The 72089-nt window shown below is 37.3% G+C and overlaps 3 protein-coding genes across 6 annotated transcripts in view; 1 reads left to right on the top strand and 2 right to left on the bottom strand.

Annotated features, from left to right (window-relative positions):
- Nucleotides 1-1549, bottom strand: part of LOC130554365 (putative C-type lectin domain family 20 member A) — a 15402-nt gene extending 13853 nt beyond the window's left edge. For 2 of the 4 annotated variants that reach the window (XM_057333957.1, XM_057333960.1), the window contains exon 1: nucleotides 6-496. In XM_057333957.1, the coding sequence (XP_057189940.1) occupies nucleotides 6-432 (427 nt within the window). In that variant the 5' untranslated portion in view covers nucleotides 433-496. Of the gene's footprint in view, nucleotides 1-5; nucleotides 497-607 lie in introns of those variants that run through there. The other 2 variants (XM_057333959.1, XM_057333958.1) reach the window with 2 other exon arrangements.
- Nucleotides 1550-5016: 3467 nt separating this feature from the next.
- On the bottom strand, nucleotides 5017-8709 carry LOC130554366 (macrophage mannose receptor 1-like). Its single transcript, XM_057333961.1, has 6 exons — nucleotides 8675-8709; nucleotides 8486-8554; nucleotides 7614-7985; nucleotides 7149-7484; nucleotides 6957-7048; nucleotides 5017-6861 (listed from the first exon to the last, which is right to left on the bottom strand). The coding sequence occupies exons 2-6, from the start codon at nucleotides 8520-8522 to the stop codon at nucleotides 6715-6717; spliced, it is 984 nt and encodes a 327-aa protein (XP_057189944.1). The 5' UTR covers nucleotides 8523-8554; nucleotides 8675-8709; the 3' UTR covers nucleotides 5017-6714.
- Nucleotides 8710-23855: 15146 nt separating this feature from the next.
- Nucleotides 23856-35053, top strand: mylk4a (myosin light chain kinase family, member 4a). Its single transcript, XM_057333928.1, has 14 exons — nucleotides 23856-24621; nucleotides 25320-25410; nucleotides 25523-26000; nucleotides 26079-26347; nucleotides 26855-26960; nucleotides 29127-29220; nucleotides 29335-29444; nucleotides 30997-31138; nucleotides 31275-31345; nucleotides 31426-31554; nucleotides 31663-31815; nucleotides 32226-32304; nucleotides 32519-32573; nucleotides 32665-35053. The coding sequence occupies exons 1-13, from the start codon at nucleotides 24112-24114 to the stop codon at nucleotides 32570-32572; spliced, it is 2286 nt and encodes a 761-aa protein (XP_057189911.1). The 5' UTR covers nucleotides 23856-24111; the 3' UTR covers nucleotide 32573; nucleotides 32665-35053.
- Nucleotides 35054-72089: the final 37036 nt, after the last annotated feature.

Raw genomic sequence — 72089 nt, 5'->3', positions numbered from 1 at the left:
CTCACCCTCAAAACACAGAAAATGTTTTTCTTCAGTACAGACTCGGTCATACCAATTTCCGCCGAGTCTTATCACAGCACACTCCTCTCCTGCACCGTAGTTATCCGGCTGTCCAATGATCCATCTGTCAAAAGCGACGCCCTCGTCCTGATAAGACCATCTCCAGCTGTTGATGTCATTGTAGAGTCCGATCCAGCCGTATGAAGTAAAGGCGTTCTCACTGGCGGTCTGACGCAGATTTGTCCGATCTTCATCAGTCTGAACGGTGGCCAGATCATTGTGATTCAATCTGCAGTAAGCTTGTGCGTCTGTCCACGTCTTCAGCTCTTTGATGAGAATATACTCACGCGGTTTACACACACCTACACACACCAGTCCTGCGAACACAAGAGAAACATTCTTCTCATCACTATCACGTAAAGTTTGTTTCATTTTTTGTGTTGTTCTGTGCTAAAGTGGGAAGTCTTCGTATGATATAAATATTATTTAAGTTACATCTTGTCATTTATTTGATTGTAAACTAAAGTTCAACTGACGCGTTTTTGTTATAAATGTCTCTGTGTGTTTAAAAATAAAAAGTGCCAATAATTTGACAGCTTTGTCTTACCGGAGAAAGAAAGGATAAGAAGACACAGATGCTTCATCTTTTCCTTCTATTGGTGAATTTTCACTGCAAGGAATTGAAAAGCGAAATCTCATCTTCATTCATTATTCATAATCTATGTTCTGGAAAGTCGTAAAGCTGTTTTAGGTCAGATGACTACTGAAATGTTGACGCACCTGTGAAGCGAGTCGTCTGTTTGTGGTCTTGGCTTCTTTAAAAGGCTTTCTTACATTGAGATGGAATTTTGTTCTTTTGTTGAAGCCCCGCCCATATAGTGCTTTTAAAGAGTGAAATGCTTCTTTTGTCAAATGATCAGGTATGTAGTACTGTAGATGTAGGAAATCCCTACTCAATGTACCGGCAAATAATGGCTGGAAATACAGCTATAATGTCACTTCTATAACGTGACGGCTATAAAATCATGGATGTAAAATATTACTGTAATTTACAACTGATTTGCTACTTGATTTGTCTTTGATTCAATTCAGTTTTATTCATATAGCGCTTTTCACAATGTGCATTGTTCCGAAGCAGCTTTACAGGAGAAAAACAGAAAAACACAGAAAAGGTAAAACACAGCACAGTGCAATAAGAAACCAAACCTTTCTTATGGAGCCCTGGAGTCATTTGAATAATATTAAGCAGATGCAAACTAATGACCTTGTGTTTCATTGAAGTGGACTGAAGATGTCCGGTGGCAGTACCAGACGTCATACAGAGATCTATATGGGGCTGTTTTCTTTAGATGTGGAACATTAAATTGCACTGATGTTGTTGACTGGATGAAATGACGATATGAGCGCAATGCTTTGCTGTTTAAGGTCGTCGTTAGCAGCAGCAGACAGTACACTCTTAAAAATAAAGGTGCCATAGAAAACCCATTTTTTTGTCTCAATGGTTCCATAAAGAACCTTTAACATCTAAAGAACCTTTTGTGAAACAGAAAGGTTCTTTAGATGTGGTGAAAAAAGTTTCTTCAGATTATAAAAAGGCAAGAAAGAGCTGGTTCTTTAAAGAACCTTTGACTGAATGGTTCTTTGTGGAACCAAAAATGGTTCTTCTATCTAGAACCGTTTAAGCACCTTTATTTTATGTAAGGGCACTGAAGGGGCTTATTTCTCGATAACAGCCGGCTGCTTGTACATTATCCCTTACTTAAAATAAAGGTGCTTAAACTGTTCATGATAGAAGAACTACTGTATGTTTGGTTCTTCTATCTGAAAAGCTGTTTACTTTCAGTTTTAAGGTAAGAAACGACCTTCAAATGTCACGAACATTCAATTTGGTTTAATTATTTGTAAATATAATGTCATATATGTGATTAAAAGACATATTTAATTTTGTGTAATATTAAACTGCACCTGTCAAAATGATTTGCAGCATCGGAGTTACTGGGTGTTATTAGCTTCGAGCGGTTGTTATCTGAGAATAACAACCCTTGGAATGTCGCAACTGGCCAATCAGAATCAAGCATTCGAGAGCGCCGTGTAATAATGTCACTTTTACAAAATGTTAACTTATTCTCTCTGAAGACTTCGTGCTAACTTGCAACTCATTCTCATTTGCTCATCAGTTTAAACCGCAACATGACTTTAGTGAATATCAGTTTATATCAGCAGAATTATAAAGAACACTCCCATTGACCCTTTCAGATCATATTAGGATAATATTCAGCAGATGCAAAATCACCGGAAGAAGAATCTTAAGAGTCACTTGATGCAAATGAATGACCTTGTTTAACATTGAACTCCACTGAAGATGTTGTCTGACAACGGCTGTTGAGAAGTAAATGAGTTCAATGCAAAGCACTCATGACGTCCAATCAGATACAGAAACATTTTCCACACGAATCTAATCATCCTTTAGATGCCTAAAACTAAGTTACATTCATATTGTGCGCTGGACTACACACTATAAAATGTGTTGTTTTACTGTCAACAACAATACTATCAAGTGAAACCGCTTATAATAAAGGTGTTTCAATCTACCAGTATTTGTCAGGGAACAGACTGAACCCAGACGCAGACAGCAAGGGTAGGGGGAAAAGACTTTATTAAATAATAAACCCACGATGGGGAAAACAGCAACTCAAATAAGATTTAAAACAAAACACTTCCCACAGGGGGGCAAAACAAAGAACGTTCTGAAGGCAAAATAAAGTCCACAAAACTCTTCAAGGTGAAACAGGAACAAGGTATCTCAAGGGGTAACTCACACAGACTGAGGACAAACAATAACGAACCGGCACAAGACAGAGAAAACTAGGGACTTAAGAGAGGAACACTAACGAAGGAAGATTACACGGGGAGGGTGACGAGCAGGTGACGGGGATCAAACACTAAAACCTGGCTCAGACTACAGGAGTTTTAAAATCCGGAAAGATTAAAAATTCTGGTTGCAGCACACACATAAGGAGAATCTTGACAGATTCTCTTATTTAAAATCTTAAACAAGCTCACACTCATCAGTGTACAACTAAATATATACTACACATATTTTATATATCCATAGGATATGCAGTTTTGTAAAAGGAGCTAATAGTAACCGTTTTAATGGGTTTACTATTTTTAGATGTTGACATCACATCTACATTTGAATCTCTTTTTCAAGCACTACAAAAATAGGTTTGCCCTTTGTAAACTTGCATTTATGAATGTGAAATGTCCAGATAAGAAAACGTTGGGGCGTAAAGTTGTGTTTATAAATAAGCCTAAAGGTAGCAAGTGCAAAAATAAAAATTTAGAAAGTTTGATTGGAAGTTTTTTTATTTCATAATTGCACATCAAAAGACATTCTAAGACACCCAAACTACAGGATAATATTAAGATTATCATACCAGAGGACGCCTCTCACGTCATCTCACCGGGAAACAGAAGTAAACAAAGGGACATCGCAAAGTTAATTTCACGTGATCTCACCTGGCAACGGTTGTGTAACGTCTTTGTCGCTCTCTGAATGATTCTCTGTCTGTCTGTCCAAAGCCGCGGGAACGTATTTTGAGCAGGGGGTGCTATAATGCTTTTTGCTAGGGCTGAAGTTATGACTGTGCTTTGGGCGAGCCGCTTAAGTTTAATGTTAATAAATAACGGAAGAAAAAAAATAGTTGCTGCCGAGAATAAAGATGAATGCCAATGTGATTATAAGATACAGCATAAAAACAAACACATAAACGCATGTTATCTGTATGCCTATAGCCAAATAACAATCTGTTGAACGAAACTACAAGCTGCGCGTTAGCAGTTAACTTACCCGGTACATTTAAAACCGACGCGACTTCTCCCCAGCTCTTTTCCTTATCTGTGCGGTTGTGGTATGTTTTGGAGGATACATTATATAGACAATCATGCTGTTGCCACAAGTTGTTCTTCCATCTCCGCTGTCCAACGTACCCTTGCAGGAGCTTTCGCGGTCGACATTTTTAAAGGTCTGTCAGTCACCTTGCAGATGTGCCTCTCATTGGCTGTTGCGAAAGTACCAACGTCATCACCCCGATTTAAAATCCTAAATATCAAACATGTTTGATATGATCGGGGCGGCCCCGATCTCTCTCGGAGCAGATCGGGAGGTGTAAGATTCGATCTGTGAACGCCTCACATTACGTGATAATCTGGGCCGAACCTCGGACCCGATCGAGGTTCTGGACCCGATTTTTTCAAAGATTCTCGGGAGGGGAAATCGGGGTAAATTCTGGCCGAGAATCCTGTAATCTGAGCCAGGCTTAAGGGAAGATTTACGGGGGAGTGACACGGGCAGGTGAAGGAATGGAACACAGAAGCAGGAAGCTAACGAGGAAACAAGGGGGCGGAGCCAAGAACTAGAGCGGAGCAGAGTGCATGGAATGCAAAACAAACCATTCTAAATGGCGCACTCCGGTCTTGTGGACCTCCTCTGAGTCCACACTTGTGACGTCAGGAAGTGCAGACCTATAGGGCACTAGGCACGAGTCACAAGGGTACATGGGAGTGCATTTTGGGACAGACTTGAGGTCATCACACCGGAAAGAGCAAGCGGTGCTTTCTATACTCTCGCGGTACTTTGTTGTCATTCGCTGATCAGTCTGCGCAGCGCCGCGTGAAGTCGACCACTTGTTGTCCCATTGTTGTTATTTGGGACTGGAGCTGCCGGTTTTTATTGTTCTGTATTCATATGTTGATATACCACCCGAGCATTATGCAATAGATACTTATGTTTGTAATGCATTCATTTGTCATGACGTAATGCAACTGCTTATGTATATTTATTTATTTGTATACACTATTCTTTGTGCATAACTTCTTAATATGCATATATGTTGTTATTTAATATTTCTCTATAATACAGAAGCTGTGTTGTTCAGCTTTACAGAGCCCAGAGACAACTATAAATCTACAACAACATGGCTTATTACCTTAAGTAAGAGAATGCACTGCATTAAAAGTTTTTATTCTTGAATAGCTGGCTTAATAGAAAATAAATAAGCAATAATGTGAATAAGAAATTGATTATGAATTTTATCAAAACATACATTTAAAAATGTTTCTGTCATGTTTATACGTATATGTCTGACATCCACGACACTCCTCACATCCATTCTGTGATTGGGCGTTCGCAAGGACTTCTGGGTTGTAAGTTGTGTGGAGCCTGCTGCAGTACGGGCTTCGCCGAAGACCGCATCAAGGGCACAAAGGGGTCGCTGATGAGCACACTTCAGAGCGTAAAAATGACAAATGGGACACACTACAGACTCGGAGACTTCGCGAGCATGTGCAATTTAAGTACACGAGACCACAAGTCCACATGAAGTGCGCCATTTGGGACAGGGCCTATACCTCTCTACACACTAAACACGTGGGTCTGTCATGACCCTGCCACAAGACTAGAAAAATCATGACAAGAAGAGGCAGAATCATGACAGTATTGACCATAATTGTGATATTATTAAACATGATTATTGATATTGTGCATTTACAGATTTCAAAAGCAAATTCAGGCTTGCACGTTTCTAAAACATATACCTGTATATTTGACGTATCGCTTCACATTTACACTGACATGTATGTGTTTGTCAGACACTGCTATTTATGCTATTTATTGTATTTAACTAGATATCAAAATAAACACAAGACGACTGTAAACCGTTTTCAAAACCACACTAAATCAGTGGCCATTATTTAATAGTTTACATTACAGAGAGTGATTAACTACATAGTCACTCATAAATAAATTGCCCTAAACCCATATCAGCAATTCAAGCTATTTATACTAAATATACAGTATGTTATAGTGCTTTTGGACCCATTACAGTTTTCACAGTGTTTCCACATTAAGCTGTGATAGAAGAGAAAAAGAGACGATGCAAACCTTTTGTTAATGACTAAATCTAAGTGTATTTGTGTTAATAACAACCTACGTGATATTGTGTTCATACTACACAACACACACGATAATATTCACTGTGAAAAAAACACAGAAATATTCTGTCAGCTGGAGCGGCAGAAATATAACGCAAAATAACTGTTGTTTTCTTGTAAAAATTACAGGATGTAAGGCTATATAATAAATGGTTTCCCCCATTTTTCTTGTAAATTTGCTGCCTTTTTCTGTAATGTTACAGTTTTTGACCGTATTGCAAAAAAACCTGTTAAAACTAACATCTTGTTTAAAAAATTGGGAATTTTCTGGCAGCTGGGGTGCCAGAAATAGACGGTAAAATAACGTCTTTGTAAAATTTCATGTTTTTCCCATTTTTCTTGTAAATTTGCGGTCTTTTCCTATAATTTTACATGTATTGGAGCTTATTTCAAAAATTCATAAAAATCTGTATAAACAGTAAAATTCAGTGTTTTTTTTTTTACATTTTACATGGAAAATGTATTTTTTTATAGTGTTGTAAACAATTTAGCGTCAGTTTGTGATAGACACTTTAACATAGTTGCTGGTGGTTTTACAGCCCTGTAACATGAAGCTTTAAGAGTCACAATGGTTATAAATTCTCTCTCTGTCTCACTGCACTCATATTTTGATTCACTGACTAAAAAAGACTAAACATAAAATGAAAAATGAATTGGATGGTTTTCCCAAATTTACTATATACTGTGCTAATGTTGTTTTTTGTGAATGCTTATGATTTCTTAGTATGATGTGGCATAGCAAACAGAGCTTCCATTGGCACTTTTTTGTAAAGCGACTTGCTTCTGAAAGACGTTTCCGTTCTCTTGCTTCCTCCATTTCATTTTCAAATCCTCATCTGCAGTCAGTCCGGACAGTGTCTGCTTTAACTGAACAACACAAACACACTTCACTTATTCACTGTTCCATGATGTGAACGCATTATAACGATGAAAGCATGTTCTGTCACGAGTTTGTTTCTGACCTTCTTCATCACCAGTGTCTGCAGTTGAGCACCATCCTCGTTTCCCACATTTGATGTCACCTGCACCTTCACGATCTGCCTCTTCACCTTCGCTGTGATTTACACACAAACATGAATATTTAGCTCATAAAGTCAGTCAATGATATGGTCAAATCTGAACAATAAAACATCAACTGTTGAGATTAGACCTACAGGTACTACAGTAGAAGTTAAAAGTTGTCGAGCATGACCAATCATCAAAGTGGCTGTAATAAGTTGATGCCGCGCAGTTTTCATTTCCTCCATTAAGATTCTCAGCAGCCGCTTCATTGGAGGCGGAGAGATTGGACCGGTCCGACCACTTCCAGTCGTCCCTGAATAATCCAGTCCAAACCTCTATTGCGGGATACATCACACTTTTGAACTTTGTATTTTCAGCTTCATTTCTTATGGTGACCAGGTCTGTATAGCGATCTCTGCAGTGTTTCTGAGCTTCACTCCACGTCTTCAACTGATCAACCAAGTAATATTTCACTGTGCCGTTCTTATCTGTGAAAAAGCATTAGTGTACATTTCTTTTTTTAGGTGAACTTATCCTTTAACTTAAAGGCTGAGCACTGATGAGGAGACCATTTAAATGAATCATATTTAAAATGAGTGACAGTACATGTTGCTCACCCTCGAAACACAAAGACCATCTCGTGATAGTACAATAGTAGTCCAACCAGTATCCGTCGTTTCTTAACACGGAACACTCCTCTCCTGCACCGTAGTTATCCGGGAGACCAGGATGCCAGTTGAAATAAGCGACGCCCTCGTCCTGATAAGACCATCTCCAGCTGTTGATGTCATTGTAGAGTCCGATCCAGCCGTATGAAGTAAAGGCGTTCTCACTGGCGGTCTGATGCAGATTTGTCCGATCTTCATCAGTCTGAACGGTGGCCAGATCATTGTGATTCAATCTGCAGTAAGCTTGTGCGTCTGTCCACGTCTTCAGCTCTTTGATGAGAATATACTCACGCGGTTTACACACACCTACACACACCAGTCCTGCGAACACAAGAGAAACATTTAGGCTTTTATAGACACGTTGTTCTGCGAAGTTTGGCTTAAATGTTTTACTCTGCCTGTGTTCTGTTTTTTGCTATTTTTGATAAGTAAGCAGCTTTTTTATGTGTAAACAGATGACATATACAGGACAATTAGATGAGATGAGATACAATTGAACGTATTTTAAACAAATGATGTTGATATGGCACATGCGTTAAATCTAAATGTAGTTGTCTCCGCAAACACATCAGTGGTAATACATTTCACTTAATAAATCACTACATCATGTCATTTATTTGACAGCTCAGGATTTAACACTTTCAAGTCTTTTCAAGGGCAAAAGTGAAGTGAGCGACCTTTGGAGTTTTTTACTTTTAAAGACGAGTTCGGTTTCAGAAAGACTGTTCGAAGAGTGCATTTTGTCTTAAATATCACTTTATGTCTAATGTTAAACATCAAGAAATCTGTTTAAAAAGTTTAATTTGATGGTTTTAGCTTACCTGAAAAAGAAAGGATATAGAGACACAGTTGCTTCATCTTTGTCCAGCAAGCAGACCAATTGATTTCCACTGAAAGGTAATAAAATAAAATAAAAATAAAATAAAAGTCCCATGGGATAACGAAGCCAGTCTTTAGATATTCTTCTGGAAACTCATAGCGGAATTCTCAGAAATGAAATGGTGTTGTACCTGTAACACGAGTCGTCTCGTTGTGTTTAATGGTCCTGTTCCTGGTTTCTTTAAATGGCTTTGTTACACAAAGATGGAAATTTCACAGATATGTCAAGCCCCACCCACATGTTCAGTTTTTAGGGTACATCAATAGAAACGCTTCTTTCATATATTTCTGTTGATAAATATATCTGTTGGATGTTTTTCCATGTACAATATACAACATTTTCATAAATCAAAATCATTTTTTTATCCTTGAGAGCGACTTGAGATTTTTTCTTGTTTATGTGTAACAAGAGTTATGAGAGGAGTCGCAGCAGCTTGAATATCGCAGCCTGATGCTCTTTCTGTGACAGTCGCATGCTTTTCTATGATAAAATGCAGTCATCTGGACATCATTATTAGTTCATTTACATTCAGCAGTTTAGTTTACACCTATTTTGTAAAAGTAACTACACTCTTAAAATGAAAGGTGCGTCAAAAAGTTCTTCAATGCCATAGAAGAACCTTTTGGTTCCAGAAGAACCTTTGAAGAACATCTGAAGAACATTTCTGCTTCACAAAAGGTTCTTTGTGGCGTGAAAAGTTTCTTCAGATGATAAAAACAGTAAGAAAGAGATGGTTCTTTAAAGAACCTTTGACTGAATGTTTTTTTTGTGGAACCAAAAATGGTTCTTCTATGGCATCGCAGTGAAGAACCTTTGAAGCACCTTTATTTTTAAGAATGTACAGTATGACAATATGACTTTCAATCTCTTTAACGTCCGACTTTTATATGACATTGTTTTTAACTCATTTGTTACTGGTCCTCAGACATCAGACCCTGCAGCTAAACATCATTTGGATAATATGCAAAACCACTGGAAGAAAAAATCTTTGGCGTCACTTCATGCAAACTAATGACCTTGTTTAACATTGAACCCGACAGATGAGATGCTCTGAAGACATAAACCTGAACTGAATTATTGGGCAGGTCATTTGTTTTGTCATGATACCATAGAGCATACTGTATTATTTATTATTTTGTTATTTAGATTTTAACAATTAAATAAATATAGACTAAACTGATCTAAAGTTAAATTTGAGCCCTTGAGTTCAGGCTTTTGTGTGAGAAGTATGAAGCATTTTAAATACTGCTGTATAGACGCTAAAACAAGTGTTGTGTCCCAAACTTAACCTCCGCTAGACCTCCACAAAGAACCAATAACTTTGAATTGAGTAGTTTTCATTTCATTTAATACAATTCATATACAATAAAATAATTATATAAGTTAATTTAAAATAAATCATTAAATTCTAACCAAACACATAGCAGAAGTTCACTTTGGGCCAGGTGCTTGGGACCGATGAAACTATCTATGTGTATGAAGTTACTAAATAGCTCATCCAGTTGAAATGTTTTTGGGGTCTCAAGTAATTGAAGGAAAAGAGATTCACGTGTCTATGCAATAAATGATGTCAATTTAGAAAGACAAGACTTCATACTAGGGATGCACCAATGCACTGTAAATTTTGGCCGATAACGATAACCGATAATTCTTGCACATTGGAAGCCGATAACCAATAAATTGGCCGATATCTCAATATTAATGTAACATTTTCTGAGACTGAAAATTATTTTGTTCCCCTGAAAAATCACGTGTCATGATTCTGCCTTGTTTGGTCATATTTTCTTAGTCTTGTGGCAGGATCATGACAGACCCACGTGTTTAGTGTGAGAGAGAGACATGGCATTGTTGTTTTGACATGCCATGCGCTCTCTCTGGTCTGGTCTTTGTCCCCGCCCCCTCGTCTCCTCATTATTGATTGTTAATGATTTCATGCCCCACACCTGTCCCCTCTTGATTTGATCCCTTTATTATGCCCTTGTGTTTTCTGTCCTGTGCGAGTTCGTTTTGTTCCATGTCTATAAAGACTTCACATCCTGTTCCTGCTCCTGCTCCGTGTTCTATAAGGTACAGTACAGTACAGTGCAGTACAGTGTATGTTTTGTCAAGTGTTGTATTAGTCTAGTTTAGTTAGTCTACGTTCCTGTTTTGTCTATTATATTATTCCCTCTGTCCTTGTTGTTTTACCCCCCTTGTGGGTTTTTGTTTTGTGTTTCTTCAAATAAATCAGTTTTTTATATCAAGCCTGCCTGCACTTGGGTTCTCTCCTTGTCCAATCCGTGACATCATGTACCAAGCCTACTTTACACTAATTAAAGATTCTTAAACTTTAAACGTTTCTGGTTTAATGTTTATTTAATAAACAAATTCTAGATGTTCTTCCAGAGCAACCCAGGAAGGTGTTCTCAATAACAAAGTCTAACAGGGGCCTGTTCCATAAAACAAGATTAGGAAATAAGCCATGCTTATTTTGGTAAATCAGATTTATTGTCAGTCGATTCGGTTTCATAAAGCAAACTTAAAATAGTTCGAACTCAGTTACTATGGCAACTTATGCTGGGAAATTAGCCTGGTCCGGGGCAGGCTAACTGTCAGGCTAAGCCTTAGTTGTTGCTTAACTAGAATGATTCTCTGTCATGATGCAATATTACATCACTTTAATGAACATTATAAATAAAAATTTAAAGAAATCAATTAAATAAATCATAGAACACAATAATAAATGAATATATTGTCTTTTGTTAGATTATATCGATTTGATATACTGTAAATGCTTAAACTAATGTCAATAAAGTTTGAATTTAAACATTCCCCAATAAATTGATAATAGCTATAACAATTTCAAACAATTATATTGGCCAAAAAGATGTAAATCCAAACAATTTATAGTGACCTACAGTTTCAAAAAATGGCAAGGGAAAATGGGATGCCTTGTGTGTGTTGTATATTGTCTGCCTGAAGAGAGAGAGGCTGCCAATGATGGTTGTAGAGAACTGATGGGGCAATAAGATGATTTTTGATGACAATTAAACAGACAGAGTTATAATTTTTTGTAGCCTTAAATTTTTTACTTTTCCTTCAGTTTAATAAAATAATTTAACTGTAGGCTATAGCTGCTTGCTCCAGAGAAAGCATACTATTAAATAGTGTTGAAACAACAGGTCCTGTGTCACTGTCTTATGGCGGTTTTTCTTGCATCTTTTCCCAGTTGTTGGATTTTCAGGTTTAACTTTCATCTTTATTAACTTTTCAGCTATATTTAATTTGGTGGGGAGGTAGAGCTTGTACACAGTCTTTATCTTCTTTGCATTATTCTGTAGGAACAGAAAAAATGATTTGACGGGGTACTATTGGCATTTTGTTGTAATGACTCAATATTTCCTGTCACATGTGGTCCCAGTCTACAGTGTCCTGCAGACAATCATATTTGCCAAATATGAGCACCTCAACACACAAGTGGGCCTCTGAATCTAATGTACAAACAGTGATTTCTGTACCTAGACTAACCTGTGAACATACAGACGCATTACTCTGAATTGTAGATGGTTATCTGAAATCAAGATTTAAATTCTGTTAATCACTGCTTTAAACTCTTTAAGACATTTACACAGCACTTTGTATTACATTGTAATACATTTTATTCAAAATAAAAACAAGTAATGTAGGTTTAACATTTTTGTACATTGTATATTTTAATAACCTTTTTCCTTGCTTACTGTTTGAATAAGTTGTATCAAAGATTATTATATAGTATTATTAAATTTATTTGTATTAAAAAAGGCTATATGAATATATTTGGACACTTTATACTTACTGCATGCATTGAGTCATTTAGGAATTGTTTGCCAATCTTTCCCTCTGGTTTCGTTATTTGCAGCGGTAGTACCACCGTTTTGTATCTTCGAGGTTTAAATTCTTCACACATTTTGCAGAAGGTGGCGGTAATGCACCAATGCACTAGATGTTAACCGCCGTTAAACACATAAGAAGAAGAAGAAGAGCACCAATCACCGCTCTCTTTTCCTTAGCGGATCGATTTGATCAAAGCTTGACTTGTAGGGCTGCCGAATATTAGCGTGCACACGCAATTATCTGAACTAGGTGAACCTGACTCAAATTTGTCAGATCACATGATCTTCAGCTTACCATTGTGGAACCGAATTAAGCGTGACTGATGAGTTCGGTTCATTCAAGTCAGGTGTTGGCTTTAATCTCTGCTTTTCTTAGCGGCCTTTTATGGAACAGCCCTCAGGTCTCAAGACAGAAAGCATTCAGACAGCAGTCGTCTTCAAACACTATACTTTTGTTCCTATAATTTACACGTTCATAAATATCTACATAATGTATCTATTCTACATCAACAATGTTTGCTAATAACAGTAAGGGAATGATAATGACAGAAAGCTGTTCTGGTTTTAACTGTGAGCGGCCTGCAGCTGAAGTGCTTCAACCAGAGGAAATGATTCATAATTTATTGGCTATAATATATCAGCCTAAATTTTATTATTGCATGATACCGATAACATTAAAAATGACCATTTATCGACCGATATTGATATGGCCGATAATTTATCCTCCATCCCTACTTCATACAGAAATCTTTATGGAGGCTATTTTTTGATGTATAAAATTAAAATACACTCGTGTTGTCGACTGGATGAAATGATGATATGAGCACAATGCTTTGCTATTAAATGTTGTTGTTGTTGTTATAGTAGCAGACAGTAATATTGTCACAGTCCATTACATGTATATGATTATTAGAATATAATGTACACCCGCTATATATACCGAGTGTTATACATTAAGAAACACTTAAGTAAAATGATGGCATATGAATTCTTTAATAAAACATCCTCATACAAACTTACATTGGAAAGAATAATGAATGCACATAACATCGTTACATCATTAGTCCTGCAGTAAGACGTCATTTGGATGCAGAAGCAAAATCATTGAAAGAAGAATCGTGAGAATCACTTCATGCAAATGAATGACCTTGTTTAACATTGAACTCGACTGAAGATGTTGTGCCACTGCTGCTGTTCAGACGTAAATGAGTTCAATGCAAAACACAAATGACTTCTCTTCAAAGTAACATTTACATTACATTTACATTTAGTCATTTAGCAGACGCTTTTATCCAAAGCGACTTACATATGAGGGAAACAATGGAAGCAACTGGAACAACATAAGGACAACAAAAAGCATAAGTGCAATAAAAGAAAACTGGTCTCATATAGCCTATCACAGTACACAGAGCTAAGGAATTTTTGTTGTTGTTGAAAGAGTAAAAAAGAGATAGAAGTCAGAACTGATCAGTCAGGTGTTGACGGAAGAGATGTGTTTTCAGACAGTTCTTAAAGATGGCCACAGAATCTGCTGATCTTGTAGCAGCTGGCAGATCATTCCATAAATGTGGAACCGATCCAGACGCGCGCTTTCAATTATACGCTGCTCTCTTATGAATGTTCTCTCCTCTCGCTCAGTGAGCGTGTGCGCACTCAAAATGCGTGCCGTGCGTCCACGAATCCTTCGGTACTCTTGCTCTCGAGAGGTCCTCCTGTGTGTTCCAGGCATTATAGGCTGTCAAAAGTAGTCAACCAATCAGGGATAGGCTTCCACGCGGGCCAATGAAAATGCGACCTCTTAACAGAAGTGTATTTTTTGCCCTCCAAAATCATACACCAAAAATTATGCATTTAAGAGATGGCTTCACAAATCTATGATATTACTACTACTGTATGTTTCACAATAGAAACCTCTCTGGGTTTTTACTGGTAGTTGGTTGGCTTCAGCAGGCATGTTATCTGGTAGATAGGAACCAGTGAAATACTTTTCAGTAGCTCATAGATCTTTTGTTGAAAGGATTCCATATACATTGTACATTGAATGTGTCCCAAAACACACAATATTTTGTAATTGTCGGGCTGTGGAGTCCATCAGGTTCCTGGGCTCCACCATCTCAAAGGACCTGAAGTGGGAGACCCACATAGGGCCCAACAAAGGTTGTTCTGTGTGCTTTAATCCCTGTCAGGTTTGCCTCGGCTACTCAGTTGATCACAAGTGGACAAGAACGGATAGTCCAGATTGCTGAAAAGATCATTGGTGCTTTCTTTCCCACTCTTGTAAAGTGCAATCATTACAGACTTGATACACCCTGGACACAACATCTTTGAACTGTTGCCCTCTGGCCGGTGCTTCAGAAGGAGTACTAGAGCATCTGGACATATTGCTTTTAATACATTTCAATATTCGCAAATTTCCAATCTATTTTACATACAGTATATTACTTCTGTACAACTGTCTATTTACAGTTGTACTTTATTTATATTTTTATATATTTTATACTCTGTTTTATTATTATGTGTCTGCTGATGCATTTGGATGTCTGCACTGGAAGCTTAAAAAAATACTGAAAACTGAAAACAAATAACTAATATATATATATAACCAATCGCAATTGGTTTGTAAAACCACCGAGTTGCATTTACACCATTCTAACCAACGGATGTCACCAGCGTGCGGTGTCCTGGCTGCACTGCGCATGTGCACGTTCAATCATAATTTCGATTTTTTTATCTCATAATTATGACTTTTAATCTCATAATAATGACTTTTTATCTCATAATTATGACTTTCAATCTCATAATTTTGATTTTTATATCTCATAATTATGACTTTTTAGAGTCTGATTTTTTTATCACGTGGTGGAAATGGGCTTCCATACATAACACTACTGAAATTAGTCAAAGTTTATTTAGAAATTTTCTTTACAACATACAGTATGTCCCCATAAACATTGCAAAAAAAGCATTACATTTAAATTTAAATTAAAAAATAAAATCCATTTTCGTGTGATATTTTAAAATAAATTATTTATTTTTATTGGGATGTTTACATTCCGTCTAGGTAATTAATATTTCTCATTCTTTGTCAGTTACACCATTTGACATTTTCAGGTGCCTTCAGTCTTAACTCTTATAAAAAATGGTGCAAATGTTATTTGTAACTACACAAAGTCAACATACATACACAAAGTACATTTTAATATATCTGATGCATGCTTTAAAACAAGTTTTTAAAAGATTTGTAAATTTCTTATCTTGCCAAACCTTTTTATGTCACTGACCCACGTGGTGGGGATCTGGTGGGCAGGGCCGTGCAGAGACCTTTAAAGGGGCAGGTTTTTAAAGTATAAAAGGGGCACAAGGAAGGAACAAGGCTTTAAATAGGGCTGTGCTCACAACATCAATGCAGCAACCCTGCCTCCTGTAAGCACGCTATAGTGAGACCTATTTTGAAGAGATCTAATTTGGATTCCTCTGTGCTTGCAAATTTTAGACCGATTTCTATTTTACCCTCTATAGCTAAGATTCTTGCGAAAACAGTGAATTTTCTTGATTCTAATATGATTCTTGATAATTTTCAATCGGGTTTTCGATCTAAACACAGTACGGAATCTGCACTACTTAGACATCTTACTTGCTACAGACTCTGGCGACTCTGTTATTCTAATGCTCCTGGACCTGAGTGCATCGTTTGACACAGTTGATCATGCCATTCTACTGTCACGTCTTGAGCATTATGTGGGCATATGTGGAAATGCCCTCAGCTGGTTTAAATCTTTTTTGACTGAAAGGTCCTTCTCAGTTGGCATTGGAAGTTCTGTTTCTTCAACAGCTTCCCTTTCCTGTGGGGTGCCTCAAGCTTCCGTTTTGTCTCCTACATTGTTCTCGTTATATATGTTACCCCTGGGTTCGATTTTTAGAAGGCATGGAGTGTCTTTTCATTTATATGCCGATGACACCCAAATGTATTTGCCGTTTAAGCACACGGATAAGAAGGGCTTGGATAACTTACATGACGGTCTAAATGATTTAAATTCTTGGATAGCCTCAAATTTCCTCCACCTCAATGCTAGTAAAACTGAATCAATTGTGTTTGGTCCCATGGCGGGGAAAGCAAAAAGCATTAGCAACCTGGGTGACCTTTACTTGTCTATTAAACCTAATGTGAAAAGCCTATAGGAGTTACTCTGGATTCGGCATTGAAGTTTGATAAGCATTTCAATATAGTAGTTAAATCCATTTTTTTTCATCTGAAACTGCTAGCGAGAGTTAATTCGTTTCTGTCCCCCAAAGACCTGGAGAGAGTCACACACGCTTTTGTCTTATCTCGGCTGGACTACTGTAAATCCTTATATGCCGGTATCGCTCAGTCATCTTTTACTCGGCTTCAACTGGTGCAAAATGCATCAGCCAGGTTTTTAAAAGGAGGCTGAAAATTTCAACATATTACCCCTATATTAATGGCTCTTAACTGGTTGCCGATCCGTTTGAGAGTTGATTTTAAGATGTTGTTTGTTTTTAATTCTTTGAATGGTCTTGCTCCCTCTTACCTGGTTGAACTAGCGAATTGGAACACCTCGGGCAGGTGTCTGAGGTCTTCTGATAACCATACACTGGTTCAGACACGGACTCGCCTTAAATCTAGAGGCGACCGGGCATTCGCTGTGATTGGTCCCAGGCTCTGGAATTCACTGCCGTCTGATCTGAGATTGCTGTCCTCTGTCTCATTATTTAAATCGAAGCTAAAGGTCTATCTGCTGTCCCGTGCCTTTAACACTTAGTCATTTGTTTTATCTGTTTATCTTTTTTATTTTCTTTGGAGTGTTGTTTTAGATTGTGTAAAGCACTGTGGTCAACTTTTGTTGTGTTTATGTGTGCTATATAAGCAATAAACTGAACTGAACTGTATATCGTGATGCAGACCTTGCTGATACATGCACTGTAAAAAAATTCCCTGTTAAATTACAGTAAACAACTGGCAGCTATATTTGCCAGCACATAGCTGTAACTTTACAGCATACCTACTGTAATCTGCAACAACAGTTTATTACTGTAAGAGACATTATAATTTGCACAATATAATACTGTTATTTTAGTGTTCCTGCTGTGATTTCCATTAATTGTTTATTACCAGAGGTGGGACCAAGTCATTGTTTTCAAGTCCCAAATCAAGAGAGGCGAGTCCAAGTCAGGTTGCAAGTCCTCAATGTTAATGGAACTGAATCAATATCACTTTTGTGCCCACAAAAATCACCATTATTGTGATCAGTGTTTGCTTGAGTTGGGCTCCTGATCCTCGGCTTCAGTAAAGTTACTTATTCAGTGATGTAATAGTGTTTCAGATTACAGTAGGTATGCTGTAAAATTACAGCTATGTGCTGGCAAATATAGCTGCCAGTTGTTTTGTTAACAGGGAATTTTTTACAGTGTGTATAAATACGGATACTTCTGTATTGATACAGCAGCAAATGCCATGATGCAGTTTTGAAAAAGAAACGGAACAGAAAATACCGCTCTAATGTTTAAAAATGTAAAAACATTTTATTTGCATCTACAGTATTAATAAATCTGGGATTAGAAACTGAAGTGAATGAAGTTGACCAAACCTTCTCTGTTATACAGAATAACAGCTGTTATAGTAAACTGTGTAGGACATGATCACTATTGGAAACAAACGTGTCCACTGTATCACGACATATTGTATTGTAAGATTGTGGGCAGTACTTTTTAAAACACTGTGGGCTGACATCACTTACAGGGAGCAGCTGATGTCGAGGGGGCTGTAATTTGTCATGTTAAAAATATAATTCTGTTCTAACCCTCTTCTGAATTCATTCATTTCTTTAAATGATAATGATAATAAATCAGGTAATTTGTAGGATGAGAAAATTGAAATAGGCCTGTTTTATCAGTAAAAAATACTGTAATAATATTACTTCAAAGTCTTATTTTTTTAGTCAAATAACATAAAAAGACAAGACCCCCTGACGCCCATGAAAATGTTCTCCCCCAAACAGCAAAGATCGATTCAAGTGAACATGCGCCTTTGTTTATATCTCTGTGTGTAGAAGTAACATTAGCTGCAGCTCACGTCACTTAAGTTCAGAGCAGGCTACACACACAACAGCCGCGCATGCTTTCTTCATGGCGTTCTTGTGAAATACTACTACTTATAATAATAATAAATACATCAATAAGTAAACGTGCCGTCATCTCGTTGGTCATTTTATTCAGGGCTAAATTATTATTCATTAATTTAACAAATAGTTAAATTGTGCAGCCTTTGATTAATAAAATATATATTTTTGCCTTGACAAAAGGGCGCTTTCGGCATTAAGGGCCATAGAGGCAGGTGCTCAAGCACCCTCCGCCCCCCCCCCCTGCACATGCCTGCTGGTGGCACTCAAAAACAAAAGGGGGCCCGGCAAAAAAGTTTGGGAACCACTCGGTTAATTTTCCCTCCAACTTGTGTGGACTAACTTGTATATGTGTATACTGTATGTGTGGACTAACTAGTGCAGTTTGTAGTGCAATGTAGTCACAAGCCATCTCATTAGGAGTAGTAACAAGGTACAAAATATCAATGTTACCTGAAGCTGCACTTGGAAAAATACAGCTCAAAATCACGTAATACTTTTCCTGTAGGCAGATGAAATTATACTTTGTGACAGATGGCTTTGTATCACTGGGTACTAGGGTTGGGTACCGTTCACTTTTTAGCCGGTACCGGTACCAAAACGGTGCCTGGAATTCGGTGCCGGTACCAAACGGTACCTTTTTCGGTACTTTACTTTATTTATGTCAGTGAAGAAAAGTCCAAACCTCTCAATTCAAACATTTTGTTGAAATTTTACACAAAAACTATAGAAATAACTACAGCATTATTATTACAACCAGCTTATTCTATTTCCTCCTCACACACATAATCATTTATTCATGCAGTGTGATAATTTACCTAAACCATGAGGCCTCCGCCATTAACAGACCATTAGATAATATAGAAAAACAAAACTTGAAAAGTCTACAAAAATATTTTTAACAGCATCATTACTGACAATAACAGATTGATTTGTAATATACATTTTTAACAGAGATACTGAAAGAATTACATATAAATATATAATGTTGATCATACAATAATACATGATGTAAATGCGCATCAGTCTCCTGCGGCGCTTTAAACTGCACCTTGACGGTTGGCCTCACTCACCTCTTTCCACCCACTGCTCTAATCTGTCTGTAATAACTTTGTTTCAGGACTTCATGAGATGATTTTATTCATTGGTGGACAGAAAACACAAAGCGCCTCAACAAACTTAAATGTTCAGCGCAGTGTTATGTGTGTGCGTGCCGGCTGCGTTGAGCGCGCATTTCCTTAACGCGGGTGTATGCTTAATTTTCTAAACAAGAACAAGTGAAATAAATAATATAAATATGATAACCATATGTAGAGTCGAGTGTTTATTTTCGTCTTGCACGTTGATAAGGACAGCCTGCGTGAAGTAAAATTTTCTCTCTCTCTCTCTCTCTCTCGCGTACCTGCTCACGCGCAATACCCGATGCGTTCTCAAGTACCAAAATTTGGCACCGATTGATTTAATGTGAATCAATACTCAGTAGTACCGACGTAATTCGGTCGGTGCCCTTAAAAGTACCGAGTCCAGTAGCCAACACTGGGTAAGGCTCTTATGTTACGTAGTCTCAGGGTACGTGTCCCGTCCTGGTGCCGTCACTGGAAAGTGTGTCTGTTGGCAGGCAAAATGATACTGCAATCGAGGGCCAAGGGGGTGCAAATCAACCCCCCCCCAAATGTCTCAGTACAAAGTGTTCTGACTGGACGGAGTGGCTGAACATTTCCCTGGTCATCCTTATGTCACCGTGCACTCACTTTTACCCCGTCTGTGTTTGTGTTTGTCCAGTTTTTGACAGTCATCTCAATGTCAAATGTTAATCCGATATTCATGGTACTTTATGTGTAGTCTTAACCATTATTTAGTACTGTTGTACAAGTTAAATAACTTTTATTAGTCTTGTTTTTAGTATTGTAGTGTACGTGTGGTAATACATCAATGAAATTTTGAGCAATGCAGATGTATCTGAGTTGTATACATTTAGAAATAGTTAATCTGGGCATTTAGCTTGAGACAGTAGGGCTATCTGCCAACTCAGAGCTCAGAGATTGGGTAATGCAATAGGACTGGTCAACTGGTCTACACTCTTTACAACCCTATCTTTGTGAGCAATTCCATCAACAAACCTGTGACTTCACAGAAGAAAACAAACAAAAAACAACATCACAGAACATGTAATAAATACTGATCTCTAAATCCTTAACTGATGTCTAGTCACAGATTCAACATTTTCATGTATTTTTCAACAAATAAAAATGTCTGTATTTTGTTCTGGATTTGGCTTGCGAAACGCTCATCTGGTGACCGAATGAAGCCATTAATGCCATTATTTACACAGATATAACATTGTACAAACACATTTTTTCAACAGAGAGAGAGGGAGAGAGAACTAGCACACTTGTACAAAATTGTTTGTGTGGGTGTTAACTTTAACATTTAAAATGTTTTTCTTAGAAGTCGCTTACTGTGCCTTTAATATTAAATATATAGTAAACAAATATTTTCACTAAATGTATATAAAATAACATGTTCCAATGTTTGTAATACAGTTATCTGGTAACACGATCCACTCTCCTAATCAAGGGTTTTGAGAGACATTTATTGATATTGCCAGATATGGACCATACATGAAACAGATACTTGAACTCAAGCTTCCGAGTTATTTTGCATTTTTCACAGACTCAAAGCACAGGATCATCACGTGCTTCTATATTCTTAAAGCAACAGTCCTCGTGTGTGTATCTGTTTACGTGTGGTATTTCATCTTGTCAAATGAACAATTCGTACTTGTACTTAGATGGTAAGGGTTCAGAACACAGCTCAAAACTTTTGAAAAAATTACATATCTGACCATTTTTGATACTTCACACTTGTGAACAGTCTAAATGCAGCATGTGTCAGCTAGTGCATGTTCTCTGTGTTGCGACTCCCCTTTACCAACTCTTGGCCCTTCAACACAGGCTTGGCTTAAAGCAACACTTTGTAGTTTTTCGACCTTAAAATAATGTCTCTGAAATTATTTCAGTGGTAGAACAGCTCTTAACCAGACGAATTCTTCTGCCGCTGCTACCTGAGCAGCCTCAGAGTAGCTACAAGCACACTCTGTAAGTTCTGTGTTCGGGTCGGTAAACACAGCCCTGCCCATCCCATGCGACATGGTTTCCAAATGCTGTTTCTGCCTTCGCCGGTTCCATCAGCTTAGTAAACAAATTCACATGTATTGCGCTGCCCATGGGGAAGCTTAAACAGCAACATTATTTATAACACTGGTAACAGAGAATTGCGCTCATCAACCACATGGGGGAACCCGTGAGCAGAAGTTCTAAAGTGTTGCTTTAATTCTTAGCACGGCTGCATTTTCTGCTCTCAAATTTCATTGTAAACTGCTAGTAATATAAACACAAGACATGTCTTCTGCTGGCTCCTGTTTACTCTAAAGCTTCCAAAGCTAATTTGATGTCTTGAAATGGTATGTTTTCTCTCCTGTTTTGTGTTACTCTGACTCTGCCGGTCCAAATTTATACTCTGGATAAGATATCTGGTGCGTTTTTCTTGGATGTGCTGATGGATTGCACACTTTGAATACTTTGACGTCACTCAGACTAGGTTAGGCACTAGTGTGTATTTGTGTGTGTTAGGGGGAAGGGTGCTGGGATGGACAAGACCATACATCCACACAACCCCCCCCCCAAAAACGGACCTTTTTCTAAGTGAAAAGCAAGTAATAAATGTAAATTAATATTGTACTATGCATGGCAAATCGCAATCCTTTCAACAGGATAAAGAAAAATGGATTATGAACATAAGGTTTCTGAACATTTCAAACACCTTTTAAGTGCCAGCATATGGGGTCTGTGTGTCCACCTATTTTGCTAAACAACGCAGCTGGGTTTCAATCCAGCCTGCAACAGTTTGCAGAAGTTCTTGTTTTTAAATGTGTCACACTGCTAATTTTACTCCCAGAAATGTCTATATTCATTCCTTTTAAATGCTATCAAGAGTCGCATATTATGTCCTAAAATAAAGAAACAAACAGCAATTATTCTGAAATGAAATCTGTAAATGTCCTGTAAAATATACTGTAAATGTCTATTGAGTGCACATTGATTTCTTGAGTTGAACTCACGCAACATTGAATGACCTGCATTGTCTGCATTTCTCCTCTGTCATCTGTTGGTGTCCAGGAACAGGTGCAGCACACCCCTCTGTTTGTGAAGATCCCATTTTTACCAGTGTCACCAGTCTACTGACAGTACAATGTAAAATTAAACAACAAGTGTTGAAAACAATCAGATGTTTTCTTGTGCAAAACATCAACAGCTTTGGTTAAAATGCGCTCAGACGGCTTTACGGGTTTATCTGCGTATATACACAGAGCTATCAAAAATAAGGAACACGTGGCGAGTATTGAATTTTTGTCCGGTCCGTTGGGTTGTTCGTGGCATGAACAGTGTGTACAGCCTTACAGCTGCAGGTGCCAGTTCTAAACCGTGACCACGTTGTTAAGGTAGTGTGTTTCAAATGCAGACACATCTTGGCTTTAAGCATGACTATTCGTCTTAAGAATAAAATTTGAGAGGATAGTTGATATCCGTAGAGGACAGCACAGCGATCATGCTTGTATTTAGTGTCAAAAATGTTACGGTAATATAAATTGCATTTGACTACTGCACAACTGCTGGGTCAAAGGGAACATGGAGACCGAGGTTGTGGAGGGGGCTTATATTTCACCATCTAAGTTAAAATTGATCCATAACTGTCTTAACTGTAGATGAGTAAGCTGTTTTAAGAGGACTGGAGTGGATGGGTTTGACAGATGAGTGACACTAGCTTTATTTTCAGTCTTCCACAACCTCTTCAGTCATATGTCATCATCAGCCAACAGCTTCTACATCAGAAGAACTGTATGGAAATGGCATTTTATTCGACAATATTCATATGTTTTATAGACCTCTTAATATCATAATGCCTCGCCCAACATTAATTTCTGGGTCCCTCTAAATATGAGCCTCTGGAATCTAAAGGAACTTCCATCAATCAGAAAGTTGAAATAACATGATGTGTCTGATTGAACCTCTCAAGGTGAAAAAGAAGTCAGCACTCAGATTTCTTTCCATTCATTTACTGAGAAGCTCTATCTAGAAACTGGGTGTCTCCAGGGCCCCTTCGACACCTGACGGGGAGGCATCTGACATGGGTTTAACAGTCAAAGCTTCTCAGATATCACACAGCAATTCCTCAGCCAGACTTAGCCCCTCCCCGAGCCCTGCTGACGTAAGACCCACACACCAGTTACATTTAGTGAGGCCGGCTCATTCCATTCTTAATATGAATATGAAGACATGGATAGATCCATTTGTTATTGGGGCATTTAAAATGTGATATGTTTTTTATTACTTTCATTTTGTTTTAGTCTGTACCCATATCATCTTTGTTGTTTGTCTTGTTGTTGGATTATTGTTCATTTTTTTTCTAAATATCAAGACCAAGCTGACTGCATCTTCTGGAGTGTTTCTGTTAGTTTGTCTGCAGGTCAGCCTGTGATATTTGGTGCTTTTCTTTAGATTAGGAACCTTAATACTACCATGAGTTCTGAATCGAACGCTGGTATTGACCTGCTGCAGGTCAGGATTGAGACTTTGAGCAGCAAAATGGACAGGCTGATAACTATCCAGGAAAAGGTGCTCAGCCGACTTGATGGCATGTCTCAGGATATTGATGGAATAGAAAGGGACGTAGAAACTTTGAAAGTGGAAAAAGAGGAGATCCATTTTCCTCCAGTTATACGTACAGGACCAGGCCATGAGATGAAGGAAATGTGCCAAGAAATGAACAGCATCATGTTGGCAGTAAATCAACGCTCAGAACAGCAAACCCAGAAGCTGGAGGGAATGGAGAGACTGGTGATGAGCATACAGCAGGTGGTCAGCTTCATTGGAGAAACTGTTAAAACTTCCAAAATCATGGATGTTATATTTAAAGGGCCAGCTGTGCAAAAGAACAAAATGATTTCAGCCTCCAGGTCCAAAGACTGTAAAAGCAAACTGATTACCAAAAGGGAGGACTCAGAAAGTGGTGAGCCTGTCGCGAGCAAGGTGAGTCTCCAAGGAAAAAATTACCATGGTCTTACATGTGTAAGGGGAATAAAAGTGTACACCTTCAATTTACATAGTGAAATACTGTATCAGCATTTTAGAGGTTTACTCTTTGGTAATACTGGAGGAAGTAACTATTCATGGAGAATCATTATATAGAAGCTTTTTAGAGGTTTTCAGGTATTTTTAGGTTCTTCAGACATGTACATGGCACTACACCAATCCTTACTTGCTTGACTGTAACAAGGTGATGGAAATTAATGTTCTTTCTCCTATGTTTTTTGTTAATGTTGTGACATTATTTTCAGTATTATTATTATAACAGTATTATTCATTTGCATCTGTAAGAAGAGAGTGTAAAGTTTCCTAACATGTTTATATAACATTCCCCTATCCCTGTCATGCTAACTCACCCCACTGGTGTCATGTCAGACAGTTACCGTTAATAAAGGCTTTATGGGATTCAGAAAATGACCCCAACATCCTGGTGTCTACTTACAAGCTCAAGCATCTCTCAACCAAAACACTGTCTTGCTTTCTAAAAAAGTGCTAACTTTTTTATTCATTCAGGTTAATCAACCATGATTGTGTATTTTGTCCCATCTAAATATTTTAAAATAATCGCACAAGAATTAACTGCACAAAGGTTTGTCGGGTTTGAGAAAACATTTGACAAATCTGCTAAATGTGTACTACAGGTAAAAGATCGCAAATGCAAAGAGGGGACATTTCGTCTTAGTCTCAAAGGTCTCAAAGCACAGAAGAAGAAGAAACCACCTGATTGTACAGGTAAATTTGGATAAAATTCTGGACAAGGTAAAATACAATGATTGTGGGCAATGCTGGATATCAAATGATGTCCATTCGGGAATGTTTTTTTATTGTTTTTATATTGCTGTAGATGCAGTCACTTTGAGGAAGCAGGCACTACTGTTCGAGGAAGTTCAGGAGCTTAATCAAGAGAATGCAGAACGCTCTAAAGCATCCCACCATCTGGAAGCAGAACGCTCTAAAGCATCCCACCATCTGGAAGCAGGTGTACAGAAGTCAGAGAATGGCGTGTTTACCCCAATGCAGCAGGACCACATCCTAGATGAAGGCAAGACCCCTCCGACTGAGCAAGAAAAGTACTTGGAAGAAGAAAATGTGGAAACTATGGAGCCAAAAGAAGAGGAGAAGAAAGAAACAGAACCAACGCCGGTGGAGGTCCAAGATGAACCACAGCAGTTAGTGGAAGATGAAATGTCACCAAAGACCACAGATATGCTTAAAGATCAGGAAGTTAAAGATACTGGAGATCAGACGGTGGTTGAGGTTCCTTTAGAATCTGACATTACTCACACCCAACCCCCTTTTCCAGCTGAGGACTCATTGCAAAGGTACATGTTCTATCCTTCTCAGACCAAGTCAAATCATTTCCGGTGATCAGACATACTTAATCTTCTGTTCCACCTCAGTTGTTTCAGCCATGAGTCCGAGCAGGTGGATGAGGTGACCACTAGCAGCAAACGACGTGTAACAGATGAAGATCTGGGTTTGGAGGACCACAAGAAGAGCAGGGTTGAGGGAGGACAAGATGAGGTTGAGCACGAGCCAGAGGAACCTGAAGATGTGCGTGGTATTTTCAAAGCTGAGGGTGTGGACATTGAGTTGGATTTTAACAAAATTAAGCAGGAAGGAGACAAGGATGACAATGAAGATGAAGAAAATGACAACTTCTACATTGGTAAGACTCACAGTATTTCCTTTCCGTTGTTAATAAAATATGTCAATTGCTTCACATTATCATATGTACAGTATATGCATAATAGCAGTGCCCGTTCATAGAGGGCAGGGTAGACAATGTCTTACAAAGTACAGTTATATTGTACAGTGGCATACAAAAATCTGAGACTACTGAGACAAAAAAATCATGTAAACCTAAAATACACAACAGGAATTCCATTAATTCCATTAATGGTGTAAAATGAGAAAACAATACCTAAAGTGTTTTTAAGCAATAATGTACTTCATCAAGATTTTTATAAATATGTGTGTTCTTTGGGAAATATACCTATGACCTTCGTCCACAGAGTTCTCTACCAATTGAACAGGAACACATTTTTTTACAGCAGTCTTTAACCCACATTAATGTAGTTTAGCAGCTTGGTGGACACCAGCATCCCACATGTGGATCTTCCCTTTCCTATATAACGTCATCTCACTTTGTTTGGTAATTCTTTCTCTACTGCAGATTGCACTCCCCCTCCACCAGCACCCTTCAACCATCGCATTGTGTCTGCCAAACCCAACCAGATTAACAACTTCTACACCATCAACCGTCAGGAAGTTCTTGGAGGGTCTGTGGATGAATATTCTGTCCTTTTTCCCTCTTGGAAACAATTTCTCAGTACAGAATGTTTCAGGGACAGTGTAAATTTGGACAGTGTATTCTGCTAATCCCTTCAAAGGCTAATTGCGTAACTCCCCCCGTTCCATCCAACCTCCTCTCACCGATTCATAACTCCAGAGTCAAGGCAGTTATTTTTACATAGGGCTTTTAGGATATGTGAAACTATATCTCCACACCAGCTGCAAGCTAATCAGAAGGTGTTAATCTAGCACTTCAAAGAGACGTTTTTTCTTGTTGTTAATAGAACAGTGTTTGACAAACATGACACCCACTGCATTACGACGGCATCACTGAAATTCTTCCTAAAGACTTTTAAAGTACAGCTTTACACACACGGCGACTCCAAAAAGTATTTGGACAGTTAAGCCATACTTGAAAGTGCATATTGTACAAGCTATCAAATGAAGTTGCGTCTAGAACCAAATGATGCTAGCTCATTTCTCAAAAATAACTTCATTTTTTTTGGCATTTGTGACATGTATTTTACTGTCTAAAATCGAGGGCATTTGTATATGTACAAAGACAGTTCGCTTCGCATGAATACGTTCTAGGGATGGGCATTTAAAGTTAAAATAATATTCGATAATCGCTGAGAATTATTTGAAATTTTCGCAGCCCTCCACCGCATGCACTCATATAGGCTGCACGCACGCACGTATAGGCTACATGCACATAACCAGAGAGAGGGAGTGAGACCATTCACGCTTCCCATCTGTACGATGACAAACTGATTAATTCATTAGGAAATAAGCTATATAAACTCAAGCCATATAGCAATTGTAGGATAACGTGCTGAAACGTATTAATATAATAAACAACTAAATGACGAAACATATTACGAAGAGCCTGAATGATGGCCCTTACAGTATCAGCTGATCGGAAGCATAGCTTTAGCGATCATCTTAGTGATGAGGGCCGTTGTTTGCCCGTCTAGCATTCAACTTGGTTGATCTGATCATGAAACTAGCCGATTGCCGCTGACCTGTAGATGCTTCACCCTCAAATTAATGCGCATCCTAGTGGTTGACCTCGGATAAGCAATCTCTGCATGGCAGAGTTTGCACTGCACTTGATTGCCATTAATTTCTTGAAGGACCCCACACAGAAATCATATTTAACATCGTTCCAAGTTACCGTATATGCCACGCAAGTCTACAGTGTGCATAGCCTACGTCATGTTAGCGAGTGTGACGCTGGATTCACACGAGGCTTCAGCGTCAACGCTTGACGGAGGGCGTGTCTGACGCGTGGCCGACGCAATCGTCATAGTGACAACAGCCAATCAAATTGTTCTCCGGTCTTGCATGAACGCAATTGGTTAGTGCCTGCACTAGGTTTACATTTACATTTATTAATTTGGCAGACGCTTTTATCCAAAGCGACTTACAACCTGGAGAGCATATAAACATGTTGTCAACATGCTAAACAGTACCGTTAGTTTACAAGGCCATGCTACTAGGAGGATTAAAGCTGGAGTAAGCAAAGGAGAGAATGAACAATTTAAAAAAAAAAATTGCCGTTATTTGCCTAAGGCGATCTGATTGGCTGACGCCTGCGTTGGCACTGGAAAAGTTGAGAAATGTTCAACTTCTTGCCTTGAGCAATGCCAGGGAAGCGACGCTGACGGACCCAGAATTCAGTTCGGCAACGCATGACATTCCCCATGCAAATGAGAAGAGCTGACGCCCCGTGTGAATCCAGCGCGAGACTTCTTCAGTTGTCTGTTGACAGCTTTTAGGTCCGTTATTAGCAGAGCCACCCTCTGGTTACATGAATGCATCACCACCGCATCAACACCACATTTCTTTTCTGGTTTTTTTTAGACAACAATCGCACACGCTGTTCGATGTTCTATTATTAAATCAACTAATCGAATATTCGAAAATCGTGCCTCATCCCTAGTACGTTCCACTAATGTTTTGCAACTACACAGTGTTGCAAATGTTTTATCATGAGATAATTTTTGTCGTTTAATACTGTATCTTCTTTTATTGTTTATTACCCACAAATATGTTAGCTTGTTCTACCTGTATAATGCATTGACATTCAAACTTAATATGGGATTTTTAAAAACATTGTTTTGACATTGACAACTATTTTTATACGTTTTCAGAGGTCGATTCGGTCAAGTACATAAATGCATCGAAAATTCATCTGGACTCACTTTGGCTGCGAAGATAATCAAAGCAAGAAGTCAAAAGGAAAAGGTACAGAGAGCACAAAACAACAGCAATTCTTGCAAATGCAGTTTTAATTTGATTTGAAGCTTCAAAGAAGAATCCAGTTGTAGCATGAATGGGTTAATATGATTTGTTTAATAGGAGGTGGTGAAGATTGAGATTCAGGTTATGAACCAGCTCGACCATGCCAACCTGATTCAGCTCTACGCTGCCTATGAGTCCAGGAATGACATTATCCTTGTGCTTGAATAGTATGTGCTTTTTATGGCTTTATATTGTATTGGCTATTTTAGATGGGTATGGCTATGGGTTGTTTTGCACATATACTGTTACCAGTGTTCGGATGTAACCATGTTAAAAAAAGTTTACCAATGGTAGTTAAGCCACATCTACTAAACAGATACTTTTTTGTTTCGTTTTGATTTTATTTGATTAAGACTGTGCTGTTGATTGTACATTTACACATAGTATGTATATTGATAGTACACAGTAGAATCGCCAGTGTTAAAAATGTCAAATTGACACTCACAGTGTTTATATAATCCACACTTTGAGAGTGTGGATTATATAAACACTGTGAGAGTTAATTTGACCCTTTTTAACACTGTAAATATGATTTATAACAGCAAAATCGCCAAAGTTTTGTTGGTAACTTTTAGTGTAGATTCTCTGTTTTCAAAACACAAAAGTGTGCAATTATAGTTTCAAAGTACATGTAGTTGTCCCAACTCCCATTTAAGAGTTATGTACCATTCATTTATGATAATACAGTCTCAGAAGCAGTGTTGGGAAAGTTACTCTAAAAAGGAATGAATTACTAGTTACTAATTACATATTCAATAGTGCAATTAGATTACCGTACAAATTACTCCCTCCAAAAAGTATTTACTTGCTCATTAATAATTACTTTCTATATCAACCTTGATAAATTAAGCGATTCAAGGATAGACATAAAAAGAAACTTCGATGAAACTTTCATTAGATACTTATCTTAATTTTGTTAACTATATCACAATTTGGACAGAGGAGAGTTCTTTGCAGCTTAATATTAGTAAAACCAAAGAAGTGTGTAGTGGGGCAAATGGTGTACTAGCACTTTGTGAACCTTTATTAGTTGGTGGAGAGGAAGTTGAACAGGTGGGCTCTTTTAAATATTTAGGTACAGAGATTGATTCTCAATTTTCATTCGATAAGCATTCAGGTAATGTTTTTAAAAACGCTTCTCAGTTTTCTCAATAACCCTAAACGTTGATGAGTTTTAATATTGAAAACGACATTTTGATGGCTGTATATAAATCACTTATTGAATCTGTTCTTGTTTTTAATATTGTATCCTGGTTCAACTCTCTCTCTGTTAAAAGCAAAAACAAACTTTTGAGGATTATAAATGTGGCGAGTAAGATAATTGGTGAGAGACAAACACATCTTTCTGATCTCTTTACTGTGGCATTAAAAAGAAAAGCCTTAGTTATTGTGGGAGACGCTTCTCATCCTCTGTATAGTTCTTTCCAGTTACTTCCTTCTGGCAGACGGTATAAAGTGCCTTTAGTGAAAAGGGACAAGTATAAGAAGACCTTTATCCTAACTGCAATTAGTATTTTAAATAGGACCGTAACATGAATTTATATATTTATATAGTTTTTATGGGATGTATGAAATGTTATGTGTTGCTGTAATGAGTATTGTTTGTGTGTCTGAGCCTTTTGTCTAAAGACAATTTTCTACCCCGTTGGGGATAGACAATAAAGCTTTTTGAATTGAATTGAATTGATGGGAGTGGTAAAAGATTGTTCTTCTGAACAGTGTTGATGGAGGAGAACTCTTCGACAGGATCATTGATGAGAACTACAAGTTGACAGAGCTCGACACAGTGATGTTCATCAGACAGATCTGTGAAGGCTTGCGTTACATGCACAAAATGTACATCCTCCATCTGGACCTAAAGGTACCAGAGAACCAATGCAGAGCAAAACTTAAAACCTTGAAAGTATGAATCTAATGTATCATATTATTGTGAACTCGTAGCCAACCTTGCTCTTAAAAAACTAAAGTAGTTTTACCCCGTTCTGTATGTTCTGCAGCCAGAGAACATTCTGTGTGTCAGCAGATTAACAAATAAAATCAAGATCATTGACTTTGGGCTTGCGAGGAAGTAAGTGTGGACATGGGACTTCATGTAGGCTGCATCCACATAAAAGTAAGTTAATTTCCTTTTTTGTTTTATTCTCTCAGGTACCAGCCCAAAGAGAAGCTACGAGTGAATTTTGGGACACCGGAGTTTTTGGCTCCTGAAGTGGTTAACTATGATGTTGTGTCATTTAAAACGGACATGTGGAGTTTAGGGGTTATCACATACATGCTGTGAGTTACACTCAACAAAACACAAGATTCTATCTAAACTTTAAGTTTCCCCATACATATTTAAATAATTAACTGTGCACATGTTCGTGTATAACTTGTATCGTATAGGCTTAGCGGGCTGTCTCCATTCCTTGGGGATGATAATAATGGAACTCTAAATAACATCCTGGCCTGCCAGTGGAACTTTGAGGAGGACGAGTTCACAGACATCTCAAAAGAAGCCAAGGATTTCATTTCCAAAATGCTCATTGTAGATAAAAGGTATAGGCAAAGAGAAAGAACTATGTTTGACATTGGAAATGAAAGGAATAGTTTACTGGAAAACGAAAATTACCCCATCATTTATTCAGCCTCATGCTATCCAAAGTTTGTATCACCACCTTTTTTCAGTCGAACACATTCAGTGGTTATTTAATTCATATCCTGGCTCTTCCTGGCTTTGTAATGCCACCGAATGGTGACAACATTTTAGAAGCGGGTTAATGACTTATGTAGTGAAACAACAAATTATGGGGTCATTTTAATTTTTCAGTCAAAATTTCCTTTAAATGGTGATTGTATAGTTAAGTTTCTTAAAGGATTTAATAGAAACTCATCCTTTTAGCCACTACAGTGTACGCTGCTTCACCTATTCATCAACGATGTTCCTTTGTATGTGTGTGTTTGTGCAGTTGGAGGATAGGGGCTGGGGAGGCATTGAAGCACCCCTGGCTGTCAGATCCAGCTGTCCATTTCCGCCTTCACGAGAAGGTAAAGTCTGCATTTCAACAAACATTGTAATGATGGCAGCCCCTTTTTGTACACCAACATACAGTACACACAGCTTTCAATACTGTGCTTTTTGTTAAATGCTTTGTGATTTTTTTGCTTTTTCAATCTGCCACGATTATATGCATATAAGGGAAAGCTCTGTGAATATTGGGATTTCTTTGCACTTCTAAGAATTGCTTGGTTTTCTTAACAGAAAAATATGTGTCGATCACGAAGAAACTCTTGTGTGCCACCTCCAGAGAGTTAATGTAAGTCATTAAAAATATTTCATGACGTATGTAAACTGTTTATGTACATCATGTCGTGACCTTCGTTTTTGTTGTTTTTTTCTGGATGTAGATGGACCAAGCCTGCTGTGCAACCGAGATAGGACATCATATTTCGAGCAGACAAACACGCAGATGCGATCTTTGCATAAACCTGCTGACCTTTGCTATTTGCCATGTTGAGACAGCTGCAGACATTACTTAAATGATAACAGCATATGGCATGAAGGTGATGCTATGCTAGAATGAGAAATGAGATGCAGGTGTGATTTAGTTTCCTATAGACTTCAGGAATCCTGTCCGTGATTCCAGTTTCATCTGCAGATTTAAAAAAGATTTAATCCGATTCCCATTTTATTTCATCAGTTCTGGGCAGTTCACTTTAATGATCAGAACATCACAACATACTGTACATATGATAACAGCCCTCATAATATTATGTCAAAATGTTATGTTTAAGCTGCTACATACAACTATTGCTACACAAACATTGCAGGAAAATTAATGCAGCAGAGAACAAAGAATGAGTGTAAAAAGGCTTTTGGCCATAAAAAATAGTTATATTCCAATAGAGTTCCTAGCATGTTGAATCAAATTTACCAGTGTTTCATATTCAGGATTAATAAGCATAACTGATTAATTAGAACAGTTTGTGTAGTATGTTATACACACAAACTCCTTTTTATGTCTTAGTTCTGTAATGTGTAGCTCCATGACTGTATCGCTGTAACGTTTAGACGTTCAAACCTTCTTAATGGTATGCTAATATTAGAATATCCTCATGAAATATACCCAAGGCATTAGCACAAAGATTTTTTTAGCACAGTTTTATTACAATTTTCACATCACCGTCTTTAGAAGATTCAATGTCAGATTCTTTAAATCATGTGTCAATGTTACAATATACTGTATATCACTTTTTCATTTAACTTTTTGAGTATGTAACATGGCATTATATGCACTTTAGAATATTATATATTTTGAAAACCATAACACTTTCTTAATATATAGATAAAGCTAGTCTAGTTTTAGGGAAATTGTTTTATATGTCTCTCCAATGTATTTTCCATATATACTTGAATGAATAGTAACATACATACATTAAAAATGTCTTACCTTATTTATATCTTTCATTTATGGGTGTTTCTGCAACTACGAGCATCTAAAAAATCAACCCCTCTGAATTCTCTTTTAATCATCAGAGTCTGTAATACATATAAAACGGTCAACAAACTTGCCAAAAAGAGTCATTAAGATTTTAATGTTTGTAATTTAATATACAGTAAATATTGAAAATGTGCTGAGGTAAAAGACATAACATTTCTGCTAATATTGCAGCTAACTGGCAGCTAGCAAGGTCTACTACATTAGTTTTGACTCTAAGCATCTTAACATACATAACTTAAACAGTAATATACATTTATTTTTACAGTGTAGTTCAAAGCACATAATTACTAAGCTGTATGATAAGGACACACAATAAATACAGACACAGATAAGATGATGTTTACCTTATATTTTTGGGGGGATCTTGTGAGTGAGGTAGTGAGGTGGCCTAGTCTGTCAGCAATGTGCTCATGTGTAATTTCTGTTAAAAGCCGTTTTTCATTGTTGCGGTAAGGACTCAAAAGTGTGGGACAGGCACATTTACTTGAAAAAAATCATAACAATGATCAGTAAATAATACAAAAAATAAAGATGCTGTAAATGAATATGTATATTAAACAATTCCTTTTGAAATAAGGTCAAGTTGTCATTCAATTAACTTATTGGAAGTAGTTTAACAGCCAGAGTTGTGGGACATGAACAAAAATGGTGTTTGGACCTATAAATGCTTCATCATTTTATTTAAATCAAATGAATCGTTAATTATATGTTTTGTCAAGGTGTGTAATGACACAGGGGCTATATTTATAAAGCGTCATATGACAAATTTTGACATAAATCAAACATTACACTACTGGGACTTAAAAGTGCCCTTAGTTGCAGAAACATCCAGTAATAAAATGAGTTCACTGTAATGCATTTAAATTGATTCAGCATGTCAGTATAAAAGTTTTAAAGAAATAAGTGAAGATAACCCTTAATCAATTATTAAGTATCCTAAACCAACTATAATTTAGTCCCTGTTAACGTTTGCATTTTAAATTTAGAAAATGATTGGGAGTGAAGTAAAACAAAAAATAATTAAATGAAATGCAACTAGAATTGTTAAGTCTTTCATCATATCAGTTTAAATATCTTGTAAATTTTGATTTAACATAAAAATGGAAGGCAGCTTTTGGACAAAAGTATGAACTGAAGTTTTGAAGTATAGTTGAAACAGACGGGTTTTAAATATGCATATAAAAAAAATAAAAAATAAAAATAGACTGTAAATCGTATTATATTGTATTGTCATTGTGTTGAATGTCTGTACTAGAAGCTTCCAACACCAAAGAAAATTCCTTGTGTGTGCAAGCACACTTGGCAATAAAGCTCTTCTGATTCTGATTCTGATTCTGATTCTGATATTCAGACAATAAACCTGACTGAATTTGAAGTGAAACATCTGTATTTAAAAAGCTTGCTTCTACAATGCATAGAACGCTCCATTAAAAGAATAGTTCACCCAAAAAGGATCCCCATTGACTTGACCATAGTCATTTTTATTCCTACTGTGGAAAGTCAACGGGGACCATTATTTGGGTGAAATTTTCCTTTAAAACTGTACTTCAGTTTTAATAACACTCACATATAAAAGCATTGTACATAAAAACACTTACTAACAGCAGTACACACACTTCATTCTGACATCTGATTGGTCTCCATTTTTCTGCTCTGCATTAGATTGTAATCAGTTTGTTTTACACAGAGACTGACTCATTTCTACTCATTCTGAAACAGAGGCATTTCTCAGTGTCACTGCGGCCTTTTTATGTTTTGTCCACCAGAGGGCAGGAGAGGTGTTAGTTTTAGAGTTCTAACACATTACAAAACAGACGCATGAATGATGTAGTGATAGCCAGAATGCAAGTAAACAAAATAAGTCAAACATGTAGCTTAAGAAACACTACATGAAAAAGAAGCCCATGTATCACATGGAATATGATATCTTTTTTGAACATTGTGTAGCATAAAACCATTCTAGGGAGGTAAAGCTCATATCGCCTTTGAAAACATCTTTGAATGATCCTGATCTCAGCTGGTGTTCTCCATATAAATGCACTTTTATCAGTGGTGATAACAGTATCCGGTTTACACTTTCGTTTACTTCTCCCACGCACATGCGCGCGCGCACACACACACGCACGCACACGCGCACGCACGCACGCACACACACACAGTCACTAAAGACATAATGATATCCCAAAATGCATTACAATGTATTACATTAAAAAATAAATAAAAGCACAATTAATGTAATAACACTTTGCATGTTATATAAGAGTCTTATTCACTGTCACACCATTATACCACAAAATACTAAATATAACTTTAAAATGTGTACAATAATCACAACAACAATGCTGTACTCCAATTTACAATGTTTTATTATATCTCTTGTCTCCTGATATTCTTCCATGTTCTTACTTGATGCAACTTGGACTGTAATATGCCTAACATTATACAATATATACTGTACATTGTTTCTGTATAATGCACTTCCATATATGTATGCATTTACATTGTCTTTAAGACTTCAAATTAACGCTTCATAAAACGTCTTTATTGTTTACTCACCAACATACATGCATACAAACGTGTATCATGGTTGTGTAAAATATGGACAAACCCAACTGTTGGGATTTAAAATTGTAACACGGTTATATTTCACAATTCTTATAATATATGAAGAGTTTGATTCCAAAATGAGATAACTCTGTTTTAAAAAAAATCTAAAATCATGTTTTTTTATTGTGCAGTCCAATTTATATCAATCAAACTGCAGTTGGTATGTTTTGATTTGAGCCATAATAACTAAAAAAAACAGCCAAGTAACACTATAAAAGCATGTTAACGTAATAAAAAACATGCATTTTATTTGTTTTTAAACGGAATTATCTCATTTTGGAACCAAACTCTTCATATGATCTCATTTTAGGCTCAAGGCAAGAGGGTCTGATAATGTAACCAAATCAGTTTATACACTGACCTAAATAACATGCTGTAGTATAAATATCCATTTAGAATATTGGTTTGGTCGAGTTTGCTGACAACCAGAGAGTATCCCACCTAAACATACTGTAAATAAGACATGGGAACTGGCACCATTAAACTTACATTCTGACCCATAACCTCCTGTATTACTTCTACATGCTTTTACAAAGCCACACATTCTGTCAAAACCAGCTAGATGTTAATTCAGAGAGATTTCATAATATGGCAACTGAGATGCATTTTACCGTTACTTGCCTATTCACCTGTAATTGATCTTGGTTGTAACAGGATCCCCAATTTCTGCTGTGCTGCATTGACCACATTAGAGCCTTGACGACCATACAGCACACTTCACTTGTAAAGCAATCATTTGTTCACGTTTTAAATGGCAGTCCTTTGTGCAATCTGTCAAAAGTGACTTATGAAATCGAAACAAGCCATAGCGTATAGTTGTATGGGGGAGCTCTGGCTCTTGCTGTGCTTGCTGTTCTTCAGAGGCCCGATCGAATGTAGAAGTAGAACTTTGCTGTCAATGTCTGGCTGTGCTTGGGCTGTGGGCCAGGCTGGTGGATCCGATGGTGTTTAAATGGCACCAGGGGTTCATGCCTATGGAGTTTTGTTGAAGGGTCTGGCGCTCAGTCGTGTGGATGTCTTGGCAAACAGTGATACCCATTAGGGAATCCGTGTGAAGGTTGGTCTTCATTGGTGTAATATGCCTGGCTCAGTTTTCAAAAGATCATGGGTGCAATGCGAGGTCAAGAGAATTCACAGTTTATGGAGAAGTGCATGTGTGAAGAAGCTATATAATTTGTTACTGTGTGGCGTATCGCATATGAGCAATGCAACATACACAGACATGTGCATACTGTACAACACCATTTTTCTTTTGCGGCATGTCTAAAAAAACAGGAAAAGATAGGATAAAAACAGTATGCTCATGCCCAAAAGACATACCGTGTTACAATGTCCCAAAACCATAGTAGTCCTTTTCATGTTTTTTTATCACTCCAGTCAGTGTGTCATGATGGATCTGCAGAATCACTGGCGGGTGGTTAGAGGGGTGGACAGATCTCATGCCCGTGATCTGTTGGACTCCCCCAAGAATCACAGTCAGCCGAGCCAACACAAATATGCGAAGCAGCACCCGGTGCAAATGCTCATGCGCTGTTGTCCTGCAAAACGTTCCCACGAAGCTGCTAATGCAATCACAGACGACAATGAATGACATGAACGACAATACTTTCTTGTGTGTGGTCTTTGTTAAGCTATAGACTGGGTGGGTAGTCTTACGTTCATGAGCTACAGACCTGCAGCATATACATAAATGGTGGGAAAATATACATATTTACATCATTATTACAGTGAGGAGATGAGCAGATTTGTTTCTCATCTTATTTAAACAATTCCCGTCATGTCAAACTAAGTTCAGTTGGAAACTCAAATGCTCTACTTTACGTATATTGCAGTGTCACATAAAAGAAGTAAAACAGCAGCAGTTTCAACGGTTTAATTACAAATATTTCTCTTTGCTATGTAATTATGAATTCCAAAATAGGGTTCATGTACGCAACAGTGTTCAGTTAGCTAAAAGTGTTCTTGAAGCTAGCTAGTTCTGTTCCTGTAGCTAGCTATTATGTAGTTTGCCAAAATACGTACTTAACTAGTTCCTGTAGTTAGCCAGTTGTGTTTCTGTAGTTTGGGGCTAGTCAGTAATTTGCATAGATAGTTTCAACCCAAATCCAACACACCTGTTCATCATTTTCAAGCAGCCCTGAATACTTTGTACTGTTCCTGTATAATTGTTACAATAGTATGTGTGTAGATAGTTAACATGTTACTTTTACTTGCTTACAAGTTTCTTGTAGTTCAACTGATAGAGCATTGTGTTAGCTGCACAACGATAAATTGCTCGATCCCCAGGGAACATAAAAAGATTGAACACACTGTACATTGCTGTGTTGCTGCGGATAAACAAGTCTACAAAATTCATAATGCTAATTATTGTTACCTACGTTTCTTGTGCTTACATAAATTTTGAATGAATGGAGTGATTAAATATTGTGCTGTCATCAACAACGCAAGGACATATTGGTTTTGACATTACAAATGGCCTTTACGACCTCTGTAGGTTATGTATGGGAATTCATGTCTACTAGGAGTGTCACAACAGCTAGAGCTCAGAAAATGTGCTTTTCTTCCTGTAATGTGGCGTCTTGTGCTCCGGCAGTCTAAACTTTATTCAGACAGGAATAACAGGAAGTGTCCAATTTTATGGCCTATTCTTTCACATACACAGACACTTAGGTGAGGCTTAAACTTTATTGGTTTACTGTACCGGCACATGACAGGATTTACTTCTTTATAATTTCATCCTCATTTCTTTGAATTACTTGTTCTTTTTCTGAATGTTTTCATGGAGACTGTTGGTGTATTTCAGTCATGTCATTTAATGCTTCGGCCAAGATGGTTTTGGCAAATCTTCTAGAAGGCAGATATTATCAGCTCCCTTATGTGCTGTACATTTGTAGTCATAGCAAGGCAGTTTTTGAAGCATCACTCGTGTGCGTTGTGATGTCTTACAACTCTGCACTGAAGTAGACTTTTTTGTTTGGATTTACTTATCTCAAGTCATATCCCATTATTAGCACCATAACACTGAGAACTATTCGGATGATCAAGGCACATTTCAAAATGTCTGGATCACATTGCTTTATTATAAGTATAACAAAAGATTTGCAAAACATTTCACAAAAGAGCAGAAAGATAAAACAATGTCTATACCAAATTAGTATCGTCAAACATTAATACATCATTGCCATAGTTCATTCCTGTGTCAACTAATACATCCAGTACTAGTTCGCACAGTACATCCAATAAAATCACATTGGCACCACAAATGGCTAAGAAAAAAAGTTGATCAAAAAGTGCAATATAAATATGATGACTATCAATGTCAGGATCAGTCAGGGGAGGGAAGAACCCAGTTGCAGGCAGCACTGAAGGGGTTAACAAAGAAACAGATTTATTTAAATGTAAAACAAAAAAAAAACCCACGAAGGGGAAAACAAGACACGATAACCAAACAAGAATTCAAACAAAACACTTCCCACAGGGGGTCAAAAACAAACTAACGAAACAAACTAGCGACACAACGTCTAAACGATCAGGCAAGGTAAGACAAGGGTATCCACGGGCAAGGTAAACCACGAAGCAATATAGCACACGACTCGGAAACAATACAAAACGAACTGGCACAAGACAGCAAAATCAAGGGCATTAAATAGGGAGACGAACAAAGGATAATTAACAATTGGCAGGTGTGGGTAATGAAACACTGAAAGGAAGCTAACGAGGAAACGAGAGGGGCGGGGCCATAGACGAGACACGAGAAAGCACATGGCATGCCAATATATAAACAATACCATGTCTTTCTCACACTTAACGAGTGGGTCTGTCATGATCCTGCCACCAGACTGAAAAAAAACATGACTAGGAAGGCAGAATCATGACAATTAATGATGTGATCTATCTAACATTTGTGTACTGTATATGAATATGTTTGCTACTAGGTTCACAAAATGTGTTGTTGAATAAGAAAAGTGAAATTAATCCAGTTTATCTGGATGTTTTATGGGATTTTAAATCATTATATCACAATTGTTTGATAGCACTTTTATCCAATATTTCTCGTATACACAGTAAAATTGCCAGTGTTAAAAAGGTCAAATTAACACTCACAGTGTATATATAATCCACACTCTCAAAGTGTATACATAGCATTTCTACTCATCATGCTCATTGAAAGAACCCTATGAGATATATAATAGTAAGATGCATTCTTGCGTGGATGAATGAGCAACAATAGTGCACACGCATCCTGTGAGAAACCTATAGAAGACCATACTAAACAATGTACTCTCACATTGCTAGTTTCACATCTATGCTCCAGGTTTTGTTCTAGTAGCCTTCTGAAGTGTTCCTCAAATTCAGTGTGGAGCTCAGCGGTCACTGGTGTTGGTTACTGGTCTAATTGAATGACAGATGTTCCTTCTTCAGGCATTATGCATTCATGAATGAGACTCTGTGAGAACAAACTTGCTGCATTGTAAAATCTCGGCAGTCAAAATAAGGAAAGACTTTCTTTAAACATGAAGAAAATCAAGCCACAGACATGGAGAGATGGGGTATTTGCACTCACATCTGAAGAGGGGTTGCAACAGAAATGGAGAGTTTTAAGGGTAAGGAGATATTTGATTACAAATTTTGTCTGGATTTCTTTCCACAGACAGTTGAATTAAAGATGAGGTAACACAACACAGTTTCTGCCAATCTCACATAAATCTTGAGTGCCTATACAGTAGTGTTGCATACGTCGTGTCTCTGAAGAGTATTTAGTTTGATCACATTTATAAAAGAGAAATACAGCTGTACGATTATTTCCGGAAAAAGACGAGCTGCTGGAGGCGTGCAGGGGGGACGGAACTACAGCACGAGCACACAACACATCATTTCATTAATCCCTTCGTGTTGTTTACCTTATGCACGTACGCGCCGATTGCCAACAAAACACAGTCATATGACTTAGTTTGACTTAACGCGTGCAGTTCATGTCCGGGATCATTTAGCGCTGGGACCACTACATCTATCAGTTTCAAACCATCTCCAAATCCAGCGTAATATCCATCGTTTAAATGACATGTATCACTGAAATGCCGTGAACAAACAAACACAGCTAAACTTCTTTCAGCCGAGTTAAGCGGCATTGATGGGCGTGCTCTTTCTCACACTGGCTGGTTGACGCGTGGGCGTGCTCTTTCTCTCACGCTCGCGCGTGGCCGTGCTCTTTCGCTCCCTGGATGATGCGTGGGCGCCCTTTTCCGGGAGAATTGTCCGATAAGGGACAAAGAACCCTTGTTAAGAAATGGGAATCCATGTTCGAAAACCTGTACGAAACCTGGCGGAGTGAATCGAGCACAGGAACGTTCATTTTTTGACAAGTTGACCATGTTACATGCTTGTTACCCCACCTTTAAAATCTGGTATTTGTTTGCTAAAAAAAGTATAATTATTTGCTACTTTAAATGAATGAATGATTTAATTAATTAACTACACATGAAATATTAAGAAACTTGTCCAAATAGCCATCACATTTTAAGCATGCCCTCCATAACAATTTTATTCTGAATGAATAAATACTGTAAAACATGTCATGATATCTGCTCTCTTTAGGCCCAAAAGGAAACACTTTATGACCAACTACTGTACGATATCTCTTTATCATAATGACCTGTCTCAATCATTCTCAATCAGTGTTTAAGGAGCTGGTCTTGATTTAAATGAAATAGCAATGTAGACATCACAGTGATACCAGAGTTTCAAGTTGAGATGGTCCTGCAATACTATAGTATTGGGTAAGGATGAGGTCTTCAACGTCAAGCTGCAGTTAAGATTAAGTTATGTGTTCCAGAAGAGGGTGCCAGAGAGTGTGAACATCAAACTCAACATCAGCTAGAAAATTCATTGGCACATAACATCTGTGGTGAAAAATAAATGCTAATATAGGAATATATAAATCATCTACATTTCAAATATGTAACTAAAATGAAATGAATATTTATATGAACATACTTGCTGCCCCAAAAAAAGGTTTTCAACTAAAACTATGAGACAACAACCTCACCTGCTTTAAAATAGCTTAAAGAACACCTCAAATATACTTTTTATGCCAGAAATGGTGCAAAAGTGATCCCAAACCCCACCAGGCATATGTCGTAACACCACACCTTTCATTGGAGATCAATCGCTCACTTCCACACCCACGTGCTGTCGGGATAATAGATCTGCTTTCATGTTGACGCTCATGGCTTCATATCCTCATACTACAGCATGAGTTACGGGGCAGGAGAGTCTTTGGTGGTCTTCAGCACATGCCCCTTAGAGCTCTGGATTTAGGGCCTGGGGTGTAAACACACGTGGATCTGAGGAATGCTCACTAAATATCAAGATTTTATGCTCGGAGGTTAATGGGTGGTCATGTTTTGACTCTTTTCTTTTTCCTATTCCCTTGCTGCAGTAAATGACACGACATGTTATTATGGTGCGATATTTTTTGTTTGGTCCCCACAGCGCTAAGCTCCACAACTTGATTAAACTAGTCGACTTTAGCGCATCATTATAAACTGGTATTGAGCGTTGAATAATTTGATTAGAGAAATAAAAAAATGCTAAAAGTCTGATGGAGCCACCCTGTTGTAATGGGATACAGTTTTCATTTTTAATACTTTTAGTGAATTGTCACCATTTTGTTGCTATTAACACTTTGAAATTAAAAGGAGCAGCGTTTGTCTAGCTTTGAAATAAATATATAAAAAAGAAGTACAAAAATACAACTTCATCTGTCAAACTATGCACCTTGGGGAGAATTTATTTTACATTTACTTTATATTTCTTCCCAAACATTAGCCTCTCCAGCTGACCATAAATGCATTTAATGCAAACTAAGCAGAAAAATATGCCTCAGGCAGCTTTTATGGAAATGAAGCCTTGGTTTAAAGCAAAACTCCAGTGAGTATGGTAATACCCCGCATACATCAGCCAGCCACAGCAAAGCAAAGTGCTTCTATGTGTCTTTCAGAAACAAGAAACGTGTTTTGTTTGATTTAAGGATATTCACTGTATAGCAAAATGTTCTTCCGGATCCAACAGTCATGAGAGAAATGTTCTGGAAAGGGAAGAGACAAGGTTTGTGTGAAAATAAAATAGAATGGCAATTGTTTTTCATAACTACAAAGCAATTCTCTTGGCTTATCTGAAATCTGTACTGTTTCAGAATCATGTGTTTCCCTTTTCCTGGTGTACTGTGGCATGTCATAAAATGAAAACCATCATGTGTAAAGAGCGTATCCCTCTGTGCCTGCGGCACACAACCACTGTACAATACATTTGACTATGGCACAGTTTCCTGATGTTTATAAAAAACATGTAGATTGATTAATACATTGCTTATAATTACTGTTTGGAAATAAGATCACATTAAAGCAAAACTTTTGGTTCATAGATCTTTAGTGACATTCTAATTCCACATTAGGAATGTGGTGCGTTTCCAATGCATTAGTTAAAGTTAACAAATGTATTGTGTTGATCAAAGATAAATTCACATGCTTTTTCCCTTTTACTGTTCCACAAAAGCATGTAAGAAATTCACAAAACTTACAGTAGTGCTGTGTAAATTTATAATGTAATAATTCCCTATGATTTCCATATTTGAGGTTATGAGATTTCAAGCAGGGCTAAAACTTTTATATTTATAAGCTTGACTGAACAAGTATAGCACACAATGAGTCTCTTTTATTATCATAATATATAATAATCTTAGTCACCCTTAGCCTAGAGCTCTGATGAACACGCTGGGCATTCTCTCGGCTTCATTAGGTGCATTCCCTTTAAACAGTAAGTTCCCATGCATGTTGGACACTTTTTGGGGCAAATTTGGCTCGCATCTAGTCTGAGAGTTCATGCCTGAGTCATGTCTACATGTACACAACAAATGTGTATTCCGAAGTCCAAAAGTGAGTCCTAACTGCCTCTGCTCTCTCTTGCCGGACCCCTGAGTGAGATTCAATCCAGTATCCATTCTGAAAACCTGACCGCAGGGTTACTGCTTATTCAATTAATGCTCCCAGTGAGTTCGCGTGTGTGCGCGAGATCATGAAAGATCATGACAAAGTGAACAACCAATAAATTATATTTTACCATTTTGGACGCTTTCCAAAACATTCCCTAAAGCATGAATTATATGAATTATGATTTGGAAGAGCTCCACGGTCTCATTGTAAATGTACATTTCATGCATATCCCATGTGCATTTGAATGCGTCTGGTGCTCATTTGGTAATGGCTGTTATTTGACCGCCAACAGGGAGAAAGTTCTGCTGTGGAATTGGATGGACAAATGGCTGAAAATCTACAAACTCCACCAAATGTTTTATCATAATTGAACAGTTCGTTTAGACATTTTGTGGTAGGGTGTCTGACGCATTTTTTCATTACTTTGATTCTTCTTTGCCCAGACACACATATATATAGGACTGTACGGCAACTGTGCACAGATAGATTTGTATGTGTATCTGTAATATGATATGTACAGGTATATATACTGGTGTGCAGCTGCTTTGATGCAATGTAAATTGTAAACGCGCTGTAAAAATAAATTTGTCTTGACTTTTGACAGCAATTGTGGTATGCTGTTGTTTATACAACAAGGAATAATGTTGTCTGTTAGTTTATAAAAATGCACAAAAAGAGTGTAATGTGCTTACAATGGAGATTTGTAAAGCGTTTGTGAATGGTTTAAAAGCAGTAAAGCGATTTTAGGTATGAACTTAATTTTATAGGATGCACATACTGTATGTCACCGTGTCATTAGCATTTTGGGGATTTACATTTTTTGTGGTAATGTTTTACATAAAATCAACCCTAGGAACATTTTGTGAAAATGATATGTTTAATACTGCCTGAGTAAGGCCATGTCAAAAATTGAAATCATAGTGAAATTAATGGTTGAAATCAAACATGGAGGTTCGTTATCTCAGAATTAGATTTTGAGACTTTAGCCTTTATTTCACAGGCAGGGTCACATAGGCCAACGGTATATGTTTCCAATTAAACAAATTGAAAAACTAAAGTTATTGCCTGTGCCTACATACTGTATGTGCCTACACTGTAAAAATATCCATTAAAAACGGTCACAATGCAGCAGCTGGGGTGACAGAAAAGAAAAACAAAACTGTAAAGTAAAATTACCGTTGTAATTTAACAGTATTTTTAACAGTACCATTTTTTCCCTGTGTTTCAAAAATATTAGCAAATTCTGTAATATAAAACAGCACTATTCCGTAAAATTACAGTGTTTTACAGTGCTGAAAGTAAGCTGGAATATTCATTTAAAAACTCTATATCCTGTTCTGCACTAAGAATTATTTTCCCAGCGTGTGGTGCAGTTGTGCAGTTTGACTGTTGATATGGACAGACGAATTACAGAGAGTGAAAAGTGTTGCTTTCCTCCTGTGATCAAAATGTGATTGAATGGAATTTCATGAGAGTTTCATCGTCAGTTTTATAAGTGAATATGGTTTAGCTATTGAAATCTCAGACACCCTAGCTCACTTGAGCATTGCGTTAAATAATGTGTTTGATCCCATAAATCACACCAACAAAAATGTATACTGTGGCTTGAATAAAATTGTCTGCAAATGCTTAAATGTTAATGTTGTACTTCAACTGATGTTCATCATTTGAATTCTTGAACAATATGATACAACATTTCATTACTTTTACTGAATGTAGCTTTGTGACTGTAATGCATATATGCATACATATACATATACACCCCCCCCACACACACACACACGCACGCACACTTTTCAAATAATCTTCTCTCTGAAATCATGGCAAATCTGTATTTCCTGAACTAAAACCTCAATGCGCTATTATATATATATAAAAGATTTGTATGTGTAAATTCTACTCATTTTGTCTATGTTTCTGTCTTCAAATAATTATATAAATTCCACGTCTAATGAAGCAAAAACAAGCCTGCACCATATCTCTCTATCTCACTCATGGACCCGTGACCAGCACACGTATGTTTATGTAACAGTATGAAGCTCTCTACCACCCACCATCTCTGAAGCCTCTGTGCTCTGGAGGAGGGATCCAGTCTGACCTTTTGTCCTGTTGGGCTTTGAATGATGGCCGGTGTGGGAAAACCACCCAGAACTTCTGAGCCAAGAACACAGACAAGAGTGACAGACAGCAAACCCAAATCATCCGTGGACAGTGAACACGGCAAGTAACAAAAATGGTTTTCTAAACTAACGACTATCGATCATATACTTCACCGTGTCTATTTTAAAAACCAACCTACTGGCAAAATGCTTTCTGTGCTTTGAATGTATTATAATCTGCACTTTTGTAGCTTTATTTTTTAGCTAAAAACGAACTTACTGTATACTGGCTGTACAAAAATGCCAGGCATCATTTACTTTACATGTACTCCTTAAGTGTGCTAAATTTGCACATATATACACCTTTAAAAAAATACATATTACTCTAAATAGTCACCTAAACGAATGGAAAACGTTCAGTGAATCTTCATTTCTCTGCTCTGTAGTTCTCTTTGTTGCCCCAACTATTCTTTTCTCCAAATAGGATATTTTTGGAGCATTTAAATATTTGACACATGAAGGTCTTGGTTCCACCTAATAAACTCTTTTAAGTATTTTATTTGGCAGGTTTTGCCTGGGTTCGTTTGTGGCAGAAGCTTTCTAAATTAAAACTGTGGTCTGCTTGTGTTGGAGGAATCTACGGATATGTATATCATCAAAATTATGACAGGAGCATTCTCAGTGGCCAATCCTGGACATTAGCCTCTGACAGACTGGGCGACGATTCAGCCTCTCTGTCTCTCTCTCTCTCTCTCTCTCTCTCTCTCTCTCTCTCTCTGTTTATTAGTAAATTTGTAGTTTTAATTTTAGTTTTTGTAACAAAACAGCATTTATTAAAATTAGTTGATATAATAATGATTTTGTATGTCTGTTCTAGATCCCAGATGTTGTTTTTATTGATGTGCTCCAAAATGAATTCTTGAAGAAAGATATCCCAGAATGCATCGGGATGAATTTACCAGAGTTAGCCTTATATGAGCTTATGTGGTAATGATGGACTGGCCTACAACTTTTTTTTTTGCTGGCCTTAACCGAAGCCATCACGTCAGATTATAATTTAGTCAGCCTGTAAATCTTTCTTTTATTTGTCTCTCGTCACACATACAGCCATCACAAATATCTGTAAATGTGCCTTTTGTAGAAATGATATGACTCGATATGTATCACTCTAATCGCTGAAGGCAGATTCCCAAGATGTAGTTCACCGAGCAGTCATATAAATCTCCTGCTGGGTTCAGGGTTTTCTGTGTGGGCTGGAAACAACCAGGTTCCACGAGTAGAGAAAAGTTCAGTGCAGTCGTTCTCCAGCTTTGGGTCCAGATGGCCTGAAGGCTTGAAAGATGTGTTTGTTGTGCAGTCATTGCGGCCATCTGGGTATAGACCTCTGGTCAGTGCTTTGCAGAAGTGAGCTGCCAGAAATAACACTAATAAAGCAAAAAGAACATTCTACGGTCTTCTCTTCCCCTCAAAGATGGATTTCCTTGCCGTAAGTAGTGTACGCTCTACGTTTTTGATATTTATTTATTTATTCTTTCATGCATTCATTCACTCATTCACTCACTTATTCATTTATTTTATGTATTAGTCTTGTCATGGCCTGTCTGATTATATCTATACAAACAGTATGTCCAAAATGATTCTGAGAAAAGATAGTAAAATAAAGTAATAAGTGTGAGATGTGAAAGTCTGGGGCTGTATAGTAACCTCAGCTTCTGTTTTTGAAGTCTTTTAAACTTGCATACAAAGTGACAATAAAAAAACGTGAAGTGAACCACAATTCAGTGTAGTATTTGATCATTAGACATATAAATATCTTGTGACAACAATGTAGCACTGTTTAGAAACATATTACTAAGAAGCCAATATATTATGCCACTGGACCAGTAGGGGGCGCATTTTTTTCTGAATTAACAGCAGTATGTACAGCACCAGTCTGTTCCAGAGAGCATTGATTTTCCTACAGGCCAAACCTGCTGTTAAGTGCTTTGCAAAAAAGAAGGATATTGTTCATTTATTTGAGGTAATTTTATTTAATTTCAAAATGAATGGCTTTCCAATGTATGTTAATAACAAATGTTTAAATTGCTTGTGATGTATCTCAATAGAAAGTTATGGAAAATTGTCTACCAAATTTTCATTTATGCATTTGGCTTTCATCCAAATTGACAGTGTTAACACAATACAATGATATTCAACACGGATAAATATAAAATATAACAGCCTCTATTGGTTTAAACAGAGATTGAAACTTTCCATAAATAAAATAATGAGTCTCAATCACATTCAAAGACACATTCATTGTCTTTTAAATCCTCCCCAAGTTTAAAATGCTTGTGACTATAATTTCAAAACATCAGTCGAATGGGTGCTTGGCTCTCATGGAATCTCAAAGCTCATTGTTTCATTTCTATGCCATCACTTCCCTCCCACTCTTGCAGCATGTTTTTAACTTCTGGCATTTCATGCCATCAGCATGGCATTGTGCTGGGCATCCGTGAGTCTAAACTGAACACAGTGGGCTAGTTTATCAGTACCTGTGTGAGTGTTTGTGTGTTAGACCCCTGCTGTGTTGGCCAGGCATGCAGGCAACAGATTACCAAATCTGTGAAAAAACAGACTTGAACGGAAACAAATCACAGCTGAAAGGGTGAAAATAATCCTTCTGGTAATCTTAGTTCACAACAGAGTTCCAGCAGGGTGTGAAAGAAAAAATGTTGACTGCTCCGTAAACAAGGTATGTGGAAAAAACGATTTTTGAGCAGTTACAAAAACAGCTGAAAATGTTCTCCTTACCTTACTTGAATTGACAACAATAAGTTTATGATTTATGTTGTTTATAAACAATACACATTTATGACTTATATTGTTCGTTAGGTTTAATGATGTATAACTAGATCTGGGTCAGATTTCCCAGGCAAAGAAAGTTGTCTCTTAACACACATGTAGTATGTATGACGTATGAAGTATGGCAGTATGTAAATTAACCTGCAATTTAAAAATAAAATAGAGAAAAAAATATATAAATATTAATAATATAAAATAATGCAATATATACTGTACATTTACAAATGTATGACCTTCAGAATCACAATTTGGTATACCGGTTTTACTTTCAAAACAGCAGCCCTCAAACATCATGAACCTGATTATTACAACCCGTTCTCATCAATCTGCATATAAATAACACGACTTTACACTTTCCGATTGCGAATAATGCTTAAGCCAAATAAACATTTCGTGTGCATGTGACACTCCAATCCTTCCTTCCCATTAATGTTGGTGGAGAGCAGATGCGTCCAAATGAAAAGATTTTATAAATATGTATTATATGAACTTTAATAGATATTTTGGATCACCTAAAACCTATAAACATACACAAAACACAACGGCAATCACACCCTACATGATGGCAAAATTACACCACAATATATAATTTCATCGCGTCATTGGATGCATCTGATCGCCACTGAAGGAAATGCATATCGCTTGCATGCAAAATTGGACTTTGGCATATGCATGCATTATACGCATTCAGAAAGCGTAAAGTCGTTGTTATTTCAATACGCAGATTGATGAGATCAGATTGGATTATTCACAGTGTTTGAATTAAGCAAGATTAGCTAGATTTGAGAAGTTCTAAAGATTTTCGTGTGTCGTCGAAGCAAGGAAGTTGCATTTTGTAAAAAGAAGCTTCTGTAAATTTGCTTAATGTAATTAGTGACTTAGCCAACCTCATGTTGGGCACAGGCGTTCCACAGGGCTATGTGCTTCGGCCTCTTTGATTCTTATTGGAACAGACGTGTGGGGCTGTTAAGGTTTGACATGAGGAAACAATCCATTCAAGTGGCCACTCTAGCGACACCATAGTAAGTAGCATGAATTATATGGACAGCAGTGACGAACCCGCCAGGATGCTGTCTTTCAAAGGAATTGTTTGTTATTAAGGTGAGGAGATAAGATATGGAGGAGCAACTTAGAGATGAGTTTTGACCTCTTACCTCGATATGAAGCCAGAGCTCTGTTAAAAAGGATGTGTTGTTGGGTCGTTAAAATGAAGCATTAGGAAAGGAAACCTTTGGTGGAATTTAGATGTAGAAGTGGTGTGTCATGGTGTCAAAACATAACAAAGTGATAAAAAGGAGCATTTAAGATATACTGAAGAGATATACTGAAGAGTTAACTTTTTGAAAAAAAAACAAGTTTTTTTCTATTCTTCTTCTTATTAGCATTTTTATTATTTATAGAATAGATCATACAGTAACTTTTTAAAAAGCATAATAATAATAATAATAATAATAGGAGGGTGACAGGGGGACCAAGAAAGGGAATGCTAGGGAGAAGAATCTGCATTAGCTTGGTGAAATTCCACTAAAATCACAGCTTGCACCCCCCTTCCTGCCTGCTAATGTAATCAGAGGGAAGCAGAGGGTGCTTCCCAAAGCTACTGCTTCCAGATAACACTCGTTTATCACACGCTGGCCTATTCAGACCTCCGGTGACTTTCAACCCCATCTCCCCACAGCCCCAGTCAGGATATGGTAGCATGGTTGGTCACGTTTGCAATATTGAGTTATTTACGTTGTCATTTTAATAACGGCAAAATTATAAATAAACATTTGTGAGAAGGGCTTGTTAAGCCTTTTTAACGCACAACTTACAATTAACGTTCATCTTCATTTAAAGCAAATTTAGTGCTATAAACAAGGCAATGAATAAATCTTGTGACTAGCCTTAGTGAACCTGACCTCAGAATGTAATTGGCTTTCAGTTTCACAAGTGAAAAAATGGAGTGTGCCAGTGACATAGAAGGGCCCCATAATCTTATAAGTGAAATGCCTTGAGCTAACAAATGAGACGCTTTGCCTGCCATTTGTCAAAATGCACCAGGGGAAAAATAGGCTGGAGCTGGTCTGATTGGTCTTCTCAGTCAGTAGACAGTGGTGGCAAAAAGCCAAAAGTCTTATTTCCACACACTCACTTAACCCTGTCGTCTCTGAAAAAAAACTAATCTATAGGTTTCTTGCTCAGGTCTGGGTTTTGGCATTCTTGATCGAAGCAAACAACCTCCTCGTAGGGTAAACCTTGTGGAATCCTCAATCCCCCGGAGAGTCCAGCTATGAGACGGCTGGTTTCAGGGCAGTCAGGGAGGTGTGAGTCTGGTGAGTCCAGAGCTCTGGCTGTATCAAAAGACGTCTTGTGTTTGAGACCCTTGAGTCAGCTGGACCTACTCACTCGGTTTCTTAGTCCAGCCTCCTTCCATGGAAATATTAAAGGTCTTGGCATGACATCAGGAAAACATTACCTGCAGATTGACTTTTCTATGGTGAGTTAAGAGATGCCAATCTTCATTGGTGGGCAGCGCTTTAGGAAAGGCTGGTCAAAGCTACCCACCCTTCTGGAGCTTTCTGTCAGATCCAATTCTCCTACAAAGGGCTGAAGGGCTGAAGGGCTGAAAATAGATGCTCCTGGCTCCTTCTGACCTCGAGTATGTTTCAAAACCAACTCTGCAATCAGTATGTATAGTGAAACTGTAGGCCACATAAAGAGGAAACCGAATGAATGGGAAACATTTTAATAGTAAGGGGGCTAAAAACAGGAAGTCCCACCTTTCAGTTAAAGTGCCTTACTGGCAAATGTATTGGCTGGACTTTACAATAGGCCTTTCTCTAGACATGTATATGTGTCAGCTGGGCAGGCTAAAAGAAATTGAACATTCAAGAGGTCAGAGATGACATCTTAACCACGATAAAACCATTGCAAAGTGTATGTCCTCCGGGTTAAGGTTTATTTAACATTTATTATGTGTGTGTGTGTGTGTGTGTGTGTGTGTTTATACAATCCAATTTCATAACTGAGCAAGCACAACATCTATTTCTTGCTTTAACCTGAATGGGTGCAGTCAGCCTGTAATAATAATTTATTTTAGAGCATCAGATCAGAAACTGCATGCTTATGTCATTTGTTTTTGAATGTTTATGTCTTGAAGAACAACATATAAGGTAAGTATTTTATATATAAACACACATTGCTAGACAGGCAAGTGACACAATCTACTTAACATCTGAATTTAAAAATCGACCAAAAAGTAAAGTAACAGAATAATAACAGGGTTTCTTATACTGTATGTACTTCATGTAATTCAAAAATAAAGTCAGCGAGGTGTCGGTCTTGCCAGTTGTTGATAAATACGAGCTGTGAAGTATTACAAAGCGCTTAAGCCGTCAAGTCAACGGAAAACAAGTCATCAGTGTCCCAATGTGTAGTGAGCAAAGATCCTTTCCAGTGCCAGAACGATATACTGATCCACGATCCAAGGATACTGTACTGTAACCATGGATACACCGGTATTGCGTCAACCATTAGATTTATCCATACAAAAAATCAGTGAGAACACCAATCTGTTGTAACTACCAAAACAATGTTGTTCTTCAAGATACCAAACCAGAATGATTGTTAAACAAATAATGCAGACCTTAGGCTTGTTCGACTTCATACGGTGCCGCTCAAACCAATCGAGAGCACGCTGCTCTGTGATGGTTTGATTGGTACATAGATAAACAGTGACATCACTCCACCTAGGGTCATGGTTCATTTAGTGAGTAGAGTTTTGGCGGAATGATATTTGGGTGTGGTAAGTTTGAATAATATCCTAAGCAGAATTAGTGTGAGGAGCACACCATCTCTTGAGTCTGGTATGGGTCGTAGAAGCTATGAATGCAGTGTAAAGGTGACAACACCATTTACTGTGTAGACCATTTTGCTTAACATAATCAGCACTGGTCCAGAAGCACTTCCTGTTTCAGTTTTTTATTTCACACAATTAAGTTCTAAAGATGTTCGTTTTACATTGAGATTTAGTTCTAAATGTCCAGTTGCTTGTATTTTGTTCTAAGATGTGTGTGGTGTTAAAAAACTGAAAAAAAGTTATTCTGGACCAGTGATGTTGCAAAATGGTCTATTTAGAAATGTACAAAAATTGGGAAGTAATGCACAAAGCCTGTAAGACCAAATGTTATTTTAACTAAAGAAAGGAAACTTTTTGGGGGTATAGGTGGGATTGAATGTTGGTTGGACCACATGATAGTGATCTACAATTTCACGCAGTCCATTTCATACATTTATGTATATGAACTAAATGAAATTCAACTTAAACTAAAATTGATTTGCTGAAAATCTCGTTATTTTATCATTCTTATTTTTCGTTCGTTTTATATTTAATCACATTTCCCTTGTTTGCGAACATGCGATCAAACTGCCAGACAACTGACAACTGACATCTTTGTGTGAAAAACCTCATGATTCATGTCATGATCTGAGAATGTTCCAAAGAGCATCTTGTGTGCCTTTCTGCCCGTAAATTAGCTTACGCTTTCTTACAGCGTTCACAGTCAATTAAATTTAAAAAATGTTAAAATCAGTGTGTTTTCAGAATAAAAAAAATAAAAGAGGTTTAATGTGGTCTTTGGACTGAAGTGTGACATTGGGGAATTCAGGCCTTTCCAGATTTGATTAGACTGTGACTCTCACGTGACAAAGGAAAGATTGATGAAAATACTTTCCACAAGACAGAGATTGTTCTCTGTTTCACCTTCAGGCCATTGCATGTACTAAAACTGAGCGCATAAGACCCACAGTTCACTTCACATGCCCAAACAAACAGAGGAAGAGAGCCAAAGCACAAGAGCCAGGCAGTGGAAGAGCAGTAGCCTGATGTGGGTTGATTAGTGTCAGTAGCGAGTCACTCATCCAGGCCTCTGTTTCGTTTAATGTGGGAATTCTTAGGCACACCGACAGAGAGAAACAAGGCAGAGAGGAAGAGGTGAAAAAGGGCCGTCTGATGAGCGTTTCCTTTGGGACCACTGCATGTTTTCCAGAGGAAGCACATGAGGGCTAATCTCTGGCCCCTGGAGAAGACAGCAGCTTCTGCTGGTCCACGGCACATTGTTCCTTTATCATCAGGCATGGCAGATGAGTCTCGACTCATTCAACTTTCCGCTTATCAAGAGTTTGTGGTCAACAACATCCAAAGAGACACACGCTTATGAGATGACACATATGCCCAGATATACTTACACAAACGCATATTGACTGAGATCTTATTCTATTCCCAGCTGGTTGTTCTACGGCCAACTTCCTGCCTGCTCTTCCTTCACACTCGCATGTGTACGACTGGAGGAAGTGAAGAAGAAGACAAGGACTCCATGTGGTGAATGTATCCCGGCTCCAGCCTTTCCTCAGGGATTCCTTCATTTTCCAGAGAGTGGAAGTCACATGCGCAATGTCACAATCACCAGAACTTGCTGCTGTAATCATGTAAAATGTATGGAGGAATTACCCCATGGCTTGTTTGCACTGTGGGTCAATCACCATCCATGTTTTCAATGATGCGATTAGGAAAAGTGAAGGTTGTTTATAAGCATGGTGTTAAATGGTATTGTTTTGCCGTATGATGAGACACAGTTGTTCCCATTATTCATCTGGAATTATGTCTGGAATGTTTCAGAGGTATGGACGGGTGGGATTGATATTTTAGGCTGGATAAATGAATAGAGTAAATATTGCAATTTCCATTATAACTATGCAGGTATTGCAGGTGCATCAGTTTCTACATTCTCTGGCTACGTAAAAATCCATCCAGAGATTAACATGCAAAACATGCATACTACATGCATCCGTAATTGGACAATAGCTTTTTTTACCTTCTTATAAAAGTATTTAATACAATTGTACCGAATCCTACCCACCATGCAACTGTCACATGTTTGTATTCCACACTTGGAGGTCCCACAACTGCTCGACCCCTCTGTTGGGTGAGATAGATTATACCTGTACAGACCACTTCGGAAAACGTGAGCAACGCTGGTCCAAGGCTGGTCCAGAAGAAATTCCTGATTTGGTTTTTAAAATTACACTACAACGGTTTAATGAAATACAACCAACAGAACATTTATAACCAAATTAAAATATTAAACGAATATCTTTAAGATTTGAAAAAAATGAAATGAGAACGGAAGTGTTTCTGGACCAGTGTTTATATCTTGCGAAGTGGTCTATAGATGGGTCTTGAAATAAAAAAGTTTGGGAACCCCTGCCCTACACCACCGTATGAACAATTACATGCTGAGACAAATAATGGAAACTCTCAGCTGTTTTCAATCGTCATAGAGATCACAATAAAAATACACATCTCTTTCAGATGAATACTCCCCTTCAGCTGAAATGTTTCCCTTCTTACAGTTCTATAAATATAACTCACCATCACAGTGAGCCATGTGTCTATCAGTGCAGATCTACAGTGTGACTACAAGTAGAAACAACTGAGTGACTGAGTGTCAGGATGTGTCTGGTTAAGCTTGTATAAACAACTAGGTTTAGTTACGCTCCCTGCAAGTCAATGTGGGCGCCTGTGTCTGATCATTGGAGCGTTACCATACGCGTTACCATACGCTCACTCGATCCCTTCCATCAGCTCCTCATTGAGGAAATCTGGAAAGGAAACTGAGTTTGGAGTTGTGACAGGTATGCTGGGATAATCCGGTCAGTAGGACAGACCTTCAGGGCCATTTATCAGACATTCCTTAACAGATTAGCAAGTGTCAAAGGACGGGAGAGAAAATCTCGCCAGTCAACAAACTAAATAGCAACAGATCCTCCACGAGGTTGTTTGGATATTATTTGGTAACACTTTACATTAAGGTATCCTTTATAAAGCATTTATAAATGTGTTCATTAATGATTAATAAGTCATTTACAAAAGCATTATGAAGCAGTTATAACTGCATTCTTACGAAATACCTGCCAAATAGTGAGCCATTTTAAATCACATGTTATAAATGCTTATTAAATGCATTTATTCATTATTTATTTGTTTAGAAAGCAGATCTATTATTATCTTGATGTTGTTTGCAATAGGCTGTCAGACGGGACACTGTAGGGTGTTATGTGGTTTTTCTTATACCTGCTCACTATTTGGCAGGTATTTCGTTAGAATCCCCCTTTTTATTCATGCGGTTATAACAGCTTTATAATGCATTTGTAAATGACTTATTAATCATTAATGAACACATTTATCAATGCTTCATAAAGGGTACCTTAATGTAAAGTGTTACCATTATTTTTATATTGGAGAAATGTCCTAATACTTGCAGAATGTATGGCTTGTGCCCCTTTCACTCATATTTCTCATAGTGTCAAAACAATGTATAAAACATTACATTTTGTGGGTAGTAAATTAAGTATCTATTAAAATATGTACGTATACTATATACTGTAAATACTATATATAAGCTAAACAGGATCCAACGTATGCCAGTGGTGAAGAAACTAGGCCAATGGTGACAATATTGCTCAATATTGACTGCCGGCTTTGTGTGTTATGTCTAAAAGGTAAGGGTGTGTCATGTCTTTAGGTTCAGAGCTGATGCTAATACTATATTGTAAGTACATATTTACACAGATAGAACAGGGCTAAAACAAAGTTCTCCCCGATTAAGTCCAAGACAAACTTCCCAATAATGAAAAAAGGAGAAAGGAAACTTGGTAGTATTTTTATATTGTATTTAATAGTAATATTTGTTATGCTGTCTTATAAAAAATCAAGCACACTACTATGAGATGTAAAAGTCTTTAAACTAAAGTAAGGTAAAAATGCTCACACGCATTAAAGGAATGAGAATTAGTTATTCAGTTGTTGTTGTTTTTTTGTGCCCAAACCAACAACCAAAAAGGTCACTTGCAGCAACCAATAAAACAAACCATAAAAAAGGTTTCAGAACAGTGAAAGTGGCTGTTGTGATTTTCCCACAGAGGTGGCAGGTGAAGATTGAGTAGTTTTGTGTTTGTGATGGTGTGATGTCCTCTGGGACACGTGAGGGCAGGAAATCAGGACCGCTGCTGTCTCATTAAACATCACTGCACAGACAGGATGTGACAGTGAATACAGGAAGTGAGGGCAGAGTCCTATCGCTCACACAATACATACACGTACACGCACAATAACACACTACTCAATCTTTCATTCTCTCTTTATTACACACACACACTTGCGTTCGGTGCTGTTATCTTCTTTTTGCAGTGTTTCCTATGGATTCAGGCCAAGTCTTGCTCTCTGATCCTCATTACAGATCATAATATCGACCGTATTATGTTCAGCGACCGTATATACAGTGGTACCAAATCACCCAAGGAATGTGACATTAAGTCACGTGTATACATTTGTATCTGTACATGCATGCATTAAACGAGCGTTAAAATGTCCACACGGAAAGGCGAACATGGGTGTGGTGTCTTTTTTGAGCTGGGGAAGTGAACTTTGGGCCTTGCTTTTGAGGAGCATTTCGAGCACGGGCCAGGCAGCTATTGTCTTGGTGGTCCTTCCTGGACTTTGAGAACACCTTATGCTGGAGTGAGATGAGTCTCTGGTTCTCTGTCAATCTGGTAGAGGATATCAGGGCAGAGGAACACTTATGCATTAATAGGTCTTTTATTAATGTGGCCTGAGGTTGGAAGTTGTTTCATACTCATTCTAAACAATGCATAATCCTCTTGGTTGCCTGATAAAGCACCTTTAAAGGCAGTGGAATGTGTGGTTAGCCAGTAAGATGCTTACATTAGAGTCATGCTGTAGGGGCATTATTGAAATAATTATTACCGGTCCATTGAACCGTATAATGCAACACACTTGTAGGTTATCCATATTTTGTAAGATGTGAACAGCTTTGTTTCTTCTAGTTTAATTGAAAGATCTGTCATTTCTATGGTCATGGGTGGTAAAACAATGCAGTGAACATAATGGATCATTGGGTTTATTCAATTCCAATATATTCAACAACTTCAAGAGCAACTTCATAATTAATACAAATAATTACAAGTTGTAGTCTTTGAACCAAATTTTAACGAAAATAATAAACAATAATATGTTTTATCTCCAGCATGTTGTCTTTGAATACCTCATTCTACCTGCAGAATCATGCTACTGTATGCCACAACTAAGAAGCATTTTGTGCACATGTAATCACAATACTTATCACGAATCTCATTGATAAATAAAATGCACGCCATCACAGCGGTGGGCCTGTCAGACAGACATCTCTCTGTAGGTTATTTGGAGTTGTATATTGTCCTGCACGTGCTGTCTTTAGATGTTTGGGGTCTGCTGGTGTTGAAAGATGGTCTTTGCGAGGTGAAAATCAAAGCATTGCCATTGACTCATTCTCATCCGCACTCATCAGCTGTTGTTGAATGCAACAAATAGATTATATTACACATTTACACACAAATCTCAGAAGGGAATGCGCTTCATAACATACACGTAACACAAAATCTGAGCTGAGTTTTTAAAACTACACATCATTTAACAACCATTCTGTGCAAAAGGAGTATTTTCAGTCGCAGTAAAGAAAATCTTGCACAGTATCTCCACGGTCAAGACTGAATTGGTCAACACTTTAAACATCTTCCACAAAAACAGCTCATGGGTGAGTGGCTTTCAAGGTACATTTAGCCCGGGTTGAAGATAGCCATCGTCCCCCCACACAAACGTCCTCTACAACTACTCCACTCCTCTGGGAACGTTTTGTTGTTGGCACAGAGAGGTTGAGCATTGGAGCAATTTTGCTTGTTGGAAACATTAGGTTCGTGAATTAAATGTTGGTGTTGTTTTAGTAGGAAACAGCTGTGTGGGCCTACAGGTCTGCTGTGAGTAAAACCATACACACTTTGGAAGTCCAGTACTGCGGCCCCTTTACTGTTTACTCAGCACTGAATGGATGTAAGTATATACTTGCATGTACGTGTGTACATGTGTGATAAAGAACAGTGGCACTTGTCACAAAGCACTAAAACTGTCTTTCTAGTTTGTTATTGGCTGTTTGTTCACAACATCTTGACAAAACAGGAATTGCAGCATACACAAACAGCATGGCAGTTATTAGCATCATTATGCCAACAAACATATCCACGTGATTTTCTTCTTGGCTGATGTGATGCATCACATTTGGTCTGGAATCTATCAACAGCATAATCACTTCAACAGGCTGGTTATGATCCGTTTTACTTTTCATTTAGCACAAACCAATTGGCGTAACATCATAACATGAAATGTTTGAGGTCTTGTCTTGACCCTAAAACATTTCTCCAGTTGTGGGGAAAAATGTCAGTTTATAACTGGCAACACATTGACTCTATACAAATTTTGCATAGCCCTAGCGTTAAGAAATAGATAAAAACGGTCTCCTTTTGTTTTACGGTGTGTTGTTCTGACACAGATGGCCAGCTGTTTGTTTATCTATGCTTTTTGAAATAAACCATATATTCTATTTCTTGATAATCTGTACTCTGTATAATCTGATAATATGTACTAATACTTTTGATTCCTAATGAAAATATATTTTCCGAAAATATGGAACATTTTGTAAAATGTATATTAATACTCAGGTTAGATTAAACAGTCAACATATGACATGATCCAAAATGGAAAAACCACAAAGCAAAAAAAATCAAAACACGTGAATGTTTTTTTTTCTTCCAAAAGCGTTGTAACGAGATTACAAACTCTTAATGTATCTTTCATATTCAATTCAATATTTTATTCAACTGGTGCCAATGGCGGCTCTCCTGTTTTTGCCAAGTGGTTGATATCCTTAGGGCAGCATCATGTTGATGCTGGGACAACATTTAAATCAACCAATCAGATTTCAGAAATAAGTTTACAGTTTATTTGAAGTTTAATCTTCCAACCAGGATTAGGTGCTTTTAGACCATTGTTTTTCACTTATCATTTCCTTCTGATTTAAGTTAGGGGTAAGTTAGGGTTGGGGTTTGGTGTGGGTTAAGGTTTTATTTATAAAAATGTTGTCCTTGGGTCAACAAAATATGTTGTCGTGAGGACATCAACCACTTGGCAAAATCAGGTTGAGCGGCAATGGCAGTGGCTTTTTTTTACCATCCACCTCGTTTTTCACACTAGATTTGAACCTTACAGTTGTTTTTACTTATTTTTGGTAAATGTTGAACTCTTAACCTAAGTATTGTAAAATGTATACTGTTTACATGACTACCATTCCTGGCCAAGACGGACACTGTCCACTGTAAGCACACATGCATATACCTGCAGCACAGGATACGTGGTTTCAGCTTGTTGAAAGCCTGTAATGCCAGAACAGGTCTGGGATTCATTTGAGTAAAACAAACTGCAAATTGTCCATAACGTGCCGTAAGAAGTGCCTTGATTCACCTCTTTCATTTGGACGGAAATCTCTCCGCTAATTGATTGCTGCGTATTCAGTAACAAAGCTGCTGATTGGTTTACTTGTGCCCTGATTGCTATTTATGTTCAGCTTTGATGCATTTCCTGTCAAGCGTTTCCAAGAGTCAGATTTCGCAGTGAGTTAATGCAGATTTAGTGAATCAGGGAGAATGTTACAGTCGCAGTTCTGACAAAAGGGTCACTTCAAAGAAGATTTAGAATGCGGAGAACATGGGAAGACGACTGTTGCTTGTCTATGAAGTCTTGAAGGTTGCATGATTGGCCCCAGTTCCTTTAATACATATCATTTGGGTTTTTTGTCTGCCAGTCAAAAATCATCTGATCTTTTAGAAATGCTATCACACTGCTCCTCAATAGGGTACTGCATTGTAGAAATTGTGTTCTACCTAGTATTTACATGATACAAGTATTTATATATTTACATGAACATGAGCAATAGTGATTCTTGTCTAATGGCAATTAAAGATGAAAGAAATAGAGGAAAGCCGTTGAGTTCACGTTAATATTTTACTTGCATTTTTTTGTGTGTGATCTGTACTGACAGTCTGGAAAGCACAAACCAGGGATTGAACTGTTTTCATATCTTTAAGTGTTTGAGTTTGCAAGTTGACTTTAGAGCCTGTAAGGCGTCGTCCTGCAGTTAGATGGCAGCAGTCAGCTATTATGTTGCACATCAAGGTCTCTATACTGCAAAAATTGAGAGTCTGCGTTTGAAAGCACTTTCATTTGTCCCAGCACACACTAGACCACACTGGGATGCAAAAGACAGAGAAAATGTAACCAGAGAAAATGAACGGCAGCAGTAATGGACATGACAGCAAGACCATGAGTTGTTTATAATGACATCTGAGAGCCAAGAGAGAACACACAGGTGAGATTACTAATATCACTGATGGCTCGTTACGAGTGTTGGGTAAGTTACTCTGAAAAAGTAATTAATTACTAGTTACTAATTACATATTCAGTAGAGTAATTCGATTACTGTCTCCAAAAAGTATTTAATTACTTTTTACTAATTACTTTCTATATCTTACATCAACCTTGATTCAAGGTGATTCAAGGATGGACATGAAACGGCTCTTTTAATTTATTCAAATAAATAAAATAAAACGACATTAGTATTATTAAATAACCAAAGTATTACAAATGTGAGAAAGATAAATTAATGAATGCATTTAAAAGTTAGACTTTGAATTTTAATGTATATTCCTGTATTGTATTTAGTTAAATTACATCAGATGTAACTTTAATTCAATTACAAAAAAATAAGAGTAATCCCTTACTTTACTTTTTCAAGGAAAAAGTAATTAAATTACAGTAACTAATTACTTAGTAACTAGTTACACCCAACACTGCTCGTTACTGGAGAACATTTTTATGTACAGTAGCCATCATTATTGTATGAATTTATTGGATGCAAAATAAAACACATTTTTTAAAATTATATTGTAAATTATATCAGTTTACTTTTGTGACATTTTATGAAGGAACTTACTGTGTTGGCTAGAGTCACGTTCCCATGTTCCCATATACTCCAGGCTGCCAAAATGACAAACTCCTAAATATTAAAGAAATATTCCAGGTAATTCTTTATTTGTTTCCATTACTATCTAAATGGGAATATTGTTTTATTTTTTTCCCACATGTCCTTACTTTTCATCACTGTGGTAATTTGTAAATCTTCAATTAAAAATGTTTCAGTTTCTGACAAGTTTCCTCAATGTAAAAAAAAACTTGCAATAACATCATGTATTTTATACATGTATCATATACTTATTTTTTATTCATCTATTATTATTAACATCATTATTTATAATGCATGTAAAGCTGCTTGGCAACAATTAAAATCCTGAAAAGCACTACATAAATAAAACTAACAAACTGAATTGTAATATTCCCCTATTACAATTACCACTCCATAAACATCATCGTCATGCAGAAGTGACATCATTTTTGGTGGAAAAATTGAAGCAAAAAAATCAATAACAATGTGTGATATTTTGTACTGTTAGTTGGTTTGTCTCAGCCTACAGCATTCCTGTTCGATAATTGAAATATTCTAAGTTGTCATAAGCTATTAAAATCTGCTGCTAAAAACAATTTTGCAAACTATAATTCTAGAATAATCCTCTAGTAATGTCTTAAATTGATTTGAAATATTATTTTTTATAAGTTACATACTCTAAAATGACGGCATGACATTTCAAAAAAGAAACATAAAAAAGTCATGAAGCAACATGAATTGAATGATATTTGATTCCCCCAAACTCCCTCCCCTTCTTTTTAGGAATGTTTAGTCAGGGTTTCTTCCCTGTACTGTATCAGCATTTCAGTATTGAGGAGTGATTTAAAAGGGCACAGGGCTGCCCGTCGGGTCCCGGCAATCTGCCCGCTACACCGTGTGGAAATAAACACAGCCTCCCTCCAGCCTTTTTAATTAGCCAGAGGTTCTGGGCTGACAACTTCTTGTGACAACACTAGCGCAGTAACTAACTATTACACAAAATATTTGGAGCGTCGCACAGCTGAGGCCGACAGTGTTAGCTTCCTAGGAGGCCAACTAGAAATGAAACGCTGAAAGAAATACGACAAAAATAAGGGGTAGTAAGTGTGCTTGGAATTATCATCTGCCAGTGGATTCATCAAAGCGTGACGTTTTAAAGGGGTCATAATACTTCAACGTCATGATTTTTGCATTGTGCGTGGGGGGTTCTTGCTTGAATGCGTGTTAACAATTTTAATGAAAGTCGTGAGGGAGGTTTTCTTGGCAGCGCTTCCAGAATTTATTGTGGGAGGAGAAATCAGGCTATCTGTAGGGTCAGGGCTTTATAAGGAACGCTGCTGCCCACCTGTACTCCAATTTTTGGTGACTACGAGAAAATGTATTCATGCATTAATGACAACAGTGATGTCAATTGCTTCTTGTTTCTTTTCAAGCTCCACCTGAGATATCTTACAAGAGCATTTCCTTCATTGCTGTTTATGCAGAAGTGAAATCTAAAAAAGATCCCATTAGATATTTCTGTTGGTCACACTTTAGAAAAGGGACCAACTCTCAGTATTAACTAATGATTAACTATGACTTTTGCCTCAATAAACTCATAATTACAGTTTATAAGGTAGTGGGTAGGATTAAGGGACGTAGAATAAAGTAATGCAGAAAATGCTGCTTTATACATACTAAAACACAACCAATACGCATGTTAATAAGTAAGTAGTTAATAATGAATTTGTGTATAAAGTATAACCTTTCAGTTTTTTTACTAATTTCAGTGTTTTCTGGTTTGTTGCTTCCTTCAATATTAAGACTTTTCTGGATGTTTAAATTAAACGTTTTTGGTTTAATTCAATTTTAAGTTGTTACCTTAACATTTAGTTTATTGCCAGATTCTGTTGTGTAGCTAAGTTGTAATATGCTGTTTATAATGCATACGGTTTAGGCTCTCTTTGCTTAACAGAAACACTTCCAAATGTATAATTTAAAGATGAAGACATGTTATGCTGTTTCTATATATACATGTTACTGTCAGTAACAGACAAACACATGTATTGGTTTTATAATGATCAGTTGCCGCTGGTACTTGCTCACCCCACGAGAGGTGAACACAGACTGCTTTTCTCTTGAGATAAACAACGTTTCATTGTGTCTAGATATGTGCAATCTACGATAACAGGTATTTGATAGATGTGGTGCAACATCAAAGTGCTTTGTAAATGTGTATATTTATTTATATTCAATGAAGGATTAAATCGTTAAACGTTATGTGAAATTTACTATTAGTTCTGTTATATTGTTTTTAGTATTCATCTTTTGCCGTAGTTCTTGCAGAATATATTTGCTGTAATTGTCTATTTTTTAATATAGCAAAGATCTGTAACTACACGCTGAGTATTTTTATTTTTGATCTGATGTGACATATCCTACACATACATAAAAAAGAGACCATTCCAAACCTTCATTCAATCAGCATTTCTACAAGTATTGTGGCCATTCCAGTCCAGTGTCTGTTGAATGTCAAACCTCAGGAGTGATATAATGTATAAAGACTGACGGCATGACAAGACACGTGAAAACAGTGACACAAATCCAGGTTATCACATACAATTATTTTTTGAACTTTCCTAAGTACATGTGGTATTATGACTGTTGCACTGCTTTAAAATGAATATGAACATCTTTTCTTTGCAGTATTTAAGGTCTGAAAAAATGACAGAGCATCTTTTCTGTTATTTTGACCTGTTTCTCCAGTTTGGGAAAATATTGTTGGTAGTTCACAGAATTAAACAAAAAAATGCCATTTTTCCTAAACACATACGTACAAATTCTGAAAAACTGAAAATTGTTTTTGGAATTGTCTCCTTATTTTTTTTCCTCGGCTGAATATGTGCATGATATATAAGTATTGCAGTCACATCCCATGTCATTTGCAAATATTAAACAGCATTTTTATTAGGTTTAAGAGTGTCCTTTAGACTGGAGAAGTGCTTTATAGATGAATGGATGAGTAGATTGTTTGAAGTGCGTCTCTTATCTACACGTAGCAGTGAAGGAGTGTCTGAATTCCTCATAAGAGCTTTATGTCGCTCTAGTTCAGCAAGAGTCAAAGTGATTCTGTTGAAGTGTGTCAAACGCACTTGATTCACACTTGTGCCAGTTTGCTTTGGACAGACAGTGATGGAAGTTGAGCCTGCCCACTACACCTTTTAGATGTATCCATCATCAAACACACCTGACTCTTCTTTTTTTCCGAAGAAATATTCCTTTCTCAAGCGTCAGAAGAATTGCTGGATGTTTAAATACTGCAAACATTACTGGATTCACTATTTCTATCAGTAGTCAAACCGTATACGCTGTTACGTGTTGTGCTGCAGAGAGCAGACAGCTTTTTTATTACAGCGTTCAGACTTCGTCCTCCCCATGACTCTCCCTGAAAGAGCGGGCCCGATCTGCCCATTCGGACCTCCAGGGCGGCTGCTAGAGTCAGAAAAACAGGCCCACCGCGGGAGAGCTGATTCCAGTGCTGCCATTAGTGGGCTGGAGACCTCAGGCCTCAACCTTGCCTTTCTGTTTTTATTCTCTCCTACACCCCCCGTTCTTCAGACTGGCCTCAAAACAGCGATCAGTAAAACATTTTGTTAACTTTAAATTGTTTTCACGTCTACCTACTGTCAAGACAGGCGTTATTCTAAAGAAAATTGTAATGAATTGCTAGCAGACTAATTTAAAAAATGTTGCATTTATCCCGTAAGTTTGACAGGTTGGCTTTAGTTGGAGAAGGGGGGATGTGTTTAAAGGCATAACTATGTTTACATTAAAGAGTTGAAGGTTCTCATTGAAGATCGGCCCATTATGGAGGGCCCTTTTGTTTTGCTCATTTACTAGTAAAAATGATTGATTATGGGTTATTTTAAATTAATATAACATGTCACAGTAAGTATAACATGCATATATGTTATGAACAAATAACAATTATGCATGCAGCCTGTAATAGTACTAAGTTGTAATGCAATGTATTTTTTAACTTTTAATTCAAACTACATAATTCTATATATTTATAAAACTATATCAATTATATGTAGAAGCCAATATTACTTAAAGGCGAACATTTTTATGAAAACAGAGTAAAAAAACTTTTGATACATTTAATTTAAATCTTTCACAAACAAGCTTTTGTCAATATTCATTGAATTGTCTTGAACGACAGTTAATTTCTCTTCATTTGGACAAGCTACATAATACAATGGCAAATTACTTTTAATATAACTTGCAGTAGATGGAAAAGTTGATGATATGAAATATTTATTTAAAAAAAACATTTTAGAGGTGCAGTACATGGCAAATGTGCTTACAGCATCACGCTGATTATTTGTTGGATTTGGTTTCGGACACAGTAATACTGCTCATTTAGTTGGTTTGCGCTGCCAAAAATCTCATTTGTCTGTCTGCTTTCAAATGACTGAATTGAACAAGACATATGCAGTGCTCCTATCTCTTTTTGTAAAATATACTTTCACTTTGTCTTGTAATAAAATACTAATAAATAGCCTTTTAATTAAAAATATATATTTTTAAGATTAACATACATATGCACATAACGTACACAAAATATGTGCAAACTGTTGTATAAATACTCCTTCACTTAATTGTAAATTAATTGTAGTTTGCAAAGTTCTTATATTAATACAGTTTTGATTGCATTTGTACAGTATGACTTTATATTTCGATTTTTTGTTTTTTAAGAAATTTAATATATTTTAATTGTTACATAATTTATTCCTATGGCATATTATTAGATATACTTTAAATAAAAAATAATCAATAGTAATAATAAAAGCAGACCCTTTCAGAAACGTGTCCGCAGAATTGAACAAGTTTATGATATTCAGATCATGCCAGTCAGTTAATATGTGAATATGCACAGATGGTTTTTTTCATGGCATTCACCTCCTCCAGTCTCGTTCTCTCACCCACTCTCCTCCACCATCATCTGTCCATCTCTCCCGTGTATATTTGCTTGTGTTCTAATAATAACCTCAGCGGCTGTGAGCAATTTCTCAGTGTCTATGTTTCCTTTCATTCAAGCATTTACAAGAATTAAAAACAAAAGCGAACAGCCATCAGAGCTCAGAAGAGAAATGCCCTCCAAGACTTTATATGACAGGAAGTTAAATATTGGAGATGATTTGCACGAGGACAGTGGAGCTTCTCTTTAACGTCATATTTATTTAACGTGCTTCTTTTCACATACGAAACATTAGTGGTGCAGTTTATCATGTTTGACAGATATTTGCTGAGGGAGACACACACGCACACGGGTCTGGTTATGTGATTGTGCACACGGTTACGGAGAAGCAGACAGTGTGGATTTGGCAATCTGGATTCAGAGGCCAGATGACTGAGACCAAAAATACAACAAGTCAATATGGGCAAGCACAGTGAATGACAATCATGTGAAAAGCTTTTAAACCCCAGAGCAATATGACATGCCTGTTATTACTGTAAGCAATTTGTTACTAATGCTGTGTATCATTTAATGCTTTCTGGTTAAAAGACTTGCATAACATTTTGGCTAATATATAGCAGCTAGTGTATGAGCCAACTAGTGTAGTCTGGGAAAAATTCTGCATTCTTACATTTTACTGTACATTATTACAGTAAATTACACTAGTCTAGCTTGCCAATCTACACCATATGGACAAAAGTAGTGGGGCGCCCTCTTTCAATAAACACGTTTATCTATTCCAGGAAGTGCAATCAAAAGGAATATTAATGGTATGTCTGTTGTCATGGTTCTGCCCAACCTTGTCTTGCTTCTCTTGACCTAGTGGCAGAACCATGATAGAACTTCTTGTTTTATGTGGAGAGTGACGTTTTGTCCCTGTTGGTCTTCCCTCTCTCCGGTGTGGCGTCTCTGTTCCCGCCCTTTAGTCTCCTCGTTATTGTTTGTTAATTAGTTCATGTCCTGCACCTGTCCCCTCTTGATTTATCCCCTTTATAATGCCGTTGTGTCTTCTGTCTCGTGCTGGTTCATTGTACTGTGTCGTGTTTGTGTAATGTGATGAGTTCCTGTCTTTGAGTTAGTTTAGTTTATTTTGTAGTTGTGATGTGTTTTAGTCTAGTCCTGTTAGTTTAGTTAGTCTTGTTCCTGTTTCCATGTTTGTTACTTTACCCCCACGTGGGTCTTTGTTTTGTTGCTTATTATTTATGAAAGTTTGTGTTAACCCCTTACCGCTGTCTGCACTTGGGTCCTCTGTCCTTGTCTCCGTGTCTCTCACCACCCACCAGTCATGACATCTGTACCCAGTGGACAAGTCATTGATTCCACACTAGACTGAATCAATCATTTATTCTTGAACCTTGCTTTGTACGCAGGGACATTGTCATGTTGCTATACAATTAGAAGCACACCATTCTCCAGAATATCATTTTCTCACAACTATAAACACATTCTCAGAACAATACACTAACTCGTACAAACCCCACAAAAAAAAAACATCCTCTTTTTGCAAAGGTTTAACCATGTTTTCTTACATGAAACACTAACACATAATAAAATGAACTAAAGTGTCACGATGTAAACTCAAATATCAGAAATGAATCCATCAGTAAACTTTCAGTAGCAAAACTGATGACACGCCAATGAGAATCTCAAGAGGAATCATCTACAGGGCTTTAAACAGACAGTATAATTACAGTACACACTTTATATGAGAGACATTTCACAATTCTGTATCCAATAAACTGTAGCACGTGTACACCCTCAAATTGTGATTGTCCAGTTCATTTGTAGCATTTTCTTTATTTCTGCATAATTTAGAGACGACTGCTTATAAAAACATATTTTGTCAGAAGACCAAGAAATTGCAATAATATCCATCCTGAAACGAAATTGGGCCAAAGGTGCATATGATGCCATGTTTATGTATATATTTATGCCATTGTATTCTGTACTGTGTTGCATACCCATTTTATATTGTTTTGGGGTTTTTGAACTTTTCTTGTCTTTTATCTACATTCCAGTAGTGTCATTTTTTACTTTTTCCTAAAGCCCGTTGTTGCATTTTGCTCTTTCTGCACTCTTTTGGGTTGTATATTGTAATAGACACTGAGCTGACAAATGACTCTATTCTTGAATCCCAATAAGAGGTTTTAGTAACAGTGTTTGGAATTGATCTCACCAGTGTCTAGACTATGTTGTAGTGAGTATTTCTGAGGGCTTGTGTGTCATGTTTGGGGGAAAAGTTTGCTTTTCCAGCAAGTTTGAATGGTTTTGAGTGGAGAGCTTCACGTTGACCTGAAAATAGGATGTTTGGGGAATTGGGTGAGACGTTATGGATTTGTGTTTACTGTTTTTAGAATATGAGGCATAGTTTCAAGAAATGTGTTAAAGTAATCAAGAAAAACTGTAATAAGCAACACTACTGGTGTAATGTAATAATAATAATAATGATAATAATAACAAGAACTGCAAGCAGTACTACAGGGCCAAGCCTAACATTGGACCCCATGACTTTGCTCTAATAATCGTAATAGACCAACTTTTACTATAGTGCCTAAATTAACTTTGTTGCTTGATTGCTAATAGTGTTCAAACCAATAGATTGCGTAGGGTTCGACACATTTGTGTCACAAACTCATCAGTTTATTCAGTCTTATTAGTTGATGGTGAACAATGTTTGTTTGCTGACCTCAATGTCTCTCAATTCAAGACCAGACTCGAGCTTATTGGGTATACTAAATACTATATTAACTTCAATTTAGAGTCTGTATTTTATAAGTACTTAGAATGATCCTAACACTTATAACAAATTTGTAATGAAAAAACAAAAAACATTTTTGGACGTGTTAATTTGTAATTTTTTAAAGAAACCTGTATTATTTGAATAAATTTCTCTACACCAACTTGACAGTCGCTCAACTTGACAGCAGATTTAGATCTCGCGACCCATAGGTGGCGCTGTTCCCCATTTTTTCGTGACAATCGGTCAGAATTTCTAGGACTTGTAGCGAGAAAACACAATACTGTACTTTTTGAGTCTTAGTGTAACGCATGGAATGCGACAAGTGTGACGAGTGCATGATGTGTGCCGAGTAGAACTTTTATACATCACTGGGTTCAAAAGTTACAGCCGTTTGAAAAGTGCATTTTTTGAACTGTTGGTTATAGAGTGAGTGCTAGAGACCCCACACTTGACCATGTGCCTTATGAGTACCACCTCTACGGGTGTGCAAATTTTCTCCATTTTCCTACGTACGGTTCATAGGGCTACCATAGACACCCATGGTTAAGAAGAAGAAGAAGCAGAATAATAATACTGACAAGAACAATAGAGGCCATAGCCCCTAAAGAACAATAATAATAATAATATTCAAAGGGAAGCGAAACGTGGTGTGTTTGTGAACTGAAGGGTGTCGTTGTAAGAGAGATTAGAGCTGCAGTGACAGTAAAAAACATAGAATAAAAGAATCAAAAAAGAAATATGAGAAATAAGTTCCTTTTAATGTCTTCAAAACACTAAATGGAGGCATTCCATTGTTTACCAGTTGTTTCTACTAATAGAATAAGAGCCCAGCTTAGTCTCACAAGTATTTCTTCTGATGTTTCAGATGAGATGTCAGCAATGTGTCAAACTGTCGTCAGACTTACCAATATATATAAACGACATGGAATAAAGAATGAGAAAAATATAGGGTGCAAACTGATAGAGGTAAAAAAGGCAGGCGTTTCAAAGGTGATGCTTGAATCAAAAGTAGTAAAGAACACAATTGCATTTAAGATTGAATCATTTCAATGATCAGGATAATAACGTGACCTGTTTGAAACTCTTCTATGATTATTTCACTGTTTTTTCCCACCCATTTTCACTATTTTCTATGATCCTTTTTCCTTGTCATTTCACTAATGACAAAGTAAATGAAACGACTGATCAAAAGGAATCTGTCCATTTGAAACCAGTGATTTATTTAAAAACGAATATCAAAACAACAGCATCCAGATAAAGCTCCTCATATCAGTTATGTGCTATAACACATGTGACTTAGAATAATAGCGAGTCAGGTGTGAATGCAGCCGTCGTCACTCTGTGCTTCTCATTGTTCTTTAGGGAGGCTCCTCTGAACAGGAAACATGCAGGTTGTTCCAGACGGAGGCTGAGAGTGGAAAAGTCCTTTATTCAGGAGCGGGAAGTCATTCCATCAATACAGAAAAAAAACACCAAAGAAACATTTCCTTCCCCCTCCGTGTGATTCAGTTGAAAAGACGCAATTCTTTATTCTAGAGTTGTATGTGCACATGGGATTGGAAGAACAACAAACACCAGACGCCGGAATATCCACCGAGGGAGCTCACGTCTGGATGATGCTGTTGAACTAGAGCAACTGTCATGTTTGGATACTTTTCTTCGTAGTGGCAAAGTCTTAACGTTTTATAGTCAATATACCAGGGCATTAAATACACCAAGAAACATGTTAACTTTAAAACATTTAACGCTAGCGTGAGCACAGGCTACTTTAGCTATATTTGCATTGTCTACTTGAAAATTTGTATCCACTGTAATTCTCGACTCTTTTTCACCCATTTCCATCAATTTAAAAGTAAGTAAAACTTGTATTACCACATTGTCCATTTTTTGTTTATTATATCGTTTCAAAATCTTCATGGTCATGCTGTATTACAAAACAGAATTCATTCACCACAAGCCAGTTTAGAATGATGTTTGTATCGACACAATCCAGTCGTATTTCCACCTGGCGGTGTTGTGCATGCATTTCATAGATGACAGAGTCCTGTGCCGGGGCCTGAACTTTAGCAAACCGTGTAGAAAAAGAGGCCCTTGTTGTCAGCGTCTTGACTGACAGGAAATAGCC

Source organism: Triplophysa rosa, linkage group LG5 (assembly GCF_024868665.1).
Source record: "Triplophysa rosa linkage group LG5, Trosa_1v2, whole genome shotgun sequence".
Lineage (NCBI taxonomy): Eukaryota > Metazoa > Chordata > Actinopteri > Cypriniformes > Nemacheilidae > Triplophysa > Triplophysa rosa.
Note: the sequence above shows the minus strand (reverse complement) of the source record. Positions and strands in the feature narration are given on the sequence as shown.

Excerpts from the sequence above, each read along its gene's own strand:
- LOC130554366 (XM_057333961.1), bottom strand. The coding sequence starts at position 8,522 with ATGAAGCAACTGTGTCTCTATATCCTTTCTTTTTCAG. Across the intron at positions 7,485-7,613 it reads ATGGTCTTTGTGTTTCGAGG|ATAAGAACGGCACAGTGAAA; the intron begins GTGAGCAACATG and ends GCTTTTTCACAG. Across the intron at positions 6,862-6,956 it reads AGACACTGGTGATGAAGAAG|TTAAAGCAGACACTGTCCGG; the intron begins GTCAGAAACAAA and ends TGTGTTGTTCAG.
- mylk4a (XM_057333928.1), top strand. The coding sequence starts at position 24,112 with ATGAGTTCTGAATCGAACGCTGGTATTGACCTGCTGCAGGTCAGGATT. Across the intron at positions 25,411-25,522 it reads GAAACCACCTGATTGTACAG|ATGCAGTCACTTTGAGGAAG; the intron begins GTAAATTTGGAT and ends ATATTGCTGTAG. Across the intron at positions 26,348-26,854 it reads AAATGACAACTTCTACATTG|ATTGCACTCCCCCTCCACCA; the intron begins GTAAGACTCACA and ends TCTCTACTGCAG.